The following is a 72,089-nucleotide window of genomic DNA, read 5'->3' as shown; positions in this document are numbered from 1 at the left end:
CTTGGCTGCATCCGAAAACAGAAAAATGCTGCCTTCAGAGGTCACATTCCAAGGTAGGAAGGCATCAAGGCACGTCCAAATCAGAATCAGAATCAGAATCAGAATGAGCTTTATTGCCAGGTATGTTTACACATACGAGGAATTTGTTTTCGTGACAGAAGCTCCGCAGTACAACAGAATGACAGCGACAGAACATAAAACACATAATAAAAGAATAAAAAATACAAATATGTAGACAGTGAATGACAATATACAAATGACAATTGTAGGCAGGTATATTACAAAGTGAAGTTATGTATGTACATATATATTGTGTGCAAAATTTAAGTGTATACTAAGTATGTGTGTTAGATAAATAAAGTGTGTGTGTATATAAATATAAAGTGTAGTGTGTTCGCCATTATTGTCAGCTGTTCATAAGATGGATTGCCTGAGGGAAGATACTGTTCCTGTGTCTGGTCGTTCTAGTGCTCAGTGCTCTGTAGCGTCGCCCAGATGGCAACAGTTCAAAGAGGGAGTGTGCTGGATGTGAGGGGTCCAGAGTGATTTTGACAGCCCTTTTTCTCACTCTGGATAAGTACAGTTCTTGAATAGATGGGAGAGTTGAACCGATGATTCGCTCAGCAGTCCGGACTACCCTCTGTAGTCTTCTGAGGTCAGATTTAGAAGCTGAGCTGAACCAGACAGTTACTGAAGTGCAGAGGATGGATTCAATGATGGTGGAGTAGAACTGTTTCAGCAGCTCCTGTGGCAGGTTAAACTTCCTCAGCTGGCGGAGAAAGTACAACCTCTGCTGGGCCTTTTTTACGATGGAGTCAATGTGAATGTCCCACTTCAGGTCCTGAGAGATGGTGGTTCCCAGGAACCTGAATGACTCCACTGCAGTCACAGGGCTGTTCATGATGGTGAGTGGGGGGAGTGCAGGGGGGTTTCTCCTGAAGTCCACGATCATCTCCACTGTTTTGAGCGTGTTAAGCTCCAGGTTGTTGAGACTGCACCAGACAGCCAGCTCTTTTACCTCCTGTCTGTAAGCAGACTCGTCACCGTCCTGAATGAGGCCGATGAGTGTGGTGTCATCTGCAAACTTCAGGAGCTTGACAGAGGGGTCCTTAGATGTGCAATCGTTGGTGTACAGGGAGAAGAGCAGTGGGGAGAGAACGCAGCCCTGGGGAGCTCCGGTGCTGATTGTACGGGTGCTGGATGTGTATTTTCCCAGCCTCACTAGCTGCTGCCTGTCTGTCAGGAAGCTGTTGATCCACTGACAGATGGAGGTGGATACAGAGAGCTGATTTAGTTTGGGCAGGAGGAGGTTTGGGATGATCGTGTTGAAGGCCGAGCTGAAGTCCACAAACAGGATCCTCACATAAGTCCCCGGTCTGTCTAGGTGTTGCAGAACATAATGCAGTCCAATGTTTACTGCATCGTCCACAGACCTGTTTGCTCTGTATGCAAACTGAAGAGGATCCAGCAAGGGTCCAGTGATGTCCTTCAGGTGGGCCAGCACCAGTTTTTCAAATGACTTCATGACTACAGACGTTAGAGCCACAGGCCTGTAGTCATTTAGTCCTGTAATTTTGGGTTTCTTAGGGATGGGGATGATGGTGGAACGTTTGAGGCATGAAGGGACTTCGCACAGCTCCAGCGATCTGTTGAAGATCTGTGTGAAGATGGGGGCCAGCTGGTCAGCACAGGATTTCAGACAGGCTGGTGTAACACAATCTGGGCCTGGTGCTTTTTTCCTTTTCTGCTTCCGGAAGACCTGGCGCACCGCATCCTCGCTGATCTGAATTGCAGGTGTGGGGGAGAGGGGGGATGCAGGAGGTGAGAATGGTGAGAGTGCTTGATTGGAGAGGTGTTCAGGATGGGTTGCAGGAGCTGTTAATGGTGTGAACGGTAGTTTGGAGAGGCATTCAGGGCTGGTTGCAGGAGTTGTGAAGGGTGTGAATGGTTGTGTGGGGAGGCGTTCAGGGCAGGTGATGGGTGTTCTTTCAAACCTGCAGTAAAACTCGTTCAGATCGTCTGCCAGTCCTTGATTCTCTACGGTGCTGGGGGGTGGTGTCTTGTAATTGGTGATCTTCTTTAGACTTTTCCACACTGATGCGGAGTCGTTGGAAGTGAACTGAGTCCTTATTTTTTCAGAATAATTCCTCTTTGCCACTTTGATCTCCTTTTCCAATGTGTATTTAGCCTGTTTATACAAGACATTGTCCCCCTTCACGTAAGCATCTTCTTTGGCCTGACGGAGCTGTCTGAGTTTTGCAGTGAACCACGGTTTGTCATTATTGTAAATTAGTTGAGTCTTTGTAGGAATACACATATCCTCACAGAAACTGATATATGATGTTACGGTCTCTGTGAGTTCATCCAGATCGGTGGCAGCAGCTTCAAAAACACTCCAATCAGTGAGGTCAAAACAAGATTGTAAATCCTGCTCTGCTTCATTAGTCCATCTTTTTACAGTCCTTGATACAGGTTTAGCTGATTTTAGTTTCTGCCTGTAGGACGGTATAAGATGAACCAGAAGGTGATCAGAACGTCCCAAAGCTGCTCGTGGAACAGAGTGAAATGCATCCTTTATTGTGGTGTAACAGTGATCCAATATATTACTGTCTCTTGTGGGACATGTAACTTGCTGTCTGTATTTTGGCAGTTCACGGGACAGATTGGCTTTATTAAAGTCCCCGAGAATGATTAAAACAGAGTCAGGGTGTTGTTGTTCTGTCTCTGTGATCTGATCAGCGAGTTTCTGTAAAGCTGAGCTCACATGCGCTTGAGGATGGATGTAAACACTGACCAGAATGAACGAGTGAAACTCCCGCGGCGAATAGAACGGCTTACAGTTAATGAAGAGTGTTTCGAGATTTGAGCAGCACGTCTTCTTTAACACAGTTACATCTGTACACCACCGTTCATTGATGTAAAAGCATGTCCCGCCACCGCGCGATTTCCCAGTGGATTCTGATTCACGATCCGCTCTAAACAGCTGAAATCCCGGCAGATGGAGCGCGCTGTCCGGTATGGTGTCATTCAGCCAGGTTTCCGTGAAACACAGAGCAGCAGAGTGTGTGAAATCCTTATTTGTCCGAGAGAGCAGAAGGAGTTCGTCCGTTTTGTTGGGTAGAGAGCGGAGATTTGCCAGATGGATGCTAGGCAACGGCGTTCGAAATCCGCGCTTCCTGAGTCTGACGAGCGCTCCCGCTTGCTTCCCCCGTCTGCGCGTCCTGAAGCGCTTGATCAGCGCCGCCGCTCCTCCGATAACAACGTTCAGTAAAACATCTGAATAATTGAAATCCGGAAAAACATCTTGTGGTGCATTCTGCCGAATGTTCAGCAGTTCTTCCCTGGTGAAACTGATGGCAGGAATATAACTAAAGACAGGACAAACTAACAAAAACACAAAAACATATGCGGAGCTCGTCACGGAGGCAGCCATCCTGTATCGGCGCCAAAGCGACAAATTCAATGTTAGAGTCAATTCCTGTCTTCTGAGATGCCTTCATCTGGCCGGTTTTTGAAGGCAGCATAGATGTATCCTTCGCTGCCTTTGATATCCCACAATCCTGTGCATTCCATTCCCTGACAGTTAAGCTAAAAAATAAAGATGGCGTCTAAGTTGCTGTCGGTGCTCAGTTTGTGTGTAAATGTATGTTTTTGATCAATGTTTTTTTTATGTAATTTCTAGTGAGAAGTTAATATTGCAGTAATGAAATATCCACTTAATTATCACCAAAGCTCTCTATATTTTGCTGTAGATCATTAAACTATTACTCTGCCTCAGAAGCCTGTCCGAAATCAGTTTCATGAGGTGCCTTCATGCAAAAACGCTGCCTGCAAATTCATTGCCTCATACGGCAGCCAGGCAGCAAGTCGCCTGCCTAAGTTTTCAGATGCAGCCTTAATTTCTTTGTTCAAATCTATTAAGTTGACAGTTACACGATTAAAAATGATCCTGAAAAATTGAGTGACACATTGCTACATTAAACTGCACTTAATGGCCCATCTGTGGTCATTCTTCAATAAGGTTCATTAGTTAACATTAGTTAATGACATTAGTTAACATATATAAATGACATAAATAACAATGAACAACATTTCCACATCATTGATTAATCTTAGTTCATGTTAATTTCAGCATTTACTAATGCATTAATAAAATCACAAGTTGTGTTTGTAAACATTGATGCACTGTGAACTAACATGACCAATGAATGACTCTATTTTTATTAACAATAACAGAGATTAATAAATTGTGTAAAACATGTATTGTTCATTATTCATTCATGATGATTAATACATTAATGTTAATAAATGACATCTTATTTTAAAGTGTTTATTCATCATATTGTTGAGCTCGACAGTATTTTCTCTCTTGTTATTTCAGCTTCAAAGAAGACGGAGAAAGCCAGAATCTTGTGCCCTGCATTTATCAGTATCCTTATGTTCATTGGGTGAAAAAGAAAAACAGTAATAAACAAAGTAAAAAATAATTTGACTGATATCACCCCCCCCCCCCATAGGTTTCTATAGATATCACGATATATCGATATCGTGAATTCTTATGTCAACAATAACCATGATGTGAAAAAAATATAATATCATGACAGCCCTACTTTAAAGCCCTTCATTTCTTTTAACATGTGTGCCAAAAACATTATGTGTGTAAAACATCCACAGACGTCAGTAACTACGCAACAAATTGTACAATATAGCAGCGTCTGCCATCAGTCCCTCTTCAGATGAATCAATAATCATTTCATGCCATTGTTCACAAAGTGGTAAAGCCATTATTTATTTGATATAAAACAGATTCACTGTTATTGCACCTGCCCTATTTTTTTCACTTCGGGATTAAATCAGATTTTACAAATATTTGATTTAAGCATCTTTTATATTGGAAATCATCTGTCTGATTAAAAAAGTACTTTATGGCTCTGTATTAAATTTCTGTAAATACAATCTATCAGAATAAAACTGAAGCAAGAAGTTAAAATAAATATGTTTATAACTTACCAACCAGGTGCCACAAGCAGAACAAAACAAACATGTGAACCATTTTCAGATAAGAGCACTGGAAGTATCTGAGCATGTAGCCTATATGACAGATTATGAACTCACACGACAGTGTTAAACTGCAAAATAGCTAGTGGGTGTGATTCATCCTCCAATAAAGCTGAACACCGCCCATTAACTTCACATGAACATGATCGTCTTGCATGCACTGATTATAAATAAGAATCATTTTGCAACAATTAATTCCAAACATTTTATTGTTTATTAAATATTTTGCTCTTGAAAGTGTAAAATGGTTTTAGGTTCAAATGTTTTCTCATCATTCCACCAGCAGATCAGTCTCACACAAACCACATGTTTGAAAATAGTAATGCAGAATCTGTTTTTATTTCTTCTTTCCCCTAAACATATCAACTCTGTATAGCTACAGCTGGTTTCACTTTGACTTACGGTACTTATCGAAGTAGTTATTATTAGATAGGCCTATGTCACTAATGGAGATACTTAACTTTGTGTGTCTTGTTTGGTATAAGAAAGAATCATCATATTTGTAGCTCTCGATTTTCCTGAAAACATTAAAATGGGTGTTCAATTCATCCTCTTTATGGGAAGTTGTGGCCTAATGGTTAGAGGGTTGGACTCCCAATCGAAGGGTTGTGGGTTCTTGTCTCGGGCCGGACGGAATTGTAGGTGGGGGGAGTGCATGAACAGTTCTCTCTCCACCTTCAATACCACGACTTAGGTGCCCTTGAGAAAGGCATTGAACCCCCAACTGCTCCACGGGCGCTGCAGCATAAATGGCAGCCCACTGCTCTGGGTGTGTGCTCACAGTGTGTGTGTGTGTTCACTGCTCTGTGTGTGTGCATTTTGGATGGGTTAAATGCAGAGCACAAATTCTGAGTATGTATATAAAGTGAAGTGACATTCAGCCATACTTGGCTGAATGTCACTTCACTTCACCTCTTTATGCCTTTCACAATGGGAGAACTCGTTTGGTGTTTGTCATAAAAGGAGGTCTATGAGAAAATCCTCTTCATTGGCCTTTTTATATACAGTTGAAACCAGATATTTACATACACTTCAAAAAAAAAAAAACTTGAATTTCTTTACTGTCATACATTAAATCAGAATAAACTTTTTTTTTCAGTTTTATATGCAAGCACAGGTGTGCCACCAATTAACTCAAATGCAATCAATTAACCTATCAGAACTTGATGAAAGTTATAAGAAAAATACATAAAAATTCTCCCTCACTTGATTCTGACATTTAACAAATGCAAAAAATATGTTAATATTTATTGATCTAAAAAAATACTCTGATATAATGTATGACAGTAAAGAAAAAACATTTTTTGTGTGTGTTTTCTTTCTGAAGTTTATGTAAATATCTGGTTTCAACTGTATCAATATTTGGTGTATTTGGTGTAACATAATATTTTGACACGCTTTAATGTTCAATAACACGCTAAACCTTTTACACCCATAGAAAACTGTTACAAGAAAACGCTACTATAATAAAAGGCCTACCGAGACAGTGGTTTTACAAAACCAAACTCACTAAACATCATAACCTACTAATAAAGGTGAGAATGATTTTGTAATTGTGTTTTTTTAGTACATGAAACTATGTTAAACATTTTCATATAACGGTTTTATATGGGAGGAAAATGTTCATATTCAGGGCTCATCTGATTTTGTGTTGGTAGTATACTTTATTAGTATGATGTTTAGTGAATTTGGTCTGGTAATATCACTGTCTTAGTACATTAAGCCACGTTAAGTGTTTTTCAGTTTAGCATTTTAGAATGTCCCATAAATTTCTACAAAGTCCCTCCTTCCCACAAACACAGTGTGCTCTGATTGGCCAACTGACCCAGTACATTGTTATTCGGCTCCTCATGTTTCAACCATGCTCCCGATCAAATTTTCATTTGTCTGGTTCAGGTCTGATACACTACAAAGCTTTTTATCCAAAACAACTTACAAAAGAGGAACAAATTACTCCAGAGTCAGTCAACGAAATGAACGAAGTATTGACTCATGGGTTTTCGGATCACCAGTAGTTCTTTCAGACAGTTCGATTCAATAAACCAGTCGAAGAAAACGGTTCTTTTGCGCTCGAAGTAATGGCATCATTGGCGATGATTGCCCTTGATTCAAGCCTTCGGTTTACCCGCGCTCATAACACTAGCACAGAATCACTTCAGAATCAGTCACCAAAAGAATCAGTTCAGTTCAGACGCTCTGTGTGTCGGTCTGCTTCACGCTGAATCACACATGCGCAGTATCATCGGCTCCTCGGTTCTCGAATCGGACGCGTCTGACAGAAACGGTTCTCAACTCGTGAACGAGTCAATCTTTTGTTCATTATCTGGCTCGGCTCATTGTTCATCTTCAGTTCTCTCTTCACAGCAGTTCAGTCAGTGTACTGTTTGAGTCAATGAATTACTCCGAGATATTGGTTTGTTTTAACTCAGAGGGAGTGTCAGCCACATTAAAAAAGTTAACAGCTTAAGTCATTTGTGGATTCATTCGTATTGGAGACGTGAACCGTTTCAAACGATTCAGTTTGATTTGGTGAACTGGTTCAAAAAGATCCGGTTACATCGAATGATTCGTTCGCGAACCGGATATCACAAACTGTTGTGTTTTGAACTCTCTCTCACAACAGACACGGAATTGAAGACAATGCTGAATAAAGTCGTAGTTTTTGCTATTTTTGGACCAAAATGTATTTTCGATGCTTCAAAAAATTCTAACCGACCCTCTGATGTGACATGGACTACTTTGATGATGTTTTTTTTTTACCTTTCTGGACATGGACAGTATACCGTACACACAGCTTCAATGGAGGGACTGAGAGCTCTCGGACTAAATCTAAAATATCTTAAACTGTGCTCCAAAGATGAACGGAGTTCTCACGGGTTTGGAATGTCATTAATGACATAATTTAGATTTTGATCTTTGTTTTACTCACCCTTGAAGCATCCTAGGTGTATGTGACTTTCTTCTTTCAGAATAATCCAATGCGAGTTATTATATTAAAAATGGCCCTTGCTCTTCAAGCCTTTCAATCAGGGTAAGTGGGTGTTTGTGGTCAACTGTTGAGAAGAAGTGAAATAAAGTGCGTGCATCTGTAATAAACCGTCCCTCACACGGCTCCGGGGGATGAATAAAGGCCTCCTGTAGCAAATCCATGCCAATTATTACGTTTGTAATCTGGATATTTATCTTAAAAAACTAATTTTTTCCTTATTCACCCCCCAGAGTCTTGTGAGGGGGCTTTTATTACAGATTTGAAAGTGAAAGTGACATACAGCCAAGTATGGTGACCCATACTCGGAATTCGTGCTCTGCTTTTAACCTGTCCAAAGTTGGGTTAACACACACACACACACATATATATATAATTATTGAAATAATTTAGATTAGCATTTTTTTGTTTTGTGTGTGTGTGTGTCTTGATGCAGTTTTGAGAAATATAGCATTGTCTTTAGTGTGAGTGAGACAAGTAAAGAGACGTAAAAAAGTAATAACACATAATACAATTAAAAAATTGTAATAACAGTTGTTTCACTTGCCTTCTTGAAGTTTTCTGTAGATGCAAAATATCCTGACTGAAGCTACAATCAACAGAGATCCAGCAACAGCAGAAACCAGCACTATCAGACACACTGAATCTGGAGGATATGAAGGAGACTGTTCTGTAACAGCTAAAGAGAGAGAGAATAATGTAAGTGGTTGTGTCAGTCTGATCTATATAAAAAGAGAGACATCAGGTCAGTAAATGATCACCTGTACCTGCACACTGATGCTGGACAATAAACTGTTTCCTTTGTACCAGGAGAGAGTCACATGACCCACATTCACCACTGAACACAACAATGAACAACATGATGATGATGATGATGATGATGATGATGATGAACATTGTGAAGAGTTTCTGCTGATGACAGGAACAGGCGGATGAGCCGTAAACATGACACAAACTAAATGTGATCTAGATCAGGAAGTGTTTATTTGCAGCATCAGTCAGTCGATGGGTTTCTTATGTGACAGAAATCTTCACTTCTCTCTCCACAATTATTAAATAGTATTGTATATTATTTTGCAACAATGAATTTCAGATATTTTATTGTTTAATAAATATTTTGCTTTTGAAAGTGTAAAATGGTTTTGTGAGGTTTACTAAGGTGTGTTTTCTCTTGGTTCCATCAGGAGATCACACACACACACACACACACACACACACACACACCACATAATATATTTTATATTATTATATATTTAGCTGCCCCCTCATCTACCATCAAACCACATCTTGTGAGTTCATTAGAAGTTTCACTTTTACTCACAGATAACAGGGGTAGCAAGAATTAGATGCATCACTCAGGGAGATTTTTGTTTTGTGTATAGTTTCAAGTTAGATATGGCCAAGAGTTATCAGGAGCTATTTTATGAAGTAACAGTTATCCACTCAAGAACATACAACAAGGCAATGAGGTAGTATGAGGATCCCAGCACATTGTGTGGACACTGGAGCACAGAACATGTGCTTGATATTTGCAGGAAATATGAAATGGAGGGGAAGGATATGATAACTTTCCAACATTAATATGACAGAACGACTCTGTCATGGGAGTTCTGTGTACAGTATACTCAACCCAGGGAAGGAAACGGTTCCGGCTGTGCTGATCTTCTTCTATTATTGTATTTATTATCTTCTGTTTTCCATGTTCTTTGTCAAAGCCAATGACGATTATAACAAGAGGTTGGAGAAAACGTCAACCACGGGTATGTTTTCTTCTCTTTTTAATTCATCTACTTACTGTCTAAAAAATTGCACTACTGTAAATATTTTACAATTTATCTGTAAATGTGCATTTTTCATAAGAGGGACTGATCTGGTCATGTTCAGGTGTATCGCTTGGTATGATGTGGTTCTGTTTGTTTTACAGAGATGATCATTTACTGCAGAACTGATAAGTGTTTTTTGAGACACTCACAGCTGTCTGAGTTTATCTGTCTTGGGTTCAGGTCTGTCATCAGCATCTGTAGCTTTAAGGAGTGGTTCCCTGCATTACAGCATTGAGCTGCTGCAATGGAGCATACGCTCGAATACGCCATTAAAATGAACAGTGAAAGTAACAAAAGCTTACACAATACATTTTAACAGGTATAATTAAGTGTGGAAATAACTGAAGGAAATATATGTTTGCTAAGTGAAGCCCACTCACATGATTGTTCTTTTACTAGTATTATTTTATCTCTGTACCCAATATTGGTTAAAAAAATAAATAACATGGTCTACATATTTAAAACTGATGCTTCAGCAGCCATGATCAAAATTACTAAATGACCTTTAATAAGTCATTCAGGACTTCCATTCAAAAACTCTTATTATTATTTTTTTATTTATTATTATTTTATTTTTTTTGTATAATTAATTCATTAAAATTCATGTTTCTAATAGATTCATTTATAGTGCTTAGAAGTCAAGTCAATTCACCTTTATTTATACAGCGCTTTCAGGGTTTTTCCTGGGTCAGAATTGGTCTTTGGTGGTGTCTGACCGACATGGTCATCCACACACAGCAAAGAGTACCCTAGTACCCACATGATCCGCAAGCCCAATATTGACAATAAATGTTACATTTAAAATAAATACAAAGAAACTAGGGGTGGCACGGTTCAACTTTTTCACGGTTTGGTTTGTTTCATGGTTTTAGAGTCACGGTTTTCGGTACAGTTCGTATGTGCTATGTTTATGGAAAAACTATACTTTCTAATAAAAATAATTTAAAAAAATATTATTGTGTGCCAATTCAATATATATTGCCATATTTGAGTATTGTGATTATACAACTATTGCAATTCGTGACTTATCCAAATCGTCTATAAAAGTATTTGTTTGTTTCTGTAGATTTGAGGGAAAGATTAAAAACAAGGAGCTCTGGGAATGACTGAAGGGAACTGACAGCAGTGAGGGAAGGAAGTAATCACCAGGATGTAAGTTCTTTGAGAATGTGTGCATTATTTATTACAAGTTGTGTTTTCATTTAAATGTAGCAATGTACACAGCTGGTCAAAAGTTTTCAATATATTTTCAAAGTATAATTTATAATCTATAATGCACAGCTACATTTTCAGCATTAACTACTCCAGTCTTCAGTGTCACATGATCTTCAGCTGCTCAATGCATTTTTCTGATTATTATCAATGTTGAAAACAGCTGTACTGCGGAGGAGAAAGAACACATTTAACAATTTTCTCATAAACTTGCCATGTGTTTTAATAAAAACAATGAACATGACTACAGTAATATGCTAAATGTCAACATTAATTTCACATCCTTAGCATCCCAAACATTATAAATTCATAAACCTAAGCATGTTTGCTTATAACTTTGTTCTAGACCCATTTACAGTTACAGATCGAATGTCTAATGATGTGGTACACCCAGCAAAAGTCCTCCAAAAAAAAAAAAAAGCTTTAGTAATAACAACATTCAAAATAGGCACATTAGTAATAACATAAATATTAGTAATATTTTGCATGGAACCTGCTTGAGTCTCATTAATGATTTCATTTAATCCACTAGACCACTAGATTATTCTGATCAAACTGATTTGATTGAACCACTAGGTGGCGGTATTTACTTTAGTGGCTATTGAAATTATTATTATTTTCTTTCTACTACATTTCTATTTATATACAAATAATCTGCTTGTAGTATTCTTGCTGAAATAATACAACAAATGCTTGTGATTATTAAGAAGATGAAATGACCTGCATAGACTCAATTCAGTTCACTGCTGTAATTGAATACGGTGAATGGTCACATCACACAAACATGGTTACGAAAAACCAAACAAACAAAAAAGACAGCTTTGTCTAATCAGACGTTTGGGATAAATTGGCACCTCATAGATATAGGTGTCAATAACTCTGAAACAAAATGAGATGTTTTGATCAAATTTTGCACATGAATTGTATTTGTGTTTAATTATAATTATTTGAGATATTATGCAGGTAGGCTAAATATTGAACATCATTCATCATAATCATCAGTTACGCCTACAGACCAACTAAGTGCAATTATTCAGCCTGAATTTATGGCTTATTGTCATTATAATAACACCCGTTTAATTAAAAATATAGGTCTACATATAATTTATAGATGCATTTCAGTTAAGTAGGTGCTTTTCAGAGAAGTATTTGCAGTGTTGCAGTCTACAGTTAAAGCAGTGAACATTTTAATTCTGCAAAGCAACATGAAACACATTATGAAAATAAGAAACTATATTGACAAAGAAAGATGAAATTAATGGCAGCATAGAGAATAGAAGGAAATATAAATAAAAAACTACTCGTCGTTTTTTCCACTAGATGGCATCAATGTATGCAGTATTGAAATATTTTGGCTACAACCTTTTTTTATGATCAAAGAGAGCAAAGCACTTCAAATCACTAAACGGCACCTTGTCTTTTGAATGTAATTGTTTTTTTTTCTCCTTGAATAGTTTTTAACACACACACACACATACACATATCCAAGTGCATCTCAATAAATTTGAATGCCGTGGAGTTAATTTATTTCAGTAATTCAACTCAAATTATGAAACTCGTGTATTAAATAAATTCAGTCCACACAGACTGAAGTAGTTTAAGTCTTTAGTTATTTTAATTGTGATGATCACAATAAATTAGAATATGGTGACATGCCAATCAGCTAATCAACTCAAAACACCTGCAAACGTTTCCTGAGTCTTCAAAATGGTCTCTCAGTTTGGTTCACTAGGCCAAACTATCATGGGGAAGACTGCTGATCTGACAGTTGTCCAGAAGACAATCATTGATACCCTTCACAAGGAGGGTAGGCCACAAACATTAATTGGCAAATAAGCTGGGTGTTCACAGAGTGCTGTATCCAAGCATGTTAACAGAGAGTTGAGTGGAAGGAAAAGATGAACAACTGCAAATCCAAAATTGATTCAAGAATTTGAGTGAACTTCACAAGAAATGGACTGAGACTAGGGTCAAGGCATTCAGACGTGTAAATGAATTTGGCTACCTGGGCTAAGGAGAAGAACTGGACTGTTGCCCAGTGGTCCAAAATCCTCTTTCAGATGAGAGCAAGTTTTGTATTTCATTTGAAGCCAAGATCCTAGAGTCTGGAGGAAGGGTGGAGAAGCTCAAAGCCCAAATTGCTTGAAGTCCAGTGTTAAGTTTCCACAGTCTGTGATGATTTGGGGTGCAATGTCATCTGCTGGTGTTGGTCCATTGTGTTTTTTTTTTTTTTTTGAAAACCAAAGTCCCTGCACCAGTTTAGCAAGAAATTTGAGCACCTCAAGCATAATTCTGTAGATCAGCTTTTTGAAGATGCTGATTTCATTTTCCAGCAGGATTTGGCACCTACCCACACTGCCAAAAGCACCAAAAGTTGGTTAAATGACCATGGTGTTGATGGCCAGCAAACTCACAGACCTGAACCCCAGAGAGAATCTATGGAGTATTATCAAGAGGAAAATTAGAAACAAGAGACTAAAAACCTGGGCTTTCATACCACCTCAGCAGTGCTACAAACTGATCACCTCCATGCCACGATGAATTGAGACAGTAATTAAGTACTGAGTGCATGCACGGTACACTCTCGGGAAAAAAAGGTACAAAAGTTATCACTGGGATGGTACCTTTTCAAAAGGTACACTTTTGTACCTATTATGTACTAATATATACACTTCAGGTACTAATATGTACCTTTAAGGTACCAATATGGACTCTTTAGGTACAAAGGTGTGCCTTTTGAAAAGGTATCATCCCAGAAACAACTTTTGTACCTTTTTTTTCTGAGAGTGTAAATGAACACTTTCCAGAAGGCCAACAATTCCATTTTTTTATTGTTCTTATGAAGTCTAATTTGTTGAGATAGTGAATTGGTGGATTTTTGTTAATATGAGCCAAAATCATTAACTTTTGCACAACATTCTAATTTATTGAGATGCACCTGTGTGTGTGTGTGTGTGTGTGTGTGAGAGAGAGAGAGAGTGTGTGTGTGTGTGTGTGTGAGAGAGAGAGAGAGAGAGTGTGTGTGTGGACATGTTTTTGTGACATATCAGGACACAACTCTGTATAATGACATGGGTATGACACAGGTATTACAAGGAGAGGGTGACTTATGAGGACATAACCCATGTCCCCATTTTTCAAAACGCTTATAAATCATACAGAATGAGTTTTTTTGAGAGAGTAAATGTCACAGGGTAATGACTATGCATGGACTATACACACACATACACATGCATGTTATGCACATACACCGGCGTCATGTGTTACAGTTGGTTAGCCAACATAGATTCATGTATGCATGGACATTCGATGTCACTGTGCATTTTAAACTTGCTGTATGATGTCCTTAAATGAGGTCAAATGAGAACTAGTACCATAACACAAGTGCATATGATGATAGCCTAATAGAATTGTTTTTATTTTCTCATGTACAGAAATAAATCACCACCACAAGTATTTGATTCACATAGTTTATTGAATACAGTGTAAGAGATTCAGATTGTGTTTACCACATTACATTTGTCCATTTCATTTCCAAGAGTCATTTGCCAAACCTGTTCAGTTAGACATCCGGTCTATTTATGGGTCTTTGTGTCCGCCATCTTGTTCGTGTGAGTGATGTCACCGGAGAGTCCATTCTCATAGCTGTAAGAGAGAAAGGTTTCTCAAGTTATGTGTTTCCTTTGAATATGTATGTTATGTTTACGTGCATAGGATTTCTTGCATGTACACTGTAAAACCGAACAGTGAAATTAATCAAATGAAATTAGTTAATTGCACTCAAATAATAACGAAAGTTCATTGGACTTAATTTAAATAAGTTCTGTTAACTCAAAAATTTGTTGTAGTGAGGTGAACTTAAAATGATTGTGTTTTCTAGTTCCCAGCATGCTTTGCTTCAGAAAACAAGGAAAATAAATTTAGAAATTAAGTGTTATTTTGTGTGTTTTTACACAAGATTAACATAGAGGGACATAAGTTAATACATAAATGTTGTGTTATATTAGATTTTACAAAGGTTTATGTTATGTTGGATTTGTATTGTTACCGTTGTGGTGAAGAGTAGAGTCTGTGGTTAGACTGAGGATGGACAGCAAAAGCTTAATTTTGAGTGTATTTCCCACATTATAGGAGTTGAAAAATAGATAAAATTATGAGTGAATTACTCCCTAATTATAAGTTCAGAAATATAATTATTTAAGATAACTCTGAGATAATTTAAGGCAACTGGAATTAAATTTTTTAAGTTTATGTAAACTTAAAACATTTAAAAACTAGAGGTGTGCGATACCGCTAGATTTGGTATCGATCCGATACCAAGTAAATACAGGGCCAGTATCACCAATACCGATACTTTTTAATAATCAAGGTGGATGCGTCTTCAACCTAAATCTAAATGAATTTTCATGACTTTTAATTTGTTTTTGTGATTTGCATTTTGGGTTATTAATCAGTACTACAAAAACTTTTGTTCAGAAACAACTTTTGGTTACTTCTGTTTTATTTAAATAAACAAAGTTACAAAATGATTACTTCACAAATATAAAAAATGTAAAAACCAATTCTCTTTTCAAGTAGCATGTTAATAAAAAAATGTTTCTCCTCTTTAGTGCACTTCTTTTCAGGATTTTTTTTCTTAAACAAAGTCACAAAGTTTTACTTCACAATGCAAAACAAATTCTCCTTGTACAAAATTCCTGAAGCCGACATATTCCACTATGGAAAGGTCCTTCACAATCATTTCTGATAGGCGCCTTGTAATATCCACTGCTCTTGGAGAATCAACTATTGATAAAATAAGAAATAATAAAAATAATTAAGTCTGGTGCACATCTAAGTGTAGTTTAAATATAGAAACTAGTATCCCTTTCACAGCTAACACAAAAAGGGTAGATCGGCCTGAAAATACAGCCATACAACGCTCCTCTTTCTCTCCGCCTCTGACTGACTGCTGTTAGAAATGCGCGGCTGAGCGGTGCGCGCGCCTGACTGCTAGTGGTAGAGCTAGTGGTGAGTCACGTGACGGTACAACACAGGAGAGGGGGCGGAGAGCAGTGTCGAGCACGAGCAGCACTCTTGAGAGCTTGCTCTGCTCTGTGACAGCAGCAGCATTTTGACAAACACGGCCAGGTCGCAAAACGAGAGAAACTGAAACTTAAGAATCTATATTTTCCCGTTGGTATCGATCAATACCGATACCAACGTTGGGATCGATATTATCGATATTAGTATCGATCTGTCCACCTCTATTAAAAACATCACTTAAATGTTTTTGTGTAATCTGTTACAAAATATTTTTTGAGTTCTGCGAACTTATCAGGGTTTACAGTGTATGTTTATTTGTATTTTATTGTTTTTGTTATTTTTATTATGTATTCTTGTGATGTATGTGAAACGTGATACCTTTCAAATGGTATGTTCCAGAGTAGGAGGAATTGGGCCTATAAAATGGCTCTAGAAAGTTCGTAGGATAGTTCAGAGATAGGAGGCGAGGAGAGGTCTGGGCCGACCATGAACAATCTGAATCTGAATCTGAATCTGAATCCAAGTCCGAGTCTGAGTCTGAGTTTGTGACTGGAGACTCTGCGACACTGTGAGAGAGTCTCTGGGAAAGTGCTGCTTATGTAGTGCAGTTGCACATACAGGTCAGGTTATGTTTTATTGATATAGATTGCTTTGACCTTATGTTTGGTGCAGTTTATATTCTGTTGCATCTAAGGTTTTTGTTGTTGTTGTTGTTTTGCTTACTGAGTGACTGTTAAAACTGTGTTTGTGTGTATATATAGTGTATATATTTATATATATGCATTACCTTTATACTGGTGTGATTGATATTTGAGGTATTACTATTTTGGTGAAATCCTTAAGGAAAAAATAGCAACAGTTCTTCTAGAACTATATTGCATTTTATATTGCCTTATAATAAACTTTTTAATAAACTGGATAATGCTGCAAATGTGTTTATATTCGGCCACCATTCAGATCTGATTCTCATTAATTCTCATTATTTAATTATGACACCCCTTCTGTTTTTATTTTCTGATTTGTATTTTCATGATAGCTGCTTACAAGTATAAAACAAAATGGAAACTACAACATAATATATTAAGAAGTTTATTCTTAATAAGAATAAACCCTCCCCACTCCCCCTCTGGCCTGCACTAACATATAGGGTTTCAACATTCGTGCCGGAGCACGCTTACGTCATTATGGAGCGACGGTTTCGGGATAAACAGGAAGAGTGGCGCTCTCTGAACACAATGGAGTGCATCGCTCTGTTTTCTTTGTGGATAATTTTGTGTCGTTTGGTCCACAGCCCTCTCACAGCCTGTTGTTAAACAGATGTGTCGCCTTAGTGGCGCGAAATTTTCACGTAATCGTGCTACTCGTATGAGGATGTTTGCAAGGTACCAGCTGAAGTGCAGCAAGGACTTTGCAGTTTTTAGTTTTTATGCGTTTTGCACGATTGCACCTCTGCCGTAGACCAAAGTGACCCTTTCCCTGCCATGTTGGTTTTGGAGCGTCGCAAAACCGTGATGCAAAGCGTCCTTTTCCGTGCTCCGGCACGGTTAGCGCTCACACTGCATGCGAACCGCACCCGAGTCCAACTGAACCGTGCCCTGGCCCACCTCTTCCAAGCGGGCCAGGGCCGGCTAATCGAGCCCGGGCACGATTCGGAGCACCCACACTAGTCAAACGAACCGCGCTTTGGTGGTCAAACGCACTCGGGCACGGTTCAAACTGGCAGTGTGAGTACACCCTTAAGCCCCTTTCACACTGCCATTCCGGCAAATACAGGGGTAAAGTGTTCCTGTAATTGTTCCCTGGTCGCTAGATTTGGCACTTTCACACTGCCAGTGATGACCCGGTATATGTGCGTGCTTTCACACACAACCCATGAAGATCCCGTAACGACACGTGACATCAGCGCGTGACGTGTAATGTACGAGTCGAAAACATTAGGCACGTTATATACTTTAACTGAAGCAAGCAAACGATCTCGGCGTCAGCGCGGAAAGTGAGGAACTAACTGATCTCTGCTTCATTACAGTTTGCACATATGTTTTCGTCGCGAATGTTGATCTTCCTTTAAAACAGCCGGTAAAAGAGTCGCGCGATAACGCGCGTCATCATTTCGATACGGAATTAGATCTGGCTTTTGTTCACACAGCGCTCGTTCCGGATCGAGAACCGCAATGTTACTAGGTCCCCGACCCGGGTTCAATTCGGTAATCAATTCCGGGACGTGGTTGCTTTCACACAGAAGGCGACCAGGCAATGTTACGGGAATATTGCGGGTCCGACGTGCAGTGTGAAAGGGGCTTTATTTACCCTCATTTGATAAAACTGTTTTGAAAAAATATATTTTACATTTAGAAATTTCTAGAATATCTGTTTCGGGTTTTTTGTTAGTGTAAAAACTTTTACAAAATAAAAAAGTAAGTAAGTGAAATTTTCACTTATTTTTCACAAAATCTTGAAGTGTTCCTGTAGCTCAGTGGTAGAACATTGCATTAGCAAGTGCAAGGTTGGGGGTTCGATTCCCCGGGAACGCATGAGAGGTGAAAATTGATAGCCTGAATGCACTGTAAGTTGCTTTGGATAAAAGTGTCTGCTAAATGCATTAATTTAATATTATTTAATTTAATTTTACTCAATAAAATGTACTTATTATTATTTTTATTTTTTTTACTTAACTTAGTTAAGTAGATTTACTTAATTTCCAAATGTGTTAAATTTACTTGAAAAATGCTTGGGCAAAAACTTGCCAAATAAAAATTAAGTAAATTTACTTATTACAGTGTACATTTAACCCATCCAAAGTGCACACACATAGCAGTGAACACACACACACACACACACAACGTGAACATCCAGAGCAGTGTTCATCATTTATGCTGTGGCGCCCGGGGAGCAGTTGGGTGTTTGATGCCTTGCTCAAGGGCACTTCAGTCATGGTATTGATGGCCCGAGACTTGAACCCACAACCTTAGGGTTAGGAGTCAAACTCTCTAACCACTAGGCCACAACTCCCCCACTGCACATGAACATTGATTGGTGTAGTCGGAAAATAATGTGTTTTAATGCTATTTGAGCAAAAGAAACAACACTTATGAGACAGTTGTCAGACTTCATTGTTCATTTCAAATAAGAATTTAATTGAAAGCATGGTGATCAGGATTGAAGTCCTTTTAAATAATGTAGATTGATTTAGCAACACGGTTAGCATTCCTTGACAGTTTTTCGGAAATTGTGTAGTCTACACAGTATTTTTATTTGGCTATTTAGAATCAGAACCAGAAATGCTGATTTGTGAATGCCCTAATCAGTCTAATCAGTCAGCCCGTACCAAAAACACACCTGAACCAACTCTTTAGGATCTCCAGGAACAACTGATAATGATGCAAACAGGTGTGTTGAAGCTGAAATTTGTAGAAAGGTGGATCTTTGCGAACAAGTCACCCTGGTTTAGAACATTAAGTGATGAAATGTATGTCACGATATATTTCTTAATTTCAGAAAAAAACAATAACATTTTCAAATATTGTTATCATTTAAACTAACTGTTTTAAACATTGAAAATCAGCAAATTGGCACACTAAAATGATTTCTGAAGGATCATGTGACACTGAAGCCTAATAATGATGTTGAAAATGTAGCTTTGATCACATGAACAAATTACATTTTAAAATATATTCAAATACACAGCAGTTATTTTAAATAGTAAAAATATTTCAAAATTTTACTGCTTTTGGTGTATTTTGGATCAAATAAATGCAGGCTTGGTGAGCAGAAGAGAATTCTTTAAAAATAAACACAAAGTCTTATTGTTCAAAACTTATGACTGGTAGTGTAGGCTGAATAATCTTATAGATTGAAACGTGCTTCAGCCAGGATAAAGAGTTTGAAACGTGAGTTGATTCATAAAACAAAAATTGAGCAAAAAAAAAAAAAAAAAACACATTGCTGGAGACGGGCTTATTATTGTAAATACAAACTGATTGTCTGCCAGCAGGAGGCGCTTTGAGAGCGGTAGAACATATGGGTAGAGCTAGCGGTTTCTCCAGTGATGGCTGTAATCAAAGCTCATGAGCGCTACTTTATCAGATAAAATGAAAATTCCATCCAAACTTTTCTGAAGACATACCTTTTCCTTCAGAGATAGTTCATATAAAACACCTGTGCCACGTGTTGATGTTGAAACCTGCAGTGCTCATGTTTATTCATCGATGTATGGGAGTTTGGGTGGCTCGCCAATGTAGGCTACTATATTACTCTAATACATAAAATAAGTAAGCTTGACCAAAGTTCTTGTGGGGAGAAGAATTTATTAAAGGTAGCAGTGTAGCAGTTCTTCAGCAGTGATGTTAGCATGTCATCCTTCAAACATTCTTAACCCAAAATACTGTCTGTGAGAACAGACCTTTATACCTGTTAACAAATGTGCTACAAACAATACAATAAAACCCCAATGAGAGACAATGATAGTGTAACCTTTTGATGACTTGAAAGGATCTCCCATGGAGAGTCCATTCATTGACCTGATGTTGACCTAAGAGGCTGAGTATGGACCAGTTGTTTCACACTATTGTGAACAAAGTAAAGTTTCCTACAGTTGATTGCAAATACATTCAACCAAAGTTAATTAAAAACAAATAATCTTTCAGGAAACACTGGTAATGTATATCAAAATATCGCAAATGTTTTTTTAAAATCATATCACTGTTATTGAAAAAATATTGCGATGCATATTGATATTGCATTATTGTCCAGTCCTAACTGCACTCAAAGCTGTTCCAAAGGTGAAGTCTTATTTTTTAACCCAAATTGGCACTCTATGCTGCAGTATGCAAACTAAATGCAAAATAAATAAATAAATAAAACAAAACCACTTAACCCCACAAAGCAGTCGACATTACAACAGCGAGTTAAGAAAGTGGATAACTGCAAAAGCGCAGAAGCTACTATGGCAATGGCCTTTCCGGAACACTGTTTACTGCTAGCATGCAACCATTTAGCTATGACTAGCAAAGCTGCCTTTTCAGATTATGTGGCAGCAACAGACTTCCACATGCATAGCGCCAAGTGCACAGAAATGCTTAAGGGACTTTTGGCTTCTTATTTTCTGAAGATGATGACATCAGATGAGGGAGATGAGAAGTTTAGTCTGCTTTTAGATGTGTCGAATGATGTCAGTGTCTCAAAATATCTAGGTGTGGTGATTCGGTATTTTGACTCATAATGCCTCTGTTCAGTATCAGTGCTCTATTTTAAAAATAAAACAGATAAAACAGAGTTACAGATTTAAAGCATCTTAAACGAGATTTTGTAATATAAAGTCATCAGTCATATGACTGGATGAACAATCGCTAGATGGCGCTGCTATCGCGCTGCCGCCATTTTGGACCGAACCAACGGCTTTACCGTTGGCAGAACTACCGTATACACTGCAGCATTAACAATTATGTCTGTAAGGCAAGGCAAGTTTGTTTATTTATATAGCACATTTCGTACACAATGGTAATTCAAAGTGCTTTACATAAAAGAAAGTAAAATAATCATGAAGAAAAATAATAACAAAAATAAAACAAGCAATTTTAAAACTTTTAAAATGATTAAAACATTTAAAAACAGTTAGAAAATGATTTTACATAAAAAAATAAAATAAAATAAACAGTGAAAATATAGTGCAATCAATTCGGACATTGCACAGTGCTCATTCAATAAATGCACCGCTAAACAGATGAGTTTTGAGTCTAGATTTAAATGTGACTAGTGTTTTAACACATCTGATCTCTTCTGGAAGCTGATTGCAACTGCGGGCAGTAGCTACAGGTGCTGTAACGTTAATGTAAGCTATCCCATGACCACAGTAACAGTTTGCTAAGGTTATGTATTTGGTCAAAATTTGGTCAAGACTCGAAATGGTCTTTAAGTTTGGATAGTGATTTTCATGTTTATGTGAAAAAAGGGTGACAGTTAAAGGGTTAATTTAGTGATAACAATGAATTAATAAAGCGGTCATTTGCCAAGTCAGGTGTTCATATATGGTTGGTCTTGTTTTAAAGAAGACATTTGCTAGGTTATTGTTGAAGTGGAATAAATTCTGAAAGTGAAACAGAAAAAAAGTTATATAAGTTTGAGTTTATTAAAATGTACAAATTAAAAAATATAATTATTTATATTCTATATATATATATATATATATATATATATATATATATATATATATATATATAATTTAAAATATATTTTGTATATATATATATATATATATATATATATATTTAAAATATATTTTGTATATATATATATATATATTTAAAATATATTTTGTATATATATATATATTTTACTCTATAACTGCAAGAAAATGAAAGCAAAAAATCTGAACAAGTTGTGTTTCACATTTTAGAGACATGGGATGTCTGCTATAGAGATATTAAAAACAATAAAATACTATTTAATTCCCTCAACCGCTTTTGAAATGGGGCCGGTATCATTCAATTCTATGACAGCTGTGTTGCGATCAGTCCAAGATGGCGGAGCTGCAGCTCTGCGCATGGGTGCGTTTGTTGCTATGGAACGTTTCGCCTCTTGTTACTTCTATACTCTTTGTCTGCAGGGTCACAACATTTATTTTTCACACTTCTCATGTTCTCTGGCCACATGTCAATTTTCTCTTGCAGTGACAAACATTGCAGAGCAAAGAGGACGAGACAGTAGGTTACTTCTGACAAGAAACACAATCTAAGAAAATTCAAAGAAAATTATATTTTCCTATTTTACAATATAAATCACACCTTGATGTGTTCTCTCTCTTTCGTTCTTTTTTTTTGTTTTTTGTTTTTTGTTTTTTTTTGACGAGCACAACACTGATGGATATTTCTTGGTAAAGCTGTTCTGTGTAAAGCATAAGTCAAACTGTGAATATGGTATGTGTCTAAAAACACTGTTAAACCACACGCTACTGACGCATCAAGATAGACACGCACAAACTGACACTAACCAGAGATGTCCAGTTATAAACTCATGCAGATGCTGCTTGTGTATCTAACAGATCAAACCACATCTCTGTGCAGATGGAAAAATATCAGACCACAGCAGCTCTTATTTTTACTTTTCAACCGAGCTGCTAGAGCCTCAAACTGGCAGGGGCCTCTAAAAGTAGTAGAACAAAATGCCTTTTTTTGCAGAACAGCAAATGCAGTACTGATTTTTTTTTTTTTTTCATATCTTTAGTTTCAAATGATAAAACAGCATTTATTTCGGCAAAAAATCTCTAGGAGAACTTAAAGCTTCTCATTTGTTGACAAAACATTCATATCTGATTCTTGCAATTCGGTCCTTTTTTTCTCAGAATTGTGAGATAAAAATTTGCAATTAAATTTTTATTTATTTATTATTAATTCAGTGGCAGAAACGGGCTTCCATTTTAAAAACTAGTGCAAAACTGAAAATAAAAAGTATTTCAAAATTAATTGTATATTCTGCTGCTGTATGTGGTAATTTTTACCAATCCCAAAATAACTAATAATCCCACTCAGATAATGAATTTTAGGAGACAGTTTGAAATAGGGGTCGACCGATTATCGGCGCCGATATTAAGCATTTTTATTGTTATCGGCATCGGCCATTTTCAAAACCGATTTGCCGATAAAACCATGTTATTTTGAAATGCGCGATCTGGCACTGATCCAGCCACCTCAGTCAGAGCGCACCGCTCTGTGGCCTAGACTAAGCCAACCGAAAGCACAGGAGCTGCTTCAGTGATCATCATCACACATCAATAAGTTATCTCTCGAAGGTAAGAATGGAGTAAACGTTCCTGAAGTTGCAATAAATCACTACACTGAAGTTGCAAAACACCTAAATATAATCGATTTATGATGACAAGCCCCATTCAGTTATTATACTGTGAATTCCCGGTCAATGTCCGTCATTGCAGTGATATGCTTTAACGGATCATCACATCAGTGCTGAGATAGTGAAACTAAAACCTACTTCTCTCACCATTCGGACAGCTTAACGTTATATTGTTAATAGATTATCAACACGAATGAATTCACTCACGTCTGCTGTGTTTTTTTTCTTTTTGTGTTGTTCACATAGCTTCACTGATCAGCGTCCATTCCGTTAGGGCTCTTAGTAAAAATAATTGCACATATTTGGAGAAATATTGCTTTCTTCTAGATATATCGCCCAGCTCTAACACACACACACACACACACACACACACACACACACACACACACACATATATATATATATATATATATATATATATATATATATATATATATATATATATATATACAGGTGTGTGTGTGTGTGTGTGCTTTTTTAGTTAAGCCATTGATGTGCATTAGACTATTAATTGAGTAGTCACCTCTATTATTTTAGGCTATGTTTTAGTCATTAGAAAATAATTATGAGAGGTTAAGCTATTGCACATTTCTAACATGTAAATTATTGATGCCAATACTTCCCTTTCCCTAAGCTGTTTAGCTGTGGTAAAATATCAATAGGCTCACTGGAGAGCATGCGTAGCAGCTCTGCTTCCTGCACCACAACCTGGTGCTGCTGAATTGGGACTACTAATTGTTACCCATTTTAATTTACTTTATAAAACTTCAGAGAGATTACATTTATTTTCCATTATTTGTTCATTTGTTGCTGTTTAAATTTGCTTTAAGTTTTACTTAGTTTACAGAATGCTGCTGATGGATGCTCCCAGCACTTTTTATGTTTGCTGTTATTATTAATATTAATGCTGTTATTATGAACAGTTCTCAGAATTAAAGATGTGTTAAACTAATTTAAAGAGAGTCTTTGTCAGAGGCCTTTTTATTCTTAATTTTGACATTAATTTTCATTTTTACACTAGACACATATCGGTTCAAAATATCGGTTATCGGTCTCCTTGATCTGTAATAATCAGTATCAGCATCGGCCCTGAAAAATTCATATCGGTCGATCCCTAGTTTGAAAATGTATTATCGAATGTGATTTTCATGCACATATCATCAGTAAAGACGCTCCTCTAATTAGAAGTATATCTCCAGCACGTGCGTTCAGATCAGGGTTGCCAGGTTTTCACAACAAATCCTGCCCAGTTGCTGTTTTCTCCCAATATAATCTATAGTGCATATTATTTATTAAAACCGCATAATAGTTAAGCGCCTGAGACCCTGCTGATTTTAAAGCAGATTATTTCAAGCATTTCAAAAAAAAATTGACACACAAAGATCAAGATTTAGTGTATGAATCTCAACAATGGTGACATGCTTCATGCTGTAATGTATTCTGGTTACATGCAAAACTCATCCGTGGCACCCAGAATGCATTGCGGCATTAAGCTTGTCACCATTGTTGAGATTCATACACTAATTATTGAGGTCTCTGTGTGTCTAAGCAGTCTCTAGTTCACTAACAATGTAATTTGAAAAAGAACAGACAAAATCTGATATGAATTTGTAGAATCTTATGCCCTGCATCTGCTATAGCCTCTAATATTAAATTAATAGCATAGATTCAACACCACATAAAACCAGTTGATCAGATCACTACGTGAAGAAAGTTTTAATATCAGCAAGTAACCAACATCACCTGACGACGGTTTTCTCACACTGTTTTTGCTATAACAAATATAGTTATAGCGGTTACATGAACAGATACACTGAAAAAGACTCATACTGCCTAAGTACTGATCACCATAATGGTGACGTCAAACTAAACTATTATTTTCAATAAACCATCAACAACTCTGTTAATCTCAATAAGAACTTTTTTACATTTATGACAGAAATAAATCTTGTTTATAATAAGTGCAGTTGGTAATACTGTTATTTTTTAGTTATTTACACTAGAGTTTGACACCAAACAGAGGTTGGGTTTTCCCTTTCAACCAACATTTTGACTTCTGAGCAATGTAAGTTCACATCTAGTGTGATGTGAAGCTTTATTAGAATGTTAGAGAATAATGTTGTAACAATGCTATCAATAGACATTTTTAGAATGTTTTTCGAGAATGTTATCCTAACTTTTAGCAGAACATTCTGGGAACTAAAATAAAACTAGCCGCTGAAAATGTTCCTAGAACATTAAAAATTTCTAGGTGGGCAGGAACCTGAATGACTCCACTGCAGTCACAGTGCTGTTCATGATGGTGAGTGGGGGGAGAGCAGGGGGGTTTCTCCTGAAGTCCACGATCATCTCCACTGTTTTGAGCGTGTTAAGCTCCAGGTTGTTGAGAGTGCACCAGACAGCCAGCTCTTTTACCTCCTGTCTGTAAGCAGACTCGTCACCGTCCTGAATGAGGCCGATGAGTGTGGTGTCGTCTGCAAACTTCAGGAGCTTGACAGAGGGGTCCTTAGATGTGCAATCATTAGTGTACAGGGAGAAGAGCAGTGGGGAGAGAACACAGCCCTGGGGAGCTCTGGTGCTGATTGTACGGGTGCTGGATGTGTATTATCCCAGCCTCACTAGCTGCTGCCTGTCTGTCAGGAAGCTGTTGATCCACTGACAGATGGAGGTGGGCACGGAGAGATGATTTAGTTTGGGCAGGAGGAGGTTTGGGATGATCGTGTTGAAGGCCGAGCTGAAGTCCACAAACAGGATCCTCACATAAGTCCCCGGTCTGTCTAGGTGTTGCAGAACATAATGCAATCCAATGTTTACTGCATCGTCCACAGACCTGTTTGCTCTGTAGGCAAACTGAAGAGGATCCAGTAAGGGCCCAGTGATGTCCTTCAGGTGGGCCAGCACCAGTTTCTCAAATGACTTCATGACTACAGACGTTAGAGCCACAGGCCTGTAGTCATTTAGTCCTGTAATGTTGGATTTCTTTGGGATGGGGATGATAGTGGAGCATTTGAAGCATGAAGGGGCTTCGCACAGCTCCACTGATCTGTTGAAGATCTGTGTGAAGATGGGGGCCAGCTGGTCAGCACAGGATTTCAGACAGGGTGGTGTAACACAATCTGGGCCCGGTGCTTTTTTCCTTTTCTGCTTCTGGAAGACCTGGCGCACCGCATCCTCACTGATCTGTATTGCAGGTGTGGGGGAGAGGGGGGATGCAGGAGGTGTGAATGGTGAGAGTGCTTTACCAACAACTAACACAAAATCGCTTTCAAAATCGACAAAGAATCGCCTGCGATTTTAACATTGATTTTGCGTAGATTGTCAGTGATTTACGGCTCGGTGTAGTAAATGCCAACCAATCTTGCCCTAGTCTGTGGTTGTTTTTCATATCCGCGGGTCAAAGCGACCCAATACAAATAACGTGATATTTAGCCCCTAAAATGGGAATTATACCAAGGCAACCCTGCTAAAAAACGTATATTTTAACCCCGGGAAGCATTTTTTTATCGGGAAACCTTCTTGAAGCCCGATTGTTCTAGTTTTGGACTAGTTTTAAGAAGCAACTGGGCAGGATTTGTTGTGAAAACCTGGCAACCCTGATCTGAACGCACGTGCTGGAGATATACTTCTAATTACAGGAGCGTCTTTACTGATGAGATGTGCATGAAAATCACATTCGATTTTTTGCACAAGCCCTAAATAATAATAAAGTCTTCTAAATTCTAATTTGTCAATAAACCTTAAAGACTGACTTAGACTTTTTTTGTCTAATAAGAGCAATCAGCACTGATTTCAGAAGGAAATGTATATACTACTGCTAAGCTAATATGACGTTTGAGAAAATGCAATTAATCTGCTTTATATCAGTGGTGCTCAAAGACATTGGAGTTAGTTGGATTTAAAAAAAAAAAGATGCAACTTTCAAATCTATTTGTTTGCAGCATTGCGGTAAAGTGAAGCTGTATATTTTTATGCTATGTAATGTATTGTATGTTGAGTTTTGCTTTTACAAAATGGAATTTACAGATCCTTCACCGTTTCATAATTACTTAAATATATATTTCAGCACAGATAAACTACTGACAGAAACCTCTGAACAGTATGAAATGGAAAATAAGATTACCCAAGATCCCATTTAATTGGGGTTTAGAATGAACAAGTGTTCATTATTTCACGTGTAAGAGACCTTCAATGTTTGATGTATTATCAGTGATTCTGCCAAATATGCCCTTTAGTAGTAGACTACTTCAAAATATAAACCTGCTTCACATTTTATAGCAATAAAAAAGAAAAATACATTTTAATAATTAATCCAGCTGTGGTAAATCTGTATTCATTGATGTGAATGTGTGGCGAAAGCAAGGAAATGTGCCTCAACTTGACCATTTCAGTGTATTTTTTGCACCCAGACAGATATATTCTGTGCAATTGTTTTGATAGAAAGAAACCAGGTAGAATTCTAATTTCAACATTATTTATTCTTCAGACATTTTTCTTTAATACATATAACAATCTGGACATAGAGCCTTATTGAGATCCCCATGTCTCTGGGACTGAATAATGTAGGGCCTTAAATTATGCTTACAAAAGAAAAATTAAGAACAAGAATCTAAAATCATATTGTGATATCTTTAATGCTTCTTGAGTTATAGGCATGTAAAGTTTGAAAAAAATATATATATTTATGGCACTCTTGATATTTTGCATGCAGTTGTTTTGACAGAAGGACATGAGATAAATCTCTAGTTTCGACATTATTTGTTCCTCATATTTTTGCAAATTGACTATAGTGTGAATTGATAAATTCGAAAACTTGTACTATTTGATGATTTACCCCTAGAGCTAATATTGAAATTCAAATAATCTCTGGAACTGAAACATGTAGGGCCTTAAAAATGAAGATACCAAAAGGCAAGTTTGTTTAGTTTTGTCTAAAAGGACGTTAAAATATGTTTAATACTTCTTGAGTTACAGAAATGCAAGCTTTGGAGTAAAAATTTTAGCAATTGTACCATTTTTGAACGGTCATCATTGGCACACACTGTTAAAAATCGCTGTAAAAAAACGGCCAAATTTCGACAGTAAAACACTGTTTTTCATTAAAACAGTGCATTCTGGGTAATATTCATCGTTTTCGAGAAGTAGCCTGCTGCTATATATCGTAAATTAACAACGTTCAAAGTCGACACTCAGCGGCTGTGTTTCAAATCACACCCTACTCCCTCATTCACTATTCCCTGCATGAGTTTACTAATATAGTCCACCTGACAGAGAGAATGAACACTAATGAGTGAATTCAGACAATGATCAACAGCTGCTGTTAATGAGTAGAATCACTGAAGAAGAAAAAAAACATAACAAGACAAACACATGAAATACAACTGACTTCAGCCACAGCCTTAGATGAAATCAACTGAAGATTTAAACGATCAACAAACAGCTTCACCAACTTCACACATTACTAACCAGACTGACTTTATTTCTGTCAGATCAGAGAACAGAGATCAAAAGATCTTATTGAGAATTAAAGAGATTTAGATGATAATGTTACTGTTTCGTTTAGCGTCACCATTGTAGAGATCAGTGTTTGCTTTAGTTGGGCTCCTGACCCTTGACTTTTGCACTTTAAATTTTGTTTTATTGCTGTATTTGTATCTTTATGATGCATCTGTTACAGCAGTATTAATTTTGATAGTCAAGAGATTATGGTTGTTTCTAACAGACATGATCTACTAGACTGACTTAAAGTGTCGCTATAATAATCAAATATTAATTTGGTGTTGAAATATTTGAGTGAATGACACTTAAATTTTGTAAGATTGAAAAGTAGTGTGAGAACCAGTATTTATGGATTTAACGACTAGTTTTAGTTAAAAAGTATTTCGGGCAGCAGTCCCCACAACACTCAAAGAGAGAAATCAACAATCAGCATATGAATCTCAACAATGGTGACAATCAAAAGGTTCATGATGCAATGCATGCTGGGTACCAGCACAGGATAAAACTCATCCATGATTCCCAGCATGCATTGCGGCATGAATAAATTATGCACCTGAATTGTTCACTTATTTTCTTGAATTCTTATGTGCTTATAATTTTGCATTTGTTTTAAGTTTTAGTAGCATGTGTTGTGATGTTCATAACTGATCTGTTCATTTATTTTGTGGATTGTCACCATTGTTGTGATTCATACGCTGATTCTTGATGTTTCTGTCTAAATTTCAGCAAAGGTTTTTTTTTTTTTTATTATGAGTGAAATTTTCTTAACAGTCTTTCATAACTTATGGCTCAGCAGTGTTCCTTCTCATGCTGTAGTATCAATATTCAATAAGAGAAGAGACACAGGGTTAGATCAGAAATAATAGTATTTGTTCTTGTCAATCTATAAACAACAATATCAGATTTTTTTTCTTCTGTGTACTTTTGTTTTGCTATAACAGGTTCCAAAGGCGCATTGTTACAGCATAAAAAAAAAAAAACCTTAGTTGTTGAAAAGTCACGTTCAAGAGCCCAACTAAAGTAAACACTGATCTCCATCATGGTAGTGAAAAAAAAACCACCTAAACCTATTTAACTCTCCATAAATTCTTCTGTAAACATTTGACAGAAATAAAGTCAGTCTGGTTAGTAATGTGAATCTGGTGAAGCTGTTTTAGTAGTTGTTTAATCAGATCTTGAGAGATTTTATGTATTCTTTTATTCAGTTGATTTCATCTAAGGCTGTGGCTGAAGTCATTTGTAGATCTTGTATTTCTCTTTCCTTCAGTGATTCTGCAGGTGTTTATCACTAATGCTCAATCATCAATTAATCACCGAATTATCTCATTAACTTCACTGATTCAGTGTTACTCTAACACTCTGTAGTGTGCACACATTATAAGTGTTCATTTAAAACTGAGGATTTTCTTGTGGGGTTTAAAGGGTTAAAGATTTAAGATGAAGAAAAAACAGCATGAAACATAATTTAACAGTAATAAACTGTAATTAATTTACAGGAAACAAACTGTAGAAAAACAGTTATTTACTGGCACCCCTGCTGCCAGTAAATAACTGTTTTTCTACTGTTTCTTGCCGTAAATTAATGGTTGCCAGCAAAAAAAAGTGTTTTTCTACAGTTTTTTGCCGTCAAGTCAAGGAAAAACAGTAATATACTGTAAAATGCAAACGTCAGATTTACCAAATGAAAAAAAAGTTAATTTAACTAAAATATTTGTGAACATTCATAGAAAAAAAATTAGGCAAAGTCATACACTGATAATGAGAGTAAATACTGAACTTGACTGTATTAATGTGTGTTTGCACAAGAGAGATCGTTTAGTTTAATGTAGTTTTGTTGTTCACCATTGTGCTGTAGAGTAGAGCTGGTGCTTCAGTCAATGATGAGCTACAAATTCTGATTTTCTGCTGTTTTATATAAAGGCAGTAAATGTGGAGTCGCTGATACAGTGATGATCTCTGTGTTAATTACTTCAGCACGTACATGTGTAATACAGCTGACAATGAGCTGCAGTGATTTGAGTAAAAGTCATGTATTTAGTTACTTTATTACTGCACATTAAGTGTAAGAAATATTCCTTCTCAGTGGACTCAAATGAAATAAGTTCCTAGTACTAACATCGTAGGAATGCTAGTTTTAAAAACTCGAACTGTTTGAAGCAGTGGGAGTGGAGTTAATTTCCATGGTAGAATTTACGGTAAAATACTGTTAAAAAATAAGAGTGGTAAATTAATGGTTAAGAGCTGTAAATTAACAGTACTTTACTGGCACCCCTGCTGCCAGAAAATTACTGTTATTTAACGGCAAATTTTTTTACAGTGCATAATGCAACAAAGATTCCTAAAGTCAACAGATATTACTAACAAACTTACCAATCTAGCTGTAAAATAACTTTGAACTCATTTTTACCCCTTCGTAGTTTTTTGACTCTGAATCTCAGGTGAAAATAGCCATTTTTGACCCCTCTCTACAAAATAGTGGATTACTCCGTAAATATTTATCCATGACATGTAATATTTGGCCTTCATTACTATACATGTTTATCTTTCTTCAGAAAAAATATGAGCAAAATCTAAATTTTGTGCCGGGAACGTCTGATTGAATTGGCACAGAATGACCCAACATTAACGGTACAGACATTACGTGTTATTATCAATCTGTTCAAGAAACAAATGCGTCAAAACCAAGGATCTAACAGTGCTCACATATATTTTAAATATAATGAAAGTATATAAATAGCAGTGAAAATTAACTTGGAAATAAAATTAATTCCTGCACTTAAAATAATAGACATAAAGTACCACTTTGTCTGTGTTTCCAGAAACAGCTGGTTTAATATCTTCATGACAGGTTAAAAGTCCTTTTATTATTCATATGAAGCCTGACCTATAATAAAGAAACACTGAGATATGAGTAAAATACAAATCTGTTTCAGTGTAGAACAGAACATGTTTCGTTGTCAAAAATATGAAAATATGAAAGTCATCAAAATACTACAATAAAATGATGGAAACAATACCATCTTAATTTATATTCCACTGTAAGCGTATTTTCACTTTCCCAAATGATATGTGTCATGAACTAAACTCACCATTCAAGTAGGCCCCTAGAGTTTTGTACAGTAACAACACAACTCTTAATGTTGTCTGCTCCGGTGATGACGGCTGCTGCCACTGTTGATCTTTAGTTGAAAATCTCCAGAGTCTGTGTTTGTGATGTCTCTGATGGTCAGAGATCTGTTCTGATGATCCAGCTTCAGTCTGTCTCTGAATCTCTCTTCACACTGATCATGTTACGGCAGAAGCTGTGATTGTCATGCGTATCTTTCAGTGAAGCATGATTCTGTGATCAGCAGTAAATCTCCATCTGAAGAACAGAGAGGGGATCTCACACTGAAACTCCAAATACATGTGACAGAAGAGTCCAGGAAATGCCTCTCGCTGCAGCTGAATAAACAGAAGATTTAACTGCTTTCACTGATACAATGTGACTAACTGATGAAAGTGAAACTATTTTTTTGTTGTTGTTGTTTTTTTACCAGGGTTTGATTCGTTTTAGCAATAAAAAAGATTCACCTCCTGCACCTTCAGTATTTGGACACCTACACCCCCCCCCCCCCCCCCCCACCATTGCGTTACAGTCTTCAAACTGTTGAAGTCTTCTTTGGGGCCCGACAAATGTTTGTCATTTAAAAGTAAGTAAGTAAATTTTATTTATATAGCACATTTAAACATAGGAGAGCTATCCAAAGTGCTGAACAAAGTAAAAACAAATAGAATAAAACACAGAAACAACCAGACAGAAACAGCATCAGGAGATAGTTAAAAATGCCAGGGAATAAAAATACGTTTTCAATTTAGATTTAAAAATAGCAATTGAAGGTGCAAGGCAGATGTCGAGAGGCAATTGGTTCCATATACGTGGGGCGGCAACAGCAAAGGCTCTATCTCCCTTAGATTTTAGACGGGAGTGAGGGATAGATAAAAGAGCCATGTCTGAAGATCTTAAAGATCTAGATCTAAAAAATTTAACCATTACATATTATGTATTACATAACTACACACTATTTAGCGAGTGTTTGTGTCTGTGTGTGTGTGTGTGTGAACTAAAGGAGGATCTAACTGTTGGGGGAGGATTCAGACATTAGATTAACGGTCAGAATGTATTTGGTGGACAGTATTATTACTTCTTCAGACAGAAAATGATTCACACATTAGTTTTGTTCTGTTTGTTCTTCTGGCGTCTGATTGGTGAGTTATGAAAACATTTTACAGCTTCATTCTGCTTCAGATCAATAAACTAATGCTACTGTTCAAATTAAAGTATTTTCATCCACTTATGGATTCAGGTATCTATCAGAAATCATGGGAAATATGCAGAATTTTTAGCATTACATTTAATTGGAAAGTAATGAAGATTTTAGAATTAAGTATAATAGAGGCACAGAATTTTTTTTAGGGTGGATGGGTGGGGGTGTTCATTATTACATTTAACTGATTGTTGAACATGATGTTGCAACTCATCTAAATTTATATATATATATATGTATATGTATATATCTATATGTGTATGTATATAAATAAACAAATATTTGCTGCAGTAAAAAAAAATACAGCAGTAATGAACAATTGTAAAAGGGATGATAATGCATTGGTCAAAATGCAGTTAAACTATGAGTGAGATACTGTGAGCTGGATTTCTCATATATAAAAATATCACATTCATGTTTATTCTCCAGGTGTGTTTAGTGAATCAGTGTCAGTGATGAAGGGAGATTCTGTCACTCTACACACTGATCTTACTGAAATACCTAAACATGATGAGATAGTGTGGACCTTTGGATCCAATAAGTCTCTGATAGCTAAAATCAATAAAGCTGCTGGAGTCTTCTCCACATTTGATGTTCCTGATGAGAGATTCAGAGACAGACTGAAGCTGGACAGACAGACTGGATCTCTGACCATCACAGACATCACAACTCAACACGCTGGACTCTATGAACTAGAGATACATGGAGGAAAACTGACATCACAAACATATCATGTTTCTGTCTATGGTGAGAAGAGATTATTTGTATGCCCTTATATATTATTTTGTATTTTTTACATACTACATTTTTTAACACACACACACTGTGAACACAAAACCATTTTTAAACAATCAAATGAAAAATAGGACTATTGATTAGATTTATCCAGACTTGTTTGTCTCATGTTTTCAGCTCGTCTGCCTGTTCCTGTCATCAGCAGAAACTCTTCACAATGTTCTTCATCATCATCTTCATCACAGCAGAATTGTTCACTGGTGTGTTCAGTGGTGAATGTGGGTCATGTGACTCTCTCCTGGTACAAAGGAAACAGTTTATTGTCCAGCATCAGTGTGTCTGATCTCAGCATCAGTCTCTCTCTACCTCTGGAGGTGGAATATCAGGAGAAAAACAGCTACAGCTGTGTGATCAACAATCCCATCACAAACCAGACCACACATCTGGACATCAGCAAACTCTGTCAACCATGTGCAGGTACAGAAGAAGTTTATTTTCTGAGCTAAACTCTAAACCCTTTTTTTTTTTTTTTTTTTTTTTTTTTTTAAATCAGACTGACATATTCACTTACATCAATGACTGTTTCTTTGTAACCGTCCTCCTCCTCGTCCTCCAGACTCAGTTTCTCTGACAGTGTTGCTCTCTGTTACTGGATCTCTGTTAATCGTCGCTGGATTTGGGATCTTCTGCATCTGCTGGAAATGTAGAAAAACTAGTCAAGAAGGCGAGTGTTACATACTGCTGCTGTTATAACAAATACTACTTCATCTACACTATCACTTCATCAACAGCGATATCATTGACTTGATTGCCAATAAATGCACAGACACTATTTAAACTGAACAGAGATGACATCACTCAATTCAATGATGAACTGCCTTTAACTATCATTTTGCATTATTGACACACTGTTTTCCAAATGAATGTTGTTCAGTTGCTTTGAGGGAATGTATTTTATTTAAAGCGATATATAAATAAAAGTGACTTGACTTGACTAACAGCAAACTTTAAAAATCTTCACCAAATACAGTTCATTAATCAACTGATACAACACATTATAATTTTATTTATGTTGGTTACACTATTTAGTTCCTATAATGTGTGGTTATTTGTTTGCACTTATCTACAATGAACAGCTCTTTATTTGTCTCTCACACAAAAACTGATTCTGTAATCATTGTTTTACTACTCTGGAAGAGACTTTTTTTTGTGAGTGAAAAAAATACATATTTAATAATGTCATGTTAAAATGCAGTTTTTAAGCATTAAATATATTTAATCAACTGTGTTCATTAACTCGCCAACTTTGACATAAAACATTGTTTTAATCTGTTTCTGTTGTTCACACAGGTCAGATTTGTGAAGATGAGATCACTATTGTTATGTTTCATGATTCAACATTTTATGAATGAAACATAATTCGGTAAGATCATTTATTTCTCATTTATGTTGTGTGTGTTTCTATCATTTCAGTGAGTCAGGTGTAGATCAGTGTGTTCTTCTTTTTTACTCTATAATGATCAAGTAAGTAACAGGAACAGCTTTATAAAGCAAAAAAACACAGTATATTATAATATATAATTTGTGGTGGTCAGAGATCCAGTCTGATAGCTGCAGTCTGTAAATGTAACTCATGCAAAGAAACAGAAGAGGAACAACATTGATTCACACTTTCACTCATCAGACAAACAAACATAAATGACCTTATATAACTTCATTTACAACATACACACTCACATCCTGAATCATTCACAACATACACACTCAAGAGATGACTGCACATCTTCATAGACCCTGAGACCCCTGATAAATATCACCTCTTCGGAATACTGCTAAATTAAAGGGACTGTAAGTAGGAATTACTCCCATCTAGTGGTGAAATTGTATTTTGCATTCAAACTAATTTTGCTCTCCAGCGCCTCGCTTTTTCAAATGCGCGTTGCATCTACGGTAGGCGATATGTACCAAAAAGCTCAATAGCTGCTATTCATCAAATAGCCTGTTTAACTTTTAACTATAAATGTTCGTCTATCTATATAATAACAACCAAGCAAAGAAAAAATATTACAATATAGATTGTAACACTGACTTACCTGTCGAGAAGAAAACTGGCCACTTCAGCGTCTCTTTTGAAATCTTTATCCAGCATTAGCTCTTTCCACCTAGAAAAAGCTTCCCCGACATTAACTCTTGTTTTCTGTAATCTACGGTCACGTTTCCTTTTACGTTCTATTTTTGACTGTTTTGGCGACGATGTTTTCTTCTCCTGTGGCGCGGCATATGTATGGTCCATAATAAGAATGCAATCCAGACTTTTAAACTTGCCGGTGCAGTTTCAAGCGCCTCTCACTGCTCTGCACCTGCGTTTCTGGCTCTGACCGAAAACGCGCTGTGGAAACGCGTTGGCTTAGTACTTTTTGTCCCTCTCTGCTATTATAGTTTTGCAAGATGGTGGAACTACATGGAAGCCTCCATCGACCTACCCGTCCCATGTATATAAAGATAATAAATTCTTCATTTACGAGGATTAGTTTAAACATTCTGGGACTGAAAATATTTGATAGAGAAATCAGAATTTCTCAAGTGGCAGATGACACTGCTTTATTTCTGAGAGATAAGAAGCTAGTTGAAACAGCCCTGGAATGTATATCAACATTTTCCAGATCCTCTGGCTTAATGTTAATTCTTAAGAAATGTGAAATATTATTCATACACGATTCTATAGATTTGTTAGTTGAAAGCATACCAGTAACGGGCTCTGTTAAATACCTTGGCATTCATATTTCTAAAAATAAAAACAATAAAAAATAATAATCCCAGACTGACTGGAAGATGGTGAGATCAGATGTTGTCTCACTCTTTGTTCATGCAAAAATCTCACTGGATGTTTCAATTCTTAACATAATGTTTAAAATGGCAAAAATAATGTTTGGTAATTACATCAGAGCACAAATTCTGAGTATGGGTCACCATACTTGGCTGAATGTCACTTCACTTTCACTTTCATGTAAGGGTCAAGGAAAACCATACTGGATGCCTGTGATCTTTGGGCCCTTAGACAGCACTGCATCACATACAGGAACGCTACTGTAATGGAAATCACAACATGGGCTCAGGAATATTTCCAGAAAACATTGTCGGTGAACACAATCCACCGTGCCATTCGCTGTTACTGGCTAAAACTCTACATGTCAAAAAAGAAGCCATATCTAAACATGATCCAGAAGCGCAGGCGTTTTATCTGGGCCAAGGCTCATTTAAAATGAACTGTGGCAAAGTGGAAAACTGTTCTGTGGTCAGACGCAGTGCTTTAAGTGGGCCTGTACGCACCGGTACTCAGTACCGTCACTTCCAAATATAGCTCTTGAGCGTACCGCCACCTCTCCGTGCGCCCAGAACGTGCTTTTAGCGTACCGGTACGCTCATTTGGACGTCTGTTTTAATAGAGGTTTTAATCTTTTACCTGCACTGCCGATTGAATGCAAGCTTCCTAATTCATCCCACCGAGAGCAAAAAATACATTACCCAAATACCCATTCACCCTCAAGTTACACAATAGAATAGCGCATGTGTCGCTTTACCCACTGTTAAGTGTCAACAACACAAAGTGGCCGGAGAAACTGTGTGAAACTACCTGTCTGGCGCCTCACTAAGTCTATATGCTATCACTGCAGGTCAGACTCAAACTAATGAAGTAAAGCAGCAGCTCTTTCAGGAAGGGTGACCAGATGCCCAAAAAATTCGGGACGGCCCCGAAATCTAAACTGTTGTCCCGACTCCCGAATCTGGCCCTAATTGTCCCGAAAATTATACTAAAGCAAAATCTTGACTATTTATTGTCTGATAAATATTAAAAACTGTCTGCGGAGGTTGAGTCGTCCTGCAGCCCCCGCTGGCTGTTCATTGGCTGCAGCATCTTTTTTCTAAATTCTAAAAAAATACCGTAGGCGGCTAGGCACAAATTTAGATATTCATTTATCTAATTAATCTATAGCCTATGCACAAAGACAATATGATCTTTTTGTCCCCTTTTTGTTTTAAAGCTTGATGAAGAGAGAGAGCGCAAGTTGCTGCAGCTGCGAGGAGGACAGTGATGCACGCGTACAGGAGTGATTGACAGTTCGCGGCACTGTGTACAAAAAATACTCCGCTACACAATTATTTCGTTATTTTCGTTTATGCTTATTAACGTTAAGTGTTACAGAAAGGTCTGATTTACGCACTGTTACAACAGTCATTGATTTTTTTTTTTTTTTTTTACAATGACATTTGAGTTCATGATTTTAATGTTGCTGTTTCTTGTTCCAGACTAAAGAGTAATGACAGACGGTTGATCTTTGAATAAAAATGTGTTTTGTTAAGGTTTTTGTTGAGGCTACGAAGTCTAATATCATAAGCCCCCCATCCCGTCACCCAAGACACCCCCCCCCCCCCCACCCCCCGTTAATAAAATAGGCTATAATAGAGTACCGGCACCACTTTTGGGCCACTTAAAGCACTGGTCAGACGAATCAAAATTTGAAGTCCTTTTTGGAAAAAACTGGAACTCCATGTCATCCGGACTAAAGAGGACAAGGACAACCCTAGTTGTTATCAGCGCTCAGAAGCCTGCATCTCAGAAAACATTTGGCACATCATAAAGCGGAAGATGTGACAAAGAAGAACTAAGACAGTTGAGCCACTAGAAGCCTGTATTAGACAAGAATGGGACATCATTCCTATTCCTAAACTTGAGTAACTTGTCTCTCAGTCCCCAGATGTTTGCAGACTGTTATAAAAAGAAGAGGGAATGCCACACAGTGGTAAACATGCACAGCAAAATCCCCAGTGTTAATTTAACACTCTGAGTGTGGATTATATAAACACTGAAGCAGTGTTAAAAGTAACACTGAAGCAGAGTTGAAGTTATTTGTTATTTGTTAGTTATTGAAGTAATTAAGAAGTTAATTGAGTTATGATTGACCATTATTGAAGACACCTGATGTTAACAAGCAGAATCACCAAACAAGAAAAATCACAATTTGTGTGTCACCATTACAGTGGTCAGTGTTTGCTTTAGTTGGTCCTTTGACCCTTCAGTTATTAACTTTAGATTGTGTGGCTGTGGTAACTGAGTTATACCATACAGACAGACCACAGCAAAGGCAATCTTATGGTATTGATTGTGGTTTGGACTAATTGTCATGGATTGACCTGAATGCCTGAGTTCAGGTTTCTTTACTGTGTACATAAATAAGATGGATAAAAAAGTGATCCAGCATTTTTTGCCATAATATGACATGTTTTTAAAACTTAGTTCTACATAAAAAAAGAGTTCTTTAGTTTAGACACACAGACATCAGGAATCAGCGTGAGCATCACAACAACGGTGACCATCAAAAAAGCATGTTGTAGCCAATAAAAACTCATCCATGGCTCCCATCATGCATTGCGGCATGAATAAATTATGAGCTGAACTGTCTTTTTAACTTTTTATTCTAACTATATTTTATTTTTGCTGTTTTTATGTGAATTTTTAGTATCTAGTTGTGTGATGTTCAGAGTAGATCTGTTTATCTGGATATGCTGTTTGTCACCGTTGTTGAGATTCATATGCTGATTCTTGTTATTTGTGTGTGCCTAAAATTAAAACTTTTTAATAAAAAAATAAATCTGAATCACAGAACCACAAGAGATGCCTACAAAATGTATAGAAAATACAGACTCTTTTGTTGTGTAATCAAAGCTGTTACAATTAGTGATGGGATTTATGGCTCTTTGAGGGGATCCGGATCTTTGCGATCCGTTCCTTTCAAAGAGCCGTTCAAAAGAATGGCTCTTTTGGCTCTTTTTAAATATTTAGTCAGTTTTAAGAAGCCAGCTTGGGGGCATCTCAGTTTATCCTGGAAATAATCACTGGGAGGTATTATGAGGTGAGATTTGTAGTCAAATAATTAAAGCTCAGATATCACACACCAATATCTGAGTTTGAATTATTCTGAAATATTGATTATTACCTCATTTCTCATGTGTGGACTATATTCCATAGGGTTGCACAAATCCCTCTGCTTAGACAGTGACATCATTATTTTGATTTACCTTTAGTACAAAGTGTGTGTGTGTGTGTGTAAAACTACGTTGACTTATGTTATTCATACAATACCTACTCACAAATAAACATAAAAAACGAAGCCGGCTGCAATGAATTTCTGTGCAAAACAGCTTTTACTACAAACACTTCCACACAAGAACATTGTTATCACACAAGAACATTTTGATAGAAAACAATTTTTTTTTAAAGTAGATAAAATTAGAATAAATAAAATGGAAATGTCTACATACTACATACTATTACTACTGTAAACTTTGCAAATAGGACATCAGCCCCTTCAAGTCAATGAACAATAACAAAGTGGGCTGCAATGAATGTCTGTGGAAAACAGCTTTTAGTGAAAAATTTCTATACAAGTACAGTATCACAAAAGAACATTTTTAATGATTTTAAAATAAGTTTTAAATGAACACAAAATGCAATGTAAATGCATGCACAACTAATAACTAATATCATCACGCTATAAAGGGTTGGCCTGCGCTGGGTGCGCCCCTCCCCCTTTAACTGTTCTGTCTCCTGGCAGAGCTCATTTGTATGAACACGCATAGGAAAAAAGAACGATAGAAAGAACGGCTCCTCTCCAGTCGTGACTCGGCTCCCATCGTTCATGTTTATGAGCCGTTCAAAAGAATCGGTTCGTTTGCGAACGTCACAACTCTAGTTACAATCAATAATGATCCATAAGAAGAGAAGAGACTGTAAAAGAGTTCAGTGATTAAGGTCAAGCAACAATTACATTAAAACATAATCATCAACACCCAGTGATTTTTGCTCTTGGCTTGACACACAAACATTTAATTTAAAAAGTCACAAGCCAAGATCCCAACTAAAGCAAACACTGAACACTATAATGGTGACACACAAATTGTGATTTTCTTGTTTGGCGAGTCTGCTTGTTAACATCAGGTGTCTTCAATAATGGTCAATCATAACTCAATTAACTTCTTAATTATCTCATTAACTTCAACTCTGCTTCAGTGTTACTTTTAACACTGCTTTAGTTTTTATATGAGTCCACACTCAGAGTGTTAAATTAACACTGGGGATTTTGCTGTGTGGCCTTGTCAAACTCAACCGGTGAACGGCACAAAAACAAAATTCTCTGTTCAAACATTTGATATGTCATCTTATGTTGTATTCTGAATAAAATATTGAAATCTGAAACTTACACATCATTGCATTCTATTTTTATTCCCAATTTTTTGGAACCGGGTTTGTATACTGTATAAAATATGATGAGGGGAAGTTATCCTAATTTCATTGTATGTGTGTATGCATTCAAAATATTACATGATTTAATTACAAGTAATGTTTAAAATATAGAAATACATTATAAAAATTTAAATATTTGCAACTCAGATGGAGGTTGAATGCCGTGTTGGTGAAAGTTACTTTTTAAAGTAATGCGTTACATTATTGTGTTACTCCATAAAAAGTAACTAATTGTGTTACTTAGGTACTTTTATGGAAAGACCCTCTCATGCCAAAAGTGAAATAAATAAGCCTCAGACTTAGAGAGAGACTTAGGAGAGCTGTCAGTCAACAAATGGAGGGAAAGAGAGAGAGAGAGAGAGAACTTAGGCTGCAAAAAGTGACTATGATATTTTGTTTTAAATTTACAAGTAATGTTTTACTTAAGTTACTAGAAAAAGGTAATCTGATTATGCAATGTATGTTGAATGTTTTTCTGGAGTAAAGCTTCTGTGAAGGGACTTTTTGATTGAACCACTAGGTGGCGGTATTTACTTTAGTGGCTAATGAAATTATTATTATTTTCTTTCTACTACATTTCTATTTATATACAAATAATCTGCTTGTAGTATTCTTGCTGAAATAATACAACAAATGCTTGTGATTATTAAGAAGATGAAATGACCTGCATAGACTCAATTCAGTTCACTGATGTAACTGAATACGGTGAATGGTCCCATCACACAAACATGGTTACGAAAAACCAAACAAACAAAAAAGACAGCTTTGTCTAATCAGAAGTTTGGGATAAATTGGCACCTCATAGATATAGGTGTCAATAACTCTGAAACAAAGTGAGATGTTTGACCACATTTTGCACATGAATTGTATTTGTGTTCAATTATAATTATTTTAGATATTATGCAAGTAGGCTAAATATTAAACATCAACTCATCATAATCATCAGTTACGCCTACAGACCAACTAAGTGCAATTATTCAGCCTGAATTTATGGCTTATTGTCATTATAATAACACCCGTTTAATAAAAAAATATAGGTCTACATATAATTTATAGATGCATTTCAGTTAAGTAGGTGCTTTTCAGAGAAGTATTTGCAGTGTTGCAGTCTACAGTTAAAGCAGTGAAAATTTTAATTCTGCAAAGCAACATAAAACACATTATGAAAATAAGAAACTATATTGACAAAGAAAGATGAAATGAATGGCAGCATAGAGAATAGAAGGAAATATAAATAAAAAAAAACTACTCATCGTTTTATCCACTAGATGGCATCAATGTATGCAGTATTGAAATATTTTGGCTACAAACCTTTTTTATTTTCAAAGAGAGCAAAGCACTTCAAATCACTAAACAGTACATTGTCTTTTGAATGTAATTATGTTTCTTCTCCTCGAAAAGTGTTTTTTCCAATTAAAATCCTTTATATTTCACCTATACCTCTATCTATCTATCTATCTATCTATCTATCTATCTATCTAATATAGGTATATATAATTTTTTTTTTTTCTGGAAACTGCTGTTCACTCGTCTCTTTTCAAGATGTAGCATATTGGTTTTGTAATATCGAAATCACCTCGAAAAGTGTGTTTTTTGTTTGTTTGTTTTTTAAATAAAATGTAAAATCCTTTTATACTTATATACCATATATAAGACCATTTTGAAGGCTCAGGAAACCTTTGCAGGTGTTTTGAGTTGATTAGCTGATCGGTGTGTCACCATATTCTAATTTGATGAGAGTGAATTGGTGGGTTTTTGTTAAATGTGAGCCAAAATCATCACAATTAAAAGAACCAAAGACTTAAACTACTTCAGTCTGTGTGCACTGAATTTATTTAATACACGAGTTTCACAATTTGAGTTGAATTAATGAAATAAATGAACTGTGTGTGCTCTTGTTTTTGTATCATATCAGGACACAACTCTGTATAATGACATGGGTATGACACAGGTATTACAAGGAGAGGGTGACTTATGAGGACATAACCCATGTCTCCATTTTTCAAAACACTTATAAATCATACAGAATGAGTTTTTTTGAGAGAGTAAATATCACAGGGTAATGTTTGGACTATACACACACATACACATGCACGTTACGCACATACACCGGCGTCATGTGTTACAGTCGGTTAGCCAACATAGATTCATGTATGCATGGACATTCGATGTCACTGTGCGTTTTAAACTTGCTGTATGATGTCCTTAAATGAGAACTAGTACCATAACACAAGTGCATATGATGATAGCATAATAGAATTGTTTTTTTTTTCTCATACACAGAAATAAATCACCACTACACAGCAAAATCCCCAGTGTTAATTTAACACTCTGAGTGTGGATTATATAAACACTGAAGCAGTGTTAAAAGTAACACTGAAGCAGAGTTGAAGTTAATGAGATAATTAAGAAGTTAATTGGGTCATGATTGAGCATTATTGAAGACACCTGCTGTTAACAAGCAGAATCACCAAATGAGAAAATCACAATTTGTGTGTCACCATTATAGTGGTCAATGTTTGCTTTAGTTGGGATCTTGGCTTGTGACTTTTTAAATTAAAAGTTTGTTTGTCAAACCAAGAGCAAAAGTCATCGGGTGGTGATGATTATGTTTTAATGTAATCGTTGCTTGACCTTAATCACTGAATTCTCTTCTTTTCGATCATTATTGATTGTAACAGCTTTGATTACATAACGAAAGAGTCTGTATTTTCTATACATTTTGTAGGCATCTCTTGTGATTCTGATTTTTTTTATCAAAGAGTTTTGATTTTAGGCACACACAGATAACAAGAATCAGCGTATGAATCTCAACAACGGTGACAAACAGCATAGCCAGATAAACAGATCTACTCTGAACATCACAAAACTAGATACTAAAAATTCACATAAAAACAGCAAAAATAAAATATAGTTAGAATAAAAAGTTAAAAAGACAGATCAGCTCATAATTTATTCATGCCGCAATGCATGATGGGAGCCATGGATGAGTTTTTATTGGCTACAACATGCTTTTTTGATTCACCGTTGTTGTGATGCTCACGCTGATTCTTGATGTCTGTGTGTCTAAACTAAAGAATTTTTTTCTTTATGTAGAACTAAGTTTTAAAAACATGTCATATTATGGCAAAAACGCTGGATCACTTTTTTATCCATCTAATTTATGTACACAGTAAAGAAACCTGAACTCAGGCATTCAGGTCAATCCATGACAATTAGTCCAAACCACAAGCAATACCATAAGATTGCCTTTGCTGTGGTCTGTCTGTATGGTATAACTCAGTCACCACAGCCACACAAAAACTAAAGTTAATAACTGAAGGGTCAAGATCCCAACTAAAGCAAACATTGACCACTATAATGGTGACACACAAATTGTGATTTTCTCGGTTGGTGAATCTGCTTGTTAACATCAGGTGTCTTCAATAATGCTCAATCATAACTCAATTAACTTCTTAATTATCTCATTAACTTCAACTCTGCTTCAGTGTTACTTTTAACACTGCTTCAGTGTTTATATAATCCACACTCAGAGTGTTAAATTAACACTGGGGATTTTGCTGTGTACAAGTATTTGATTCACATAGTTTATTGAATACAGTGTAAGAGAGATTCAGATTGTGTTTACCACATTACATTTGTCCATTTCATTTCCAAGAGTCATTTGCCAAACCTGTTCAGTTAGACATCCGGTCTATTTATAGGTCTTTGTGTCCGCCATCTTGTTCGTGTGAGTGATGTCACCGGAGAGTCCATTCTCATAACTGTAAGAAAGAAAGGTTTCTCCTCAGTTTGTACAATATAAAAACCATTATGCCTATGGGATGTCCCCATTTTTTCACAAAAACAAACTGTGTGTGTGTGTGTGTGTGTGTATATATGTCCCTATATTGCATTTTATATTGCCTTATAATAAACTTTATAATAAACTGGATAATGGATAATGCTGCAAATGTGTTTATATTTGGCCACCATTCAGATCTGATTCTGATTAATTCTCATTATTTAATTATGACACCCCTGCTGTTATAATATAGACCTGTGTAAGATTTGAAGATGAATCTATGCTTTTTAGGTTAATATTCAGTTTTCAGTAAATTTCTGATTTGTATTTTCATGATAGCTGCTTACAAGTATAAAACAAAATGGAAACTACAACATAACATTTTAAGTTGTTTATTCATATTAACAGCATAATTAGGAATTGTAAAAATTATAAAATGAAACCTTAAATGAAACCCACATGAAACCTGTGGGGAAGTCGTGGCCTAATGGTTAGAGGGTTGGACTCCCAATCGAAGGGTTGTGGGTTCTAGTCTCGGGCCGGATGGAATTGTGGGTGGGGGTAGTGCATGTACAGTTCTCTCTCCACCTTCAATACCACGACTTAGGTGCCCTTGAGCAAGGCATCGAACCCCCAACTGCTCCCCGGGCGCCACAGCATAAATGGCTGCCCACTGCTCCGGGTGTGTGTTCACAGTGTGTGTGTGTGTGTGTGTGTTCACTGCTCTGTGTGTGTGCATTTCGGATGGGTTAAATGCAGAGCACAAATTCTGAGTATGGGTCACCATACTTCGCTGAATGTCACTTTCACTTCACTTTCACTTTCTTAAAGAATATTGATCGTTTTGGCCACCAGATGGCCCTAATACACCAGATTTGAGTTCCAGAGTTCAGAGCAAAGCATTGGCAAGCTAAGTTTAGTTTTAACATCACTAAACAATTAAACCACAAATATTTTAATATTAACCATTACAACTACAACATGTGTCAGAATATATATATCAGTCCCTCCAGGATTACATTTTTTTTTTTTGTGTGTGTGTGATTTTTGCGATCAGAATGATTTTGCTGCGACTTTTCTTCAAATTTGTGATGATATTTGCAGCATTTCTTATTGTTTTGCAGTGAAAATATACCACAGACATTCTTCTAACACTGTTATGACTTTTCTGACTTGGAGAAGCACTGTAGGTCTCCAGACTAACGTTTGAGGAAACCAGCTCTAGTGCCATTAAGATCTAGAGAAGAATGCTCCAGCACCTGACAGTAAAGCACTCACCATAATCACACATCTACATCTCAGAGATGTCTATCTGATGTCAGCATTTACATATGCAAGATGTATTTGTAATGTAAGAGTAAGATGTAAGAGTGCTTGTTCAACTGCAGTACGTCTCCTGTCAGATGTCAAATATACATTTATTAGAATTCATGTAAAACTGTTTATCAGAGTATACAGCAGATGATTCCCAGATCTTTAGCAGATGTCTTACAGATGTCACAAATATATTACATCTGATAAAGTGTACTTTTATTATTGTCATTCATATTGTCTAAATATAATTTAATGAATACAAAAATATTAGGGAGTGGAAATGGCCTATAAGTACTTCTCTGCAGCCATCTATAGAGGTCATTTAATATATATATATATATATATATATATATATATATATATATATATATATATATATATATATATATATATTATTTTTAAATAAGTGTTTGCTTTGCTACATCAGGAAACTTTTAGTTTTATACATGGGGGGAAAACCTATGAAGGATGAGCAAATATCGTTACATTAAAAATAACTTTCATATTCGGTAATACTAAAACTTTGAAGTGCTGGGAAAAGTTGTGTGAAGCATTTAAAGTCACTCGAAAACATTAGACCATTTCTGCCACAAGTGATTCCTGTAGTTTTATTGTTAAATACACTGTGAACGGTGGTGGAGATTGTGTTTATTGAACAATGTTTTTCCTGGTTTCCACATCAGTGGCGTTTGTTCTGATATCAGCTTTAACAGAATACTGCGCCGAATTTAAATTCCTCTCACAAGATATTACAGAGATGTTGATTCTGTGGTGAATTCGACTGCTGTCTTCACTGCATCTCTCAGCGCTGTGTATAAGGGTCTTGTGGCTCCGGCTCGAGCTGATAAACGGTCTGTGCAGCCCGAGTAGCGCGGATTCGTTCAGCTTTCAGTTTGATTATCCAGTGTAGCTCTTGTAAATCGGTCCTGATGAGAACATCTCGGTTAGTATATAACGACTGTTCCCTGAATATGGAACGAGACGAATAGAGCATCACAGTCCCGCCCACAGCCCGAGAAAGCTCTGGTGCCGGAAGTAAATTTCCCATTCATTTCTCCCATTGACTTTCGGAAAAATCCGTATCTAAAGAGTTTTAGAGCATGTGTGAGGATAACCCGCTACGGCTGAACTCATAAGCATATAACATATAATTTCGAGTGAAAAAATTAAGAGACAAATCCCAAAAAAGTCAAAAGGTACAAGACTGTGTACATATTTTCATTTCGAGCGCAGGAACTACTCATCCCATAAACCACCGCGCCTCATTGAATTCGACTGAAGCCACAACCGCGAACGAGCCTTTTGAGCGACTTCCAAATCTGATGACTGCCGCGCGCGCAAACTTTTTCCTCCAGTGAATTTTTTCATGGCAGCCATGGAGATCATGATTGCACTGATAAGTCTACCGTACAAAAATGCAACACAGGTTTTATTTTATTTTTTAATTAATGATCTTCAGTCTTCGCGGGGTTTAACCAGACGGTTACACGAGCTCCACCAATCAGATGCATCACTGTGGGATTGTTCAGGATTGTGGGTAATGAAGTCCTTAGCCAAGACATCACGAATAAAAGGCATTTATATCAAAACAAGGTTAGTGCCCCATGATCCTTTTGTGTTTATAGTATATGCTCATATCGCTTAGTACAGCCGTGGCTGGTTTTAAGTCTACCATGTATGTTAACGTTTTTATGGTTTATACCCCAAATGTCAATTAATTGCATTGAATTTTTACTTCCAGCACCAGCTGTGGGCGGGACTGTGATGCTCTATGTCTGAAGCCCTATACCATCCCGCCAATCCTATTGGCCAAATAGCACATCATATAGAAGAACCACTGAGAAAGCTTGTGATGAAGCCACTGCACTCGTGGAATAAGCTCTAATTCCTAAGGGCGAAGCGAGTCCGCGCGCCTCATAGGCTAAGATTTAGTCTCCATCAGCCTATGTGACATGCGCTGCTTTGTGACAGCATGGCCTCTATTTTGTGTCCTAACAGACAAAGCTGGTCAGACTCACGCCATGGAGCTGTTCGATCAACATAAGTCTTCAGAGCTCTGACAGGGCAAAGACTGAGATCTCCTGACCCCGCCTCTGCAGGGGGTAAAGCCTCCGAGACCACTTGCTGAAAGTGAAAAGGGTTAAGCAGGATTGTATCTTTGTGCCCCCCTTTCTCAAATATATATCAAGAGTTCGGTTCCAAAACGCGATAAACGCCATTTTTTGACATTTGGGTTTTATTATTGGAAATCACTGTTCAGATGTACCTTAATCGATGTGTGAATTGCTGTCATTAATAAGATTTAAAAATGCACATTTTAAGCCTACTACAAAATGTATTTTTTCACAAAACGCGGTATCCGCCAGCCCAGTTTCTTTACAAAGTGCGATATAGTCTATAGAACGTTCAGGATGCTGCGCGAGTTCAGGATGTCACGCGAGTAGAGAGTCACCGCCGGTGAAGTGCTCCGAGTTTGCTCAGTGATTTAACGAAAAGTGGACCAAGATAAAATACTCCTGCGTCTGTCAACAATAAACAAATGCAGCAGGGAACGAGTCTCCGCTGATGTCAAGAAGAAGGCCAGGGAGGTTGCTGTGTTCACACCAAACGCGAATAGAGCGTCTGGCGCGAATTATTTCTAGAAAATCTTTCTTAAAACCCATATCGTGAAAGTCAAAGGTGTCTCTAGAGCTACAGTCTATGCTCTAGATGCGTGAATGAGGCGAATTTGCGTCTTCCGTGCCGCGAGACCTCCAGACGCGCGTAAACGTGCCTTTGCATTGCGTTTTTGCAAAAAACAAAACAAAAAAAAAAGTTGTGTATGTTCTCTTCTGGCCAAAACTAACTCAGAATCTTATTATTAATCAATCTTTGTATATACTATTCCATATATATATATATATATATATATATATATATATATATATATATATATATATATATATATATATATATATAATTTAAGATGTTTGACAAATACATACAAAATGTGTCAAAATATCCACCTTGGAAATTATGCTCAAAAACTGTCAGTTATTTCTTAAGTGAAAGTAAACAGTTGAGAAAAAAAAATGGGATGTGTATTATATTGGATGCGTTCATTGTCTCTTAAAGTGACCGCGTCTAATTTAGCTACTGGCTGCTGTAATGTTAATCCAAGAAAATGAAAATGAAAATCACTCACTGCTCTTGACTGAATTACTTTGTAGTTTTAACAGTCAAACCAAAAATTATTCAGACACCAGATATATTTTTTGATATATAAAGCAAAACTGTAATAATGTGAGAAATGTTGAGGTGTCAGAATAAATGTAGGTTTGATTGTATATTTCATTTTTACATTGAAGACTATCCAGTGCTTTTTTACATTTAATTATTTAGTTTCTGTACCTTGACACCTACAAACTTGGGAAAAAACGTAAACATTGTGTAAATAGCACAAATAAATAAAAATAAACGACCATACAAATAAAACAATTTCAAACAGGGCCCACTGGTACCACCTTCACCGTGTCCTCGCTGACCCCAACTACGGCCTCCTCACGCCTGTTTCACACGTACTCCGTCTGCTCACGCCTGTTTCACACGTACTCCATCTGCTCACGCCTGTTTCACGTGTACTCCGTCTGCTCACGCCTGTTTCACGCGTACTCCGTCTGCTCACGCCTGTTTCACACGTACTCCATCTGCTCACGCCTGTTTCACGTGTACTCCGTCTGCTCACGCCTGTTTCACGCGTACTCCGTCTGCTCACGCCTGTTTCACACGTACTCCGTCTGCTCACGCCTGTTTCACGTGTACTCCGTCTGCTCACGCCTGTTTCACACGTACTCCGCCTGCTCACGTCTGTTTCACGTCTGTGGAATTAGTTTACAGCTTTTTCAAGCAGTTTGTGATGCATTTTGGAAACAGGAGATGTACATTTCTAATGCACCACCTAGCTTGATAAACCCCTTCTCAAAGACTTACTGTTTGTCAATTTTATTTGGGTAACACATATTCTGAATGCCTTTGGCAGAATTCGAATGAGCCATTTTAATCTAGATTAATCTAGATTAATTTCAAGATCACAGTGAGATTAATCTAGATTAAAAAAAAATTATCTATGCCCACCTCTAGTTTTTTTAATTATTATTAGACCACATGCATAATTATGAGGCACGTTGATATTCTGATCATCAGAGCTGGAAAGAGTATGAAAATATTCTACTCAAGTAAAAGTACCATTACATTAATAAAATTTTACTTAAGTACAAATAAATGTAACAGTCTAAAAATCTACTCAAGTAAAAGTAAAAAGATTCTCATTTAAAATTTACTCAGAATAAAAATTAGTTACATTTTAACCGTGAGAGGGAGGCAAAAATGGATAGGCCAAGAGTGATAATTAAAATCATCTACAAATGCAGAAGTAATGTTTTGATATGTAAGACATAAAATGTTAAATACTCAATAAAAAAATAATAATTATAACAAAATCAGAATATACTTTAAATGTGAAATTAAAACAGCCAGTAGGTGTCAGAAAGTCACTGTTAATAAGTGAGTCATTGCGATTGAACGAATCATTTAAACGGGTGAATCATTCAGGAACGAAGGGCAGTCATTGCGGAGAGAGGCAAAACTGTGATATGGTGGCGGTGTTTGGAATTAATTTTTGTTGTCGAAACAGAGAAAAAACAGGCAACATGGTGTCTAAAACTCAAGTCTCTTAATTAACTTCTTGTTTATTGAACTGTTGTGTAAAAATAAAATATAATAAAAATAAATAAATCTGTATGTAATCATGCTGATTTTTAAAGGAACAAATGCCACTCCATTCGTGTGATATTGATTTACTATATGAAATTATATAAATTTATACATTTTCTGCCCCATGTCTTCAATTTTGTGAACCTTTAAATGCATTTTAACAGACTGAATCAGGCAGTGAAAGAACGCACTCTAAATGTGCTCGCACTAGTCTAATCTACCAGACTTCACGGCACTGTAAGAGTTTTGTTTGGTTTTTCCCAAAATACTGATAATGTCAAATCGCACATCGTAAAAAATGCCAATTTTCTGACCCCACTGTCCCACTGAGCATTTTGCTGTCCAATTGTCATGTGTTAACTTTGCAATTTCTGTGCTGCATTAGTTTTGATTATTTCTCATGAGGATTTAATATTTTTTGACTTCTCAGTCTGAGTTAAACCTCTATTTTGGCTCATTTTATCAGTAAAAGAGAACATGCCTCATAATTCTGCACACCTGAATATAAAGAGTTTTTCTCTTCCAGCCTTCATGGACAATTAAATATCAAATATAAATGAATAAATACAAAATGAATAGTAGTTATTAAGATTGATGTGGTTTGGAATTGGTAAAATGTGCTTAAAAAAAAAAAAAAAAACTATGATCAGAATATGAACGTGCCTCATAATTATTCACACAGTGTGGAATAGATTAATGACTGCTGAGGGCTGAAGCTTTATCAGAACTGGTTAAAATTTAATGCATTTATAACTTTTAAATATTACCTTGATGAACATAAGCATCGATTTCTTTCATTAACAAAAAAAGTTTTAGTGACCCAACATTTGAATAGTTTTTGTGTTAGTGAAATTGTGTAAAATCCACTCTATCTGCATTTGACTAGTTGAGATGGTTGCAGAAAATAATATTGAAGAAAATCATTAGAAAACTCACAGTGATCTGTGTCAAATCTGTTTGGAAAGTGCTAACTGACAGAAACTGTTTGTGTTTGTTCTGCAGTTAACTCTGTAGTTGTGTCTGCTGCTGCAGTGAAGTCAGTGTCAGTGCTGGTGGGAGATACAGTCACTCTACAGACTGATCTTACTGAGATACAGATAGGTGATGAGATGCAGTGGAGGTTTGAACATCAGAACACTCCTATAGCTGAAATCAACAGAGCTACGGAAATCTTCATCACATCTGACCGATTCAGAGACAGACTGAAGCTGGATCATCGGAATGGATTTCTGACCATCACAAACATCACAACTCAACACGCTGGACTTTATGAAGTTGAGATCAGCAGTACCATCAGCAGTTACGTCATACACCACACACAGTCATTCAGAGTGACTGTCAGGGGTGAGTCCATCAATGAAATATATTTAGATTCGTTTTCTGTGAATCATTTAGATGAAAACTTATTTGCACTGAATTAAAGCTGCAGTAGGGAACTTTTGTAAAAATATATTTTTTAAATATTTGTTAAACCTGTCATTATGTCCTGACAGTAGAATATGAGACAGATAATCTGTGGAAAAACTCAAGCTCCTCTGGCTCCTCCCAGTGGTCCTATTGCCTTTTGCAGAAATCCATCGCTCCCGGCAATAAACAACCAACCAGAGCTGCGGTCCGTAACTTTGTTTGTGTTCAAAATGTAGAAAAATGTATGTAATAAGCGAGTACACCATGAATCCATTTTCCAAACTGTGTTTTTAGCTTGTCCTGAATCACTAGGGTGCACCTATAATAAGTGTTTATATTCGGACTATTTTAGATTGCATCGGGGGTACCGCGGCGGAGTAACCCAGTACCTTTGTGATTCTTCATAGACATAAACAGAGAGAAGTAGTTCCGGCTACGATGTTCCTCCGCAAGACGCAAGCAGTTCTGTTTATTAACCGCTAGAGCGTCAAAAGTTACCTACCGCAGCTTTAAGACAAACAATCTTTATGTATGTGGTACTGTTAGTTTATTTATTTTGATCAAAATCTCAAAACATTATACAGTAGTGGTGCTCATAATTGAGTGCATATCTCCATATATATTTTAAGCATATTTTAGTAAATTGAATTCAATGAAAAATGGAGCTTTAAATCATTCTGTTCAGTTAAATTTCCAAACACCAGTAAATATGCCCATGTTCACTTTCACTATCATCTGATCTTATGAACACATTAGCTTTTTTTGTTTTTACTTATATCTTATTAGACCTGATATGTGTCTTTCTGACAGCAAATGACTGCTGAATAAATTATAAACATTAAATTAGAGATAAATCAGCTTTATTAAAGTGTAAAGCAAGTTATGTAAAGCAATATTATGTAACATAAAAAAAATACTTATGAACTTCCATTTATGTTAGGCTATTGTTAGGCATTGGTTTGCTAATAATAAGATTAATTAATCAAAGCACCCTGTAAAAATATAAATAATTCTTCTGTGGAAGGCTCAGGACCATACAATATTTGTCCAATCATTTCATTTGATCTGAATGCAATGGTAGGATGTCCTGTCCACCTGTCAACCTGTTTATTTGCATCTCTCCACACAGTCAGTAGAGAGAGTCTGAGGCTGGGCTTCGGTACAATACATTTCACAAATCAAAGATTTGCAGCGCGCGTCAATAATAACTGAGTAACAGCACATATACAGTAGTTTTTTTTTTTTTTATGTACTAGTAGTACAGTGTGATTAATTGTTGCATTAATTTTCATGAATGGATTACTGTTATAATTAGTTAAGTTTATTTGTTATACCATAGTTGCTTTTAGTTGTTTTGGGGAGATGCACCCCTGGTTAATAATTAGTGATGCTTCATTTCTCTGTTCATTATTCACTGTTGTGTTCAGTTTTATAATGAGCTCAAATGTTCACCTGCGTTTGATCAGTTGATCTGATGAACACATTTCTCTTCTTCTCTTTGTCTGTCCTGTGATGGAAATGTCCTGTTAGACTTGAAATATGCCTTATTGACCAGTAAAGTGTTGCTGTAGAATTTATACTTCAATTAAAACAACTGAGAATTAAATGAGCTTTATAGACTAATAGTGAGAAGTGTTTAAAATCTTTCTGTATGTATTTAATTAATGTCTGAGTCACTGTTCCTCACTGTTCTTCATGTGTCTGTTGTGACAGATGCAGTGAAGTCACTGTCAGTGATGGAGGGAGAATCTGTTACTCTGCCAATTACTGAAATAAAGAATCATGATCTGATATGGTGGATGTTTGGAAACATTCGCCTAGCTGAAATAGATAAAGCAGAACAACACTTCTCCATATATGATGGTCCTGATGAGAGTTTCAGAGACAGACTGGAGCTGGATCATCAGACTGGATCTCTGATCATCACAGACACCAGAACCACAGACTCTGGACTTTATGAAGTGAAGATCATCAGCAGCAGACACATCGTAAACAGTATATTCACTGTTACTGTCACTGGTGAGTAGATCGATTCTGTTAATATGTCATTATAAAAGCGGTCTCATTTAGATCAGAACTCATAAAGATTAAGTTAACTTTTGTTGTGTTTACAACTCTACACTTCATTTGAATAGTTAAACAACATTCGTATTTTAATCTGTTGAACTATATCAGTTAATAAAGAAGATACTAAGACCGTTCAGCTGTATAATTCATGCTGCAGTGCATGCTGGGAGTCAAAGATGAGTTCTGTACTACGCTGGTACCCATCATGCATTGTGGTATAAATCTTTCTGAAAAAAGAAGTAGTCAAGATCACCTAGACTAGTTTTCTCTTGAATGTTCTTCTTATAGCAAATGTCTTATAAACACGGTTACAGCAGACAGAGAAACTCATTCAAAAGTAGCGTGCAAGTTTGTCAAAAATATTGTGGACACCTCTAATTATTGAAAGAAACGGATAATGTTGAGGAAATCTGACTGAATACAGTCATTTTTTTTTCAATTCTTTTTGATGATGCACTTGAATAACTCAATGCATCTTTTAGTACGTACGTGTGTGTACTGGAAGTGTCTGTGCAGTTGAACATGTGTTGAACACAGGTATAAAGACTTTCTTACCAACTTATGATGTCCAGTAATACTTCAACTGGAGATCTCACCTTCAATAATGTAGTATCTTGAATAATAATCAGACTACTACATGAACTACATGAGTTTAAGTAGACACTTTACTTTCTTTTTTTTAGAAACATACATAAACACTGCATACACCCCACGTGGGACGGCATCTTCTTCAAATAACTATCCAGGTAAGAACACAACACTTGTAAATACAAAAATGAGATCTAGTGGTTACTCCAAGATACAAAAATGAACATCCCAAAAAAAAAAAAAAAAAAACAGCAAGAAATTTGTAAATTTGAGAACAGAATTAATGGAAAAATTATCAATAGATATCATATTGATATTCGTGGTGAGAAGATTTGGTGGTTTCCTCACGCTCCATCTGGAGGGATGTTATCTTAATGTTATAAGATTTTATTATATTCTGCATAATTCTGTTGTATATCTATACAGGGCCCTATTATCTGTGATATAATTGGCCTATTTTGACTAATAACTCTTTAAAAAAAGTTAAATGCTTAAATGAACACTTAAGTTTCTACAAGTTTAATGTTAAACAGGAAAAGTAATGTTATTTACTTGTGTGCTGGGGCAGATTTTGTTTGTTTATCAAGTGCAATCTAATTTAATTAATACAGTTAACTTTTTTTTCATTTTTTAGTGTACAAATGTATCCAGTAAAATAACATGATTCTCATATTTGATGTGGTTCGGTATAATTAGTCTTTCTGAGCCGTGAAGCAGCTCCTGCAGGAAGAACAACTTTATAACTCACAGAAAACACATGAACAAAGTAACAGACATGTAGCTGGATGTAAGAAAGATGTGACAGATGTGCAGTTCTTCTGAAGCCATCAGTGCTGATGTTTCTAGTGTTTCTCATAATGACGGTCTCTCTTTATCTGTTACAGATCCACGTCTGTCTCCAGATGATCTAGATCCATGTCTGTCTTCAGCGGTTCCATATTCACGTCTGTCTTCAGATGGTCTAGATCCAGGTCTGTCTCCAGCTGCTGTAGCAGGGATCGGTGCTTTTTGTTTTCTGCTGGGTGCTGCTGTGGGTGCTGCAGCTGGTGTGATTTGCTATCGCTACAAGAGGTCTAAGGGTAAGTATCACACAACAATTCATGTAAAATGGAGGAAAAAAAAAACATAAAAGTCTGATTATTGTTAAGCTAGTAACAGACGAAGGGCAGACACAGATCTACTGTGAGCTGTGTCTCTGTTTACAGACAGTCTTTGCAGATATTATAATAGAGTAAATAAGATAAAATCTTAACAGCTTTTTTTCTGCATGTTTTTCAGGAGGGGGCTGTGTCTTTAATGATATTCAATATTAAACCACATTACAAAAGACACAAAATTATGAAAATACAAAAGACAGCACTGATCACACATCTCCAAATTAACATAACTTAGAGGTTTGACAAAGATAATACACAGATAACTAGTAAAATGATTGTATAATTATAAATACAGCATGAAACATCTGCAGGATCTTATATCATAAACCCGTCTGCACATTGTGCAATTTAAGAAAGATAAAAGAAAAGGTTTGTCATTTAATAATGAAACAGGTAAGTCTAGTAATATTGCACAGATACATTCATAGCAGCGTCAGCACAGACTAATATTACTGTGAAAAACACTTAGTTCTCCATCTGATCTGAATGACCGCTTTATTCAGCTTCTGAAAGTAAGAGCACAGTCCATCTGTGTAGAAGATACCAGGTTGATACAGAGATCATGACATCAAATCTGAGTTTTGTTTGAGACACAAAGTAGCAACTCGATCAACAACAGAGCTTTATATTCTGCTTTATGTGATGAAGTCTGTATTTAGTCTGTGTTGTTAGATCATGCCTCCACTCCATATAATTAAGATTCCTCCCCAGATAACAGATCCCGTCAGAAAATATCAGTTTTTACTGGTAACAGAACAACTCTTCTGTGAAGTCTAACACACAAAACCTGTTATCAGCAAGTCTTGCCTGGTACCAGAATACCCAAAACACTATTAACAGTCTTCTGTCAGACAAGAAGTTTACTGAACAAAAACCCAGAGAAGAGCAGAAGCAGGAGAACATCGCTGTTTTTCAATGGAAAGCTTATAAAGACTGTATTTGCTACATTTGTGTAAGCAGTACACATCAAAACATGAAGAATGAAAACGCTGTACATACCAGATTCATCGTAATAACGAGTCATAAACACATCCACAGCTGTAAATCCCGGTTTAGTTACAATGTAAAAAATTGTGCCGTTAAATAACAGTAATTTACTGGCAGCAGAGGTGCCAGTAAAGTACCATTAATTTACCACTGTTATTTTTTTTTTACAGTATTTTACCGTAAATTCTACAATGGAAATTAACTCCACTCCCACTGCTTCAAACAGTTCGAGTTTAAAGACTAGTATTCATACAATGTTAGTACTATGAACTTATTTCATCTGAGTCCACTGAGAAGGAATATTTCTTAATATAAAACTGCAAACACTTAATGTGTAATAGTAAAGTAACTAAATGCATGACTTTTACTCAAATCACTGCAGCACACACATATGTGCTGAAGTTCTTAACACGGAGATCACCACTGTATCAGGAGAATCCAAATTTACTGTCTTTATATAAAGCAGCAAAAGATCAGAATTTGTGGCTCATCATTGACTGTGATGAAAATGATAGTTAAAGGCAGTTCATCATTGAATTCAGTGATGTCATCTGTGCATTTATTTGCAATCAAGTCAATGATATCGATGTAGATGAAGTGACCCCAACTAAGCAAGCCAGAGGCGACAGCGGCAAGGAACCGAAACTCCATCAAAAGTAATACAAACATTGAGAAATAAATAATTTGTACATTTACACAACTGATAAGGGAAAAAAACAATGTGTACACACCACGTTCAACTTTCAGTTCATGAAAAGTAAGCATTTCATTCACTCACGAACCCAAACATACGTAAAGTTTCAAATGCACTCGGTTAACATTTATAGATGGTATTTACATTTTAAGTGATATTATAAATCCTCTAAACATGTTGAAGGTAATATTTGGATTTCTCCGGTTCTCTGCACTGGCGTCTATCACAACCAGAAGTATCTATGCACACACTCGCTAGCCCTGCAATCCAAGATGGCGGACATATGCAACTAGCCCATTCGTCTTGGTGTCAGCAGCTTCCAGTACAGAAAGTACAAACCTAGTGCAGACATATATATATAATTAAGGTAAAAAAAAAAAAAAACTATTAAAAATAAAGAGTAATAAATAAACATTTAATAAATGTAAAAAATAATAATAAAAAAATAAAATAAATAAATTGGCAATGCGTATGGGCAATCGGCTCTTTTGATTGTAAAATAAATGAATAAAATCAGAAATTGGAATCGGTCATGAAAATCCTGATCAGTGCATCCTTAATAGAGTTAGATCTACCTGAAAGACCTGAAAAAGCATGGTTCATTTCAGTTTTATCTTTGAATTATTGTACCTATTTGTGCAAAATGATTATCATTTATTACAATACAATGTTACAGTCTTTAATGAAAAGAATAAGTCTTAATGATTGATTGATTGATTGATTGATTGTGGCAAGGCCTGGGAAAATCCAATATGAATTGTCTTATCACTTGTCCACAGAACATGTAGGTTATATAATGATATGTTAAAGTTAAAAACTTAAAATATGTACTTGAAAAGAAAACAGGATGACTTTAGCATCACTGTAAAATTGTGAGGAAGAGCTGAGCAAGTCTTGCACATGTATTTCCTGGTCTGAGAGTGACTTCCTGCTTAAACAGGAAGTAATGAATATTAAAAAAAAGGTAGAAATATATGTATGTGAAAGGAGAATGTAAGTGTGTGAGTGTGCCAGAATGGATTATGGCTTCTACGGCCCCTCATACTATCACTTTGTCTCACACACAGAGAGAGAGAGAAAGAGAGAGAGAGATTAAATATATATGTATCAGTCTGGCGAGTAAACCAAAAAATGTACTACCCAATGGCGATTCAATTGCCATGGTGTCTGTAAGAGGGTTGGTGTATGCACAAGTAAATCTGTATTTCTCATACATGTGCACACAGTTCTTATGCACACCAGTAAGTAATCATTGTTGATAACTCCCACATGTTCTTAAGCACCAAGCTCATTTATGTTCATGATCATCTGTATTCAGAAATGCCTCCAATCAACCATATATGGGGACACTCATGTGAATATATATGTTCTGACTGAAATCAAGGCAAAGAAAGCAGCTGACTGACCGACTGAGAAGTCATTCTTACAGCTGAAAGATTATTTTTAGCTCTTGTAAAGAAAATATTATGACACAACTATCATCTAGATTCTACCTATAACTGATTTGTTCATTGATTAGTCTCAACTGATCCTTGTGTTCTCCATTTGTTTTCATTCATTAAATACACACCTTTATAAATCGATCCATGACTCAACTCTCTCTTTATCTCTGTCCACACTGTGACACAAATACTAAACTAAATGAAGCTTTTAAAAAATGTATTATTAAACCTGAATGTTTTTTTTTTTTTCATCAGTATGTTTGGCATTTCTGTTAGCTGAACTAACATTAAACTGTTTAAATGAGCATTAACCAAGATTAATGAATGCTGTGAATTACATCTTTTACTCAGTGTTAACTCCCTTTCACACATAACATTGTTCTACATTGTTACATATTGTTACAGATTCAAAAGATAACCAGATGCAAAACCAGCCCTTAAAAAGACAATTGGGTAAGTATTACAGCTGATACAGAAACAGAAAAATCATTTATTGTACACAGTTTAAATACATTAGTATAACCGTTTATATTTTTATTTGATTTTAACCACCAAGTTCTAATTATGTATAATTGCATAACATTATTAAACAAATTTATTTTAGTTTAAAGCAGAATTATCACTTCCTGAACTAAACGAACATTTACAAATGAATGAATGAATCTGTAATGGATCCATGGAGAAAGGGTCAGAATGGGTGAGGGGTGTAAGACATTCAGATCTGAGTTTGAGGAGGTCTGAGGAGGTCTGAGTTAAGCACTAATTGGCCTAAAATCACCGTCCTGCTGTCATTTGATCTCAGTTTTATCTGGACTGTCTAAATAATCTCTAAATGTTATATTTAGTAATTTGATGTGATATTCTGTTCACAGAAAGTTAATTCATTCACCTCTTATGCACATACGTAATTCAGTTGCAAGCATTTAAAAATATATATTTTATTTGTTCATTATAAGATATGAGTTGGCCTCTAAAACATTGTGGAATACTTAAAGGTCCCATGACATGAAATTTTCACTTTCTGAGGTTTTTTAACATTAATATGAGTTCCCCTATCCTGTATATGGTCCTCATGTTTCTAGAATTTTAATCGGTGTAAATTGAGATTTTTCTATCTTTCTCTGCCTTTGAGAAAATGGAAGCTCAATCAGGCTGATCTTGAATCTCCTTGTTGTGACGTTGTAAGGAGAAATGTTTCCTCCCCTTTCTCTGCTTTGCCCGCCCAAATATTTACATATAATTCAGTCACAATGTCAGCACAGGCGTTACAAACAGACTTTAATGATATGGATTCAACAGCACTGGCACAAACAGTGAGTAACAGTGTTCATTAATGCCTGATCTGTGATCAGTGATTTCTGATGTGTAGCTAATCATTCAAGTTCACACAGACTTTCTTTCTAAATCGTTTAATACTGTTTATGCATCAGTGAATCAAGCCAGTGACTAAACGATCAACTTCACGTTGTTTCTCTTAGTAGCATGAAACAAATCTGTTATTTAAATTGTGATTTAACTACAGGGAGAACAAAGAGCGCTCCCTTTTTTCCGGAGCTGTTACACATCGCGAGTATATCTGCACACTTGCCCAAACTGCCGTTACAATGAATGACGCTGTTATGCTGCACAACGGAGCTCTTACTGTATTCATGTGTTTGCTGTTAGCTGTGGTGAAAGCATTTTGTGAGAAAACGTGTTGCAATAATGACGAGATCACTGCATCCAGACAGGAGGAGAAGCTCGCAGGCAATTAACTTAATATGGCGTACTGGCGTTACATTTTAAAATACTATACAAAATAATTAATCAGAATACTTACTCCTGCTCACTCACAACAAAGAACTCCCCGCTCAAGCTCGCCGTCTCTGCAAGATTAACGATGGCAGTTTGCACGCACAGCTACTAGAAGATTTACATCTGTCAGACAGGTTGCTGACGTCGTCAAGCTTCGTTGGAGTCTGCGCATCAGAAACGGAAGTGCTAAAAAACGCTAAAAATGTTCTTCACTTATCTCAATTGAGTTCCAATGGGGTCGCTGTGTCCATTTCTTTTACTATGTCTAAATCCCATATGTGGGACCGTACCGCTCAAATGGTTAAGCAGCACTAAGTAGAATGATTGGTGAATGACATCAAAGTACCGCAAGAGCGATTCGAAAGTTTACAGAGTTTTCTACTTTGTAATGTCATTGAGCAAGTGATGTTTTTTTCAATAAAGTCAATTAAGCTTGAGAAGCAGAGTCCCAGATATAATATTGTTTTAAAACTCCTTGTTACATTTACATTTATTCATTTAGCTGACGCTTTTATCCAAAGCGACTTAAAATTGCTATATATGTCAGAGGTCGCACGCCTCTGGATCAACTAGAGGTTGAGTGTCTTGCTCAGGGACACATTGGTGTCTCACAGTGAATTCGAACCCGGGTCTCTCACACCAAGTGCATTTGTCTTATCCACTGCGCCATCACCACCCCTATACTCAACTCCTCGTTAGTATAGAGACACTATATTAGTATAGTATAGTGACATAAACTCCTCGTTATTCAGTAGGGAGATAACTGAGTACTATTATTATTATTATTATTATTATTATCATAAATTAGAAATGTCATGTTATTTTGTGAAAACAGAGATCAATTGCTTAAACAAGACAACTTATATATTTGTAGAAAGTTTTGACACCACAAACTTGAAACCTAAAAACTGTCCTTGTCCTATACATCATCTCATTTTTTAATTTCTGTCATTGCCTCTGTGTTTTCTTTTACTTTCCACAGGAACTAAAGAGAACGGATATGACTCTTCATAATTCCCCGGTGAAAATGAGAAATGAACCCATGTCTGTTGAGCTGTTAAACTCTCATGTAAAATGATTAATTGTATTTGTGTTATGATGTTACTCTTCATACCTGTCAACCTATTAACTATACTAGTTTGATTCACACAGCTTATTTTGTGTGATTGTAGACTGTGAGCATCCGATAGAATGTTTTACCACAGCAGTATCTCGTTAACCATTGTGTGTGCTGTTTTAATTCAATAAGGTGTGTGATTTCACACAGAGCTGTGTTTACTACAGCTGATTAGAGAGCCGGTTTTACTGAAGATATGCACATTCATTATTGGCCAATATGTATTGTGCACCTCAATAAAATTAATGGTTAAAGATACACTGCTGTGGTAAAACATCTCATAATATTTCTGTTGCTCACAGTCTACAATCACACAATCTAAGCTGTGTGAATCAAACTAGTATCTGACAGAGGGATCAAACGACACAAAGTGTCCAAAACAGGGAATGACGTGTCTAAAACAATCAAGTGATCTCGTGTACTCATAGGTTTTCGAAGAGCGTTTTTAAAGTTCAAAGTGGGCGGAGTCGGCTTGTCATCATCCTTTTAGCCTGTCACTCCTCTATAATTGAAAATGTGCAAAAATATCCCTTGTTTGTTTTGGACACAAATTCCTTTTAATTCCTCGATTTAAACATTAAAGCATCCAAACACAAGACGTGGAAAAGCTGAACAGAGTAGCTGGTTACTCGCACGCTGTGTTCGGTGCGGAGAGAGAGAGAGAGAGACGCGTATTATGGACAGCGACACTGAACCGAGCTCTCTTCTGCGAAGTTCTTCTCAAAGTCCCTCCTGCACCGGAACGAACAAATACAAATTGCAGTTTGAAACAAACAAAAAGATGTGAAAGAGCCCAATTCAGTACTCGCGTTGTTCTGGTATACAGGGCTCACGCAGAGAAAGGCGTCTCGAGATGCTAAAAATAAGCGTTTTCTTATAGAATTTTCTTATTTTTGCTCTAGTGCCGACAAATACATATGAAATATGTTAAAATGTCCACCTTGGAAATGATGCTCAAAAACTGTCAGTTACATCTTAAGTGAAAGTAAACCGTTGAGGAAAAAACTGGATGTGTATTATATTGGATGCGTTCATCGTCTCTTAAAGTGACCGCGCCTAATTTAGCTACTGGCTGCTGTAATGTTAATCCAAGAAAATGAAAATGAAAATCACTCACTGCTTTTGACTGAATTACTTTGTAGTTTTAACAGTCAAACCAAAAATTATTCAGACAACAGATATATTTTTTTGATATATATAGCAAAACGGTAATAATGTGAGAAATGTTGAAGGTGTCTGAATAAATGTTTCATTGTATATTTCATTTTTACATTGAAGACTATCCAGTGCTATTTTACATTTAATTATTTAGTTTCTGTACCTTGACACCTACAAACTTGGAAAAAAACGTAAACATTGTCTAATTAGCACAAATAAATACAAATAAACGAACATACAAATAAAACAATTTCAAACAGGGCCCACTGGTACAACCTTCACCGTGTCCTCGCTGACCCCAGCTACGGCCTCCTCACGCCTGTTTCACACGTACTCCGCCTGCTCACGTCTGTTTCACACGTACTCCGCCTGCTCACGCCTGTTTCACACGTACTCCGCCTGCTCACGCCTGTTTCACACGTACTCCGCCTGCTCACGCCTGTTTCACACGTACTCCGCCTGCTCACGCCCGTTTCACACGTACTCCGTCTGCTCACGTCCGTTTCACACGTACTCCGCCTGCTCACGTCCGTTTCACACGTACTCCGCCTGCTCACGCCCGTTTCACACGTACTCCGCCTGCTCACGCCCGTTTCACACGTACTCCGCCTGCTCACGCCCGTTTCACACGTACTCCGCCTGCTCACGCCCGTTTCACACGTACTCCGCCTGCTCACGCCCGTTTCACACGTACTCCGCCTGCTCACGCCCGTTTCACACGTACTCCGCCTGCTCACGCCCGTTTCACACGTACTCCGCCTGCTCACGCCCGTTTCACACATACTCCGTCTGCTCACGCCCGTTTCACACATACTCCGCCTGCTCACGGCCGTTTCACACATACTCCGTCTGCTCACGCCTGTTTCACACATACTCCGCCTGCTCACGCCTGTTTCACACATACTCCGCCTGCTCACGCCTGTTTCACACATACTCCGCCTGCTCACGCCTGTTTCACACATACTCCGCCTGTACTCCGTTTGCTCACGCGGTAACACTTTAGAATAAGGTTCCATTAGTTAATGTTAGTTAACTACTTTCGTTAACATGAACTAAGCAAGAACTATCCTTCTACAGCATTTATAAGTCTTAGTTCATGTTAATTTCATCATTTACTAATGCATTATTTAAATCAAAAGTTGTGCTTGTTAACATTAGTTAATGCACTGTGAATTACCATGAACTAACAATGAATAACTGTATTTTCATTAACTAACATTAACGAAGATGAATAAATACAGTAATAAATGTATTATTCATTGTTTGTTCATGTTAATTAATACATTAACTAACATTAACTAATGGAACCTTATTCTAAAGTGTTACCGCTCACGCCTGTTTCACACATACTCCGCCTGCTCACGCCTGTTTCACACATACTGCATCTGCTCACGCCTGTTTCACACATACTCCGCCTGCTCACGCCTGTTTCACACATACTCCATCTGCTCACGCCTGTTTCACACATACTCCGCCTGCTCACGCCTGTTTCACACATACTCCGTCTGCTCACGCCTGTTTCACACATACTCCGCCTGCTCACGCCTGTTTCACACATACTCCGTCTGCTCACGCCTGTTTCACACATACTCCGCCTGCTCACGCCTGTTTCACACGTACTCCGTCTGCTCACGCCTGTTTCACACGTACTCCGCCTGCTCACGCCTGTTTCACACGTACTCCGCCTGCTCACGCCTGTTTCACACGTACTCCGCCTGCTCACGCCTGTTTCACACATACTCCGTATGCAGTCCATGTGCGGTTACGTATGTGGTGCAGCACAGACTCGATGTGCTTTCACACAGGACGCGTTTGCAGTCCGCTACTCGGTACGGACACTGTAGCACTGCTGCAGACGCAACGCTCCTGGAATGCAACTGGAATCTGTTTTATTTGGGTAACACACATATTCTAAATGCCTTAGGCAGAATTCTAATGAGCCATTTTTTAATCTAGATTATTTTCAAGATCACAGTGAGATTAATCTAGATTAAAAAAATTACTCTATGCCCACCTCCATTACATTTATTTTATTTTAGCATTGTTTTATTTTCCTATATGCTTAAAAATTTTCTTGCCACAGTATATTACATTTTTGCATTTATTTTATATCCGTTTATATTTTGTATTATCTGAAGTGAATTTGCCCCATCTGTGTCTTTGACCAGATGTGACTGGGAAATTGTTAACTCTGATAGTCTGCAGATGATTAATCTGTGTTTTATGACTTTTTAGATTTTTCATAGTTCTTTGATATTTCATTAGAGAAGCTTTTGCTGAAATCATTTGTATTTGCTGTTTTGAGCCCAACATATAGGTTTCATTAATGCTGTTACTAAATAAAACAAATAAACCAAAGAAAGTGGAGTCTATTGTCTGGTTTATGTTCATCCTAATCCTAGCAGACTTTTATACTTTTTTTGATGTATGAAATAATAATGTTTTTCGGATATATATTATCCTGATTTTATATGGTTAGTATTATTGTATAACAAATTGTAAAGGACAATTGTACAGTTAACTAAATGATATGTGTGTATATATATATATGTGTGTATTTATTTATGTATGTATGTATGTATGTATGTATAAAACTATATGAAAACTCTGTTCACTGTTTACCATTTTCCAACTCATATTTTATACACTGTGTGATTTAAACTTGTAAATATGAGACAGGTGTGACACTTCATCACTTGTAATTTCTGGAACCATCTAGAAACATGAAATTATCTGCAAGTTTTCAAGTATTTGATTTTTGCAAATTACGTTTTTTTTTTTTTTTTCTATACAGCATTAACTAATTTAAGAAAGAAAATAATTCTTAATCCATTCTAAATAAAACTGAATAACAGCCGCAGGTTGCAGTGTTTTAGCAGCGGTGCCTATTCATAAGTTTGATTGCAGAATATATAAGAAGTTCAGTATGTCAATAATTTGTTCTTGATCAGCCTACACTTATTCAAACATATGAGTAACAAATACATTAAAAAGTTTGATAAACATAAATTGGAAACACAAAGTTGGACATGGAGTTGTCTAAATAGTCTCCTAACCGAGTGCTTCACATCTGAACACTGTTCCAGAACAGTAATGTGTGTCCTGTGCATTTTATGGAGGACAGTTTCCTGAACATGGAAGAGTACAGCCAGCTGTGCACAAAGACTGTTTCTAAAAAATGGTGAAATTAGGACAATCTGGCACTTCTGAGAGCCTGTGAGTGTATTTTGTTATTTACATATTTTAAAATTCATTATTTTTGACTATAACTCTCAGGCAACAATCAGTCAGGCAATAATCCAGCCACAACTCTAAAACGGAAGAGGACGATATCATATATATATATATATATATATATATATATATATATATATATATATATATATATATATATATATATATAGAAACGAAAGAGAAAGAGAAACACCATGGTCTGGAGTTTTTTATATATATATATATATATATATATATGACATAAAAAATATAGAAGAATGTTTTGTGAAAAAAAAACAATGTACATAATTACATAATCACAAATGTGAATATGCAAAACAAAAACATTAAAATGTAAAATAAGTACTCAGGCTCATTTACAAATAAATGACATTACAACGATGAATAATGTATACAACTTATTCATTTCATGTTTAACTTACATCACAAAAATAAACTGTTACAATGTGACAAAAAATAAAAATAAAATACCTGTTATGTACCCAGAGAATGGCTTATAAAAATGTATTTATTAAAGTGGTCATATGATGCTGCTAAAAAGAACATTATTTTGTTTATTTGGTGTAATGAAATGTGTTCATGCTGGTTAAGGTTCAAAAAACATTATTTTCCATATACTGTACATTATTGTTTTTAATCTATTCCCCTACCTTCTGAAACTGGTTGATTTTAACAAAGCTCATTGGTCTGAAAGGCGAGGTGTGCTGTGATTGGATAGCTATCCAGTGCGTTGTGATTGGCCGAATACTTCAAGCTTGTGATGGAAATGTTACACCCCTTACCATATTGTGACAAAACATTTAACCCATTATAAACATGATTTCTAGTCGTGTCCTCTTTTGGAAGGCCAAACAAAGTAGCTTCGCTTTCTCAATTAAACAGCGTCACAGACCACGGCCTTTAGTGAGCGAAGGCCGTCTTGAGGCGGCAGAGGCAGGCAGCTTGAGAATGGCGCATACGGCTGATTTGACAAAGGAGCTTGTGGCAACCACTTCGTCCACAGTGGAAGCCGATTCGGCGAACCAAGGTGCAAAGTTAATGTATTTCCTCATCAAAACTAACAACGTCTATACGACATGGTGGTGACAACAACATTACAATGGGAATAAAAGGTAAACTATTTTCTTTGCGTGAACATATGGGCGGCATTATGCAAATCTTCCCACATAGTGATGTAAAGATGTGGGGGCGTGTTAGAACGAGCCGTTTTAGGGGGGCGTGGTTGACTCTTAACTTTTATAAAGAATATATCTCTTTGGATTTGAGACTTTCTTTTAGAGCTGTAATCGGGCCTTAAAAGTTAGGTTTAGATTTACTTTATTTAATAAAAGAATAATGCCAACATTAGCATAAATACTCTGTCAACATTATGCATTTAAGACTCAATGAATATTTAGCTATCATTTGAAAAACCTTTAGGCTACTCACAGAGATTAGGCTAGGTCTACATGTTTTTGTGGAGGAAAATGATTCAATCCACTGTAGATGTCTTCAATGTGTTCCTGCGCTCACTGATGGTGCGTCATTATTCACTCATTATTCTCATTTTAAGCATGGTCAAAACTTTTCCACACCTCAGAACTTTGCTTTAGTTGCTGGTGCAACCAAAACGTAATCACCAGAGGCAAGCCTCCGTTACACCTGCTCAGCATTCATTTTCGCATCTTTCTCGCGCTAATCGAAACACATCACATGACCGCTCGTTTACATGACCTCGCAAACCGGAGCGCAAGCCCGAGCCCAGCCCGAGCCCGAGTAAAATGATAGAAATTAAGCCCGAACCTGACCGAACCTGTCGGCGAGACAGGATGCGATGCTGTGATCATCGGAGACTCCATCGTCCGACACGTCCGTGCTACGTTAGCCGAAGGTAGTGCACACTCATTGTTTGCCTGGTGCTCGTGTTCTCGATGTTTCTGCGCAGATACCCGCGATCCTGAAGGACGACGAGAGCCCGAGAGCAGTCGTGCTTCACGCCGGGGTTAACGACACCACGCTGCGGCAGACGGAGACGCTGAAGAGGGACTTCAGCAGCCTGATCGAGACGGTTCGCAGCACGACGCCCGCGGCGACGATCGTCGTGTCAGGACCACTGCCCACGTATCGACGAGGACAAGAAAGGTTCAGTAGACTTTTTGCTTTAAATGAATGGTTGTTGTCATGGTGTAAAGAACAGAAACTGCTATTTGTTAATAATTGGAATCTTTTCTGGGAGCGTCCTAGGCTGTTTCGCGCTGATGGATTACACCCCAGTCGAGTCGGAGCGGACCTTCTCTCTGACAACATCTCCAGGACACTTCGCTCCATGTGACTAGTAAGACAATTCTCAAAATAACCATTATGATGAGTTTTGTTCCACCCGCTTAAATAATAAAAGTACTTGCGCTGTAAAAACTATTAAGACTGTGTCTGTTCCCCGAATAGTGAGGTCAAAATATAAATATAATGTGGGATCTAGAAAAAATCTTATCACAATTAAACCAGAAACAAGTAAAGTAAATGAACAAAAACAATTTTTAAAGCTTGGGCTCATAAATATTAGATCACTCGCACCAAAAGCAGTTATTGTAAATGAAATGATCACAGATAATAGTTTTGATTTACTCTGCTTGACTGAAACCTGGCTAAAACCAAATGATTATTTTGGTCTAAATGAGTCTACTCCACCAAACTACTGTTATAAGCATGAGCCCCGTCAGACCGGCGGTGGTGGGGGTGTTGCAACAATATATAGTGATATTCTCAATGTTACCCAGAAAACAGGATACAGGTTTAACTCATTTGAAATACTTCTGCTAAATGTTACTCTGTCAGACATGCAAAAGAAATCTAATGTATCTCTTGCTCTGGCTACTGTGTATAGACCACCAGGGCCGTATACAGAATTCCTAAAATAATTAGCAGATTTCCTCTCAGACCTTCTAGTTACAGTTGATAAGGCGCTAATCATGGGAGATTTTAATATTCACATTGATAATGCAAATGATACATTAGGACTTGCGTTTACTGACCTAATAAACTCTTTTGGAGTCAAGCAAAATGTCACCGGGCCCACTCATCGTTTTAATCATACACTAGATTTAATTATATCGCATGGAATCGATCTTACTGCTATAGATATTGTACCTCAAAGTGATGATATTACAGACCATTTCCTTGTATCATGCATGCTGCGTATAACTGATATTAACTATATGTCGCAGCGTTACCGTCTGGGCAGAACTATTGTTCCAGCCACTAAAGAAAGATTCCCAAATAACCTGCCTGATCTATCTCATCTGCTATTTGTTCCCAAAAATACACACGAATTAGACGAAATTACTGACAACATGGGCACTATTTTCTCTAATACATTAGAAACTGTTGCCCACATCAAATTGAAAAAGGTAAGAGAAAAACGTACTGTACCATGGTATAACAGTAATACTCACTCTCTCAAGAAATTAACTCGTAGTCTTGAACGCAAATGGAGAAAAACTAACTTAGAAGTTTTTAGAATTGCATGCAAAAACAGTATGTCCAGCTATAGACAGGCTCTAAAAACTGCTAGGGCAGAGCATATACACATATACAAGGTTTTTATTTAGCACAGTGGCTAAGTTAACAAATTACCAGACGCCACCTGATTCAAATATTCCACCAACGTTAAATAGTAATGACTTTATGAATTTCTTCACTGATAAAATAGATAACATTAGAAATACAATAGCGAATGTAGATTCTACAGCATCTAACACTTCATTTCATCCATCGCACCCAAAGATAAACTGCAGTGCTTTACAAATATAGGACAGGAAGAGCTAAATAAATGTATCACTGTATTTTGTATGCCAAAATCATCAGTATTAAAACAATAAAAGACCTGAGATATTTCAGTTGGTGTGCAATGAATCTAAAATATATGAAAGTTTAATTTTTATCATTACATTATGGGAAATAATGAACTTTATCACAATATGCTAATTTTTTGAGAAGGACCTCTCTCTCTCTCTCTCTCTCTCTCTCTCTCTCTCTCTCTCTCTATATATATATATATATATATATATATATATATATAAATGCATACTGGTGTGATTGATATTTGAGGTATTACTATTTTTGTAAAACCCTTATGGAAAAAATAGCAACAATTCTTCTAGAAACAAGGCTAGCTGTTGCACTGACACTGTCCCTATTGCATTTTATATTGCCTTATAATAAACTTTTTAATAAACTGGATAATGCTGTGTGTTTATATAATGTGTTTATATTCAGCCACCATTCAAATCTGATTTTGAATTCTGATTAATTCTCATTATTTAATTATGACACCCTGCTATTATAATATAGGCCTGTGTAAGATTCGAAGATGAATCTATGCTTTTTAGGTAAATATTGGGTTTTCAGTTAAACTGACAAATTTCAGATTTGTATTTTCATGATAGCTGCATACAAGTATAAAACAAAATGAAAACTACAACATATTTTAGATGTTTGTCTAATTAGGAATTGTAAAAAAAAGAATAAAATGAAACATTAAAGAATTTTGATCGTTTTGGACACCAGATGGCCCTGATACGTCAGATTCGAGTAATAAACATTTTCCAGAGGAGTTCAGAGCAAAGCATTGGTAAGCCAAAGTTTCATTTTAACATCACTAAACAATTAAACCACACATATTTTAGTATTTAACATTAAAACTACAACATATGCAAGAATATTTATGTCTATCAGTCCCTCCAGGATTGATTTTTGCAATCAAAATGATTTTGTTGCGGCTTTTCTTCAAATTTGCGATGCTATTTGCAGTATTTCTTATCATTTCTTA

General features: G+C 36.6%; 1 protein-coding gene across 1 annotated transcript; it reads left to right on the top strand.

Moving 5' to 3' along the window:
- The first annotated feature begins 34,112 nt into the window (after positions 1-34,112).
- On the top strand, positions 34,113-60,500 carry LOC127988025 (uncharacterized). Its single transcript, XM_052590521.1, has 8 exons — positions 34,113-34,116; positions 34,179-34,496; positions 34,662-34,961; positions 52,640-52,981; positions 54,758-55,063; positions 55,795-55,857; positions 56,584-56,778; positions 60,385-60,500. The coding sequence occupies exons 1-8, from the start codon at positions 34,113-34,115 to the stop codon at positions 60,447-60,449; spliced, it is 1,593 nt and encodes a 530-aa protein (XP_052446481.1). The 3' UTR covers positions 60,450-60,500.
- Positions 60,501-72,089: the final 11,589 nt, after the last annotated feature.

Source organism: Carassius gibelio, chromosome B22 (genome assembly GCF_023724105.1).
Source record: "Carassius gibelio isolate Cgi1373 ecotype wild population from Czech Republic chromosome B22, carGib1.2-hapl.c, whole genome shotgun sequence".
NCBI classification, from domain to species: Eukaryota; Metazoa; Chordata; class Actinopteri; order Cypriniformes; family Cyprinidae; genus Carassius; species Carassius gibelio.
This window is presented reverse-complemented; position numbering and strand designations above follow the sequence as displayed.

Bases quoted from the DNA above. Each gene is read 5' to 3' on its own strand.
- LOC127988025 (XM_052590521.1), top strand. The intron at 52,982-54,757 runs GTGAGTCCATCA...CTGTTGTGACAG, and splicing joins ATTCAGAGTGACTGTCAGGG to ATGCAGTGAAGTCACTGTCA. The intron at 55,064-55,794 runs GTGAGTAGATCG...TCTTTTTTTTAG, and splicing joins ATTCACTGTTACTGTCACTG to AAACATACATAAACACTGCA.